The sequence below is a fragment of the Oreochromis aureus genome, linkage group 5 (genome assembly GCF_013358895.1).
Source record: "Oreochromis aureus strain Israel breed Guangdong linkage group 5, ZZ_aureus, whole genome shotgun sequence".
Classification (NCBI taxonomy): domain Eukaryota; kingdom Metazoa; phylum Chordata; class Actinopteri; order Cichliformes; family Cichlidae; genus Oreochromis; species Oreochromis aureus.
The window spans coordinates 10,364,824-10,425,771 of NC_052946.1; the positions used below are offsets into that span (position 1 = coordinate 10,364,824).

Genomic DNA, 60,948 nt, shown 5'->3' on the forward strand with positions numbered 1-60,948 from the left:
GGACTTTTTATACCTAATATTATTACTGATCTGTTGCCAATTAACTGGCAACAGGTTAGTTACAAAATGTTGCTCCAGTTCTTTCCAGTTAAGTATTCAGCTTTTTCCTCCCATCCCAAGTTTTTTGTGACATACCATCCAATTCAGAATGAGCCATTTCTGTTCATTTAATGTTTTTGGTTTATTGTGAATAAATTATGGGTTTATATCATCACATTCTTTTCTTATTCACACTTCACAAACACTCCCCAACTATTTCAGAATTGGGTTAGTATTAAAAATTTTGCAACTGTGAGAAATCTCTGGTGATTTACTGATACAGAGCAAGCAGAGGCCCGTACCTCAATATAATGCATGGAGGGACCTGCCAAAAGCAGACTTTTGTTTGATTATGTATAAACCATGTACAAAGTCTATTCAGCAATGCTGCTAGGCAACCTGCTTATCTAAATATTGTAAAACAACAGCAGCGACACGGACCGACTGCTAAGAGCTTGGCTGGGTTTCCAGTTGCTGTAACTAACAGAGAACGTAACCATAAACCGGGCACGTTGAGTGCTGTACCACTGTCCTGTTTCCTGGTACGAAGCAACTTCATCACGTGCAACTACATCAAAACTCAGATCAAACAAATAACCCAAAAACAAACAAGCAAAAAAACAACATTATTATCATTTAACGCATCTGACTTTAAGCTTTATCACAACTATACTGAGTGTCCATTGTTGAAAACTGAGCTGTGGCAAGGTGTACGTGGCTTGCCATTGTGGAGGATGTGGGAGCAGACTCCACCCTGGTAACCAGAACAATAACAGGGAGAAGGGAGCGTGCACATGTTTCAGATGACAGAAAAAATGTCCTGCACCTGTCACTAACACATTCTTTCAGCCTTTTGTTTAACACCTCCCATTCCTGCCGTGTCACCACAAGTCAGAGGTCAGTAAAACACATGCTCTGTGTGCACTGAATATATATATATATGTATATATATGTAACAACAAGCAAACTGGCAGTTTGTTTTAGAGGAATAGGCTCCTGCAGCCCTCATAAAAGCTAATGCTAAGGTTTAGGATGCTGTTAACTCGTCTTATACTCCGACTTTAACTGTGATGTCTTTTGTACTGGGGACCCACAGTACCCACCCAGTTCTCTCCTGCGTACTGTGTACATTACTACATCACTCTATAAACCCCAGGTTTATACTATGGCTACTCAGATGATCAAAAGGTTGCGACTTTTAAAATCCTGCTTAGGTTCCAGATCTTCTCTCTGCTCCCCTTTTCCTCCTAAACTTGGCAGCAGTTGTCAGTGTCACTTTCTTACTCGCCGTGTGCTGACATGGGGAAACAAGTTTGGAGGGGTATGTGGGAGTCATCTTTCACAGAGGGACACGTGAGACGCACTGGAGCCGACCTTATACGACTTGACCCAGGCACCAAGGCAGGCCGGGTGCCAATGAGGGGAAGAGAGGTAAAGAACTTTAAGACCAAACAGCCGGGCAGCTAAATGCCTGGCAGAGAGAGGAGACGGCTGGTATGGGAAGATGAAGATAAACAGGGGGTTAGACTCCTGAACGCACCATATTACTTGATTCACTTCCAAAAAGTCCTCCAAGGGTCAAACAAGCTGGGGTAGGCAGTTCTGTCATACAGACCCTAGATATGCACCTAGGTAAAAGGAAAGTTGCTGATAGGTCCTGTTGCAAAAGTAAAAGTAAATTAGCAAACTGAACAGCAACAGCTGACACCAACCCTAACTTTGCTTTCTTTCTACATTTCTGTAAACAAAAGCAGCGCCATTCTGCTTAAAGTGACTTCTCAACCACTATATGTCATCATCACTCAGCCCAGGTAAGTAAACCTAATTCCAAGAACCTCATTGTCTACTATCACCTGAGAGCAGACTGCCATTTCTGAGTTACTGCAATGACTCAGGTACAACTGCACAAACCAGACGGTCCAGTTTGGTCTGTGCGCAGCATGATCACCCTGCACGAACATGGGTCTTTTAAAACAGTGGTATTGGGGGGAAAAAAGAGTAAAGCGGACCTTTTTTTTTTTTTACAAAAACAAAGGCTGTTGACTGCTTGTAAAACTGGAGGGCACGAACACACTCATCTGACTTAGGAGTCTGAAAAAAAATGTCTTTTTACCACAGCTGTATACAGCACACAGGCTCTTTGGGAACAGAAAATCAGTAGTACACAGTTGACAAGAAAGTCCCGCAATGACTCAGCTTCATATGCATTACAAAGCCTGTGAAATGCACCCTATTCTGAAGCCTGTAATAGTACAAAACAATGCCGAGTATTGTCGGATCAACAGGCAGACTTCATTCAATTCTTTGTTGCGTCCACACAGGGGATCCCAGCCAACGAGTGCTGCGATGGGGCGGAGCTTGAGACATGTATAGGAGATCTGGGGGTGACCTCCTTCAACAGCTGCCCTAATCCATGACTAGAAACGGCTTCCCCTCTCCACTGGCACTGGATTAGACTGGATCTCACAAGGTCACACAGCCAACCTTCAGCAAGGCCAGTTTTTCCCATGCTGCTTTCCAACTACCAATTTTACATGGCCCCCCAATTCATTCCTTATGGATGCCAAAGCATTCACCCCCCTCCACACTGCAACAAACCGATTCTTCATGAGGAACGAGATAAAAAAAGCCTACCTCACCACCGGCTCCAGGAGAACATTTTTGTGTTAGCTGTTAAATGTTACTTCAGATACCCTTGCTGAAATCCGCCTACGAGCTAAATGCAGAGAAGCGGCACTCTGTGATTTCTCTATGGGTAGTATTGTCTTGTCCCACCATCTTGCCTTCACCCACGAATGCTGCAGCTCAGCAGAAATGCCGGGAACTTCCGGCCCCCTTACTGCTCTGCTGAACACTCACTGTCTGTCTGAGGTGACACTCAGCCAAAGGGTCAATACACTCCCTTTTAGAGAGAGTAAGGCCTGCCCAAACACAAGTCCCTGTCCTTCCTAAAAAACTTCAACCCTTCCCTTAGTTGAAGGATACTTCTGAGGTCACATAAGACTCTGGACGAGAGCGAACATGTGCAACAGAAGCTGCAGCATCAGGGTGTTTACCACATAGAAGATGGCCTTTCTATCAGCACACCAGCTGTCAGAGCGGGAACAATGAGGTTACTTGTCCAAACAAAAAAGAAAGAAAGAAAGAACCTATTACGAGGTAATTGTGCTTAATAAACACAAACATTCATTCTCTAAACATTATCTTGTAAAATCATTCAGGGTTATCGATGAATACATATTGTGCATCACCCCTTTTATATAAAATAAAATAAAGAATTCCACCTGTGCTATCAAAACAGCAGTTTTTATTAGTATCTGACCTGCTTGCCTACAACCACCAGCAGCAGCAGTTTGTAACTTCAATTTGGTCTAGGCCCACACCATCCCCCGCGAATCCTCCCCCTGCTGACATGACAAACGAGGCCAGAGTCTAATCCCAGAGCGCAGCTACAGGGTAAGCAAGGGGGTCAGCGAGGAGCCACGCAGGAAAGGAACGTCCGGATTGTCCTCTAGAGGAAGTGAAGGTGCAGACGGCAGACTCTCTAGGATTAGAAATGCAGAGCAGGCCAGTGAAGATGTTAACGCCAGGCCCGTGCGGGCCTGAGGGGAGGAGTGGATTATGATTTAAGAGGCCATCGCTGGGGCTCAACGTGTAGGGAAGGATTAATATTTCACTAACAACAATAGATCTTCAGGTCGTGGCAGATTCTTTGTGTTCAATGTGTTAATTGCACTTTGTGGGTTTCATTTACACCTTAGCTCACTGACATTACATAAACTTGTTCACCTCTGGTTCAAACCAGTGGGTGCCTGCGATTTAAACCTGTCCGTAATCCCCACAGTTCGCAGTGTCAGTGGTTGCTCAAGTACCGATAAATTTGTTTGGACAAATCACCTTAACCTCATTACAAAGTCACTGTGGCAGGCCACAGAGAATCAAAGTCAGGTGAAAAGTGCGTGCTGAGTGTTAAGAGCACTGATCCTCAAGGGATCAGAGAAAGGAGTGAAAGCTGGAAATCTGTATGTTGAAGCTAATGAAATCACAGCGATTATTAACATACCATGACTCATAACATGCAGCCGTCAGTGCAGGACAGGCTTCACTTCCTGTCAACAGGCAAACAAACTTCCCTATTGTCTGTCTAGGATGGATGTCCGGTCTCTTCTTTGCAGAAAGCACCAGTTTTGAGTCATCTCAAAGGGGATGTGTTGCTTGTTCTATTTTGTCTGCCCACTGTTGTGAGCTTGCAGGGTAAACACCGAGACAACATCCTCATTTTCAAGTGTGGTTCCTACACCTCACAGAAAAAACTCACGAGCTATGGAAACTTTGACCGAACGACATCGCTGTCCTCTGTTATAGTATTTCATCTATCTCTTGCAATTTGCTGAGCAGATAGAGAAATTTACACCAACGCCACGCAAATGCAAACAAAAGTCATCAGATGAGCACCAGCTGGGCAGGGAGATGGTGAAAACTGCTGCGCCCAGGAAGTCAGGTTGGCATGCCCTGCCAAAATAAACAGCTTTAGGCTATATAAATGACAGCTGACTCGAAAACTTGCTCGTCAGCTACTATCTAATGCACTGCACTCAACAGCAGGTACAGGGCGAGGAATTGGACTTTTTACTGCATGTATCACAACACTAAGGAGTTCCCATATGAAAATCTGTAGCCAAAACAGTAAGTGACTTTAAATAGACCGTGGGGACTAAAGCAAGCAACCGATGAAAGCTAAACAAAGTTTTAATGCACATCTGCAGTGAAAACAGATGGCGAAGAAATTAAGACATGTGGAGCTGAATCTGAGAGCCACAGCAGTAGTAGAAACAGGAGCAACAAATGGACTGTGGAGCATTTGCCCTCTTTTTGGGTTACCGGGCTCCTAAAACCACAGCAAAGAGCTAAGCCAGTGAAGCCCATTTGGAGACTAGATAGAATTAAGAAGTAGCCTCCGTCTCCCACCACAGCCCCCACACTGCAGCTTCTCCCTACAATTAAAAACTTTGGGCGGATGTGTCAAACCTTTGCCACCTAGCTTCCCATGATAGGCGTTAGCGAGCTACAGTGTAATGTTTTACTTTTAACTCACCGACGATAGATAATAATTATAATTGAAAATAAAAAAGAACATTTCGAGGTTTAAAGAATCTGTTAAACTTAGAAGTCACCCCTAACAGACTTTGGTAGTGATTAAAAAAAATGTTTATTTTAAAATACCCACAGAGGCTTAAAATAATGTTACTATCCCGCGAGCTGTGGGCTCCGGTTCAGCGTCGGCGGCTTCTAAACTTTCTCCACTTCATTTCGCGCCGCTGTGAAATTAAAGAGTCTGCTTACCTTGTCCCGGCCATGCTCTTCACATTTTAAACGAGGCTCCAGCGAAAGAAACTGTACAGTTTTTATCTCTTCTTGCTTGTAAGGTTAGTTTTGTGAGCGCACTGAACTGTCCGAGCAGTGAGTAGTACGGGACGGCTCTCCGGTGGCAAATCCCGTACGCAGTCTCCGCCTCTGCACGTGAGTCATAGGTTGCGATGGGGGTCACCCAGTCTGCACCCCCACCCAGTCTGCTCCCCTCCCTCTTCCACACCACACCACCCATCCTGAAGCCCTTCGACTGGCTTTCTGGAAAAAGCGGCACTTTTTTTTAAAATAGCCAAAACATTTAAGGGCTCAGCTGGTTCAACAAAGTAAAGTGATAAGATGTTAAAGGTTAGAAGGGGGGGTTGTGTGCCAACTTCCACAGGAACTTCAATTCACTTCATATATGAAGTTAAATAAAACTAAGGCTGCTATTTTTAACAAATGCGGTCTATTTATTAGAAGGTTTATTAAGCAAGCAATCAACAGATTTGCATTGCATTACACAGCTGAAATACATTATTCGATTCATATGTGAAAATTCAAGAGTAGTGGTATCTGACTGGCTCACTCTTTGACCAGTCCCTCCCACTTTTTTTCTGACTGCTGTGAAGGCATGTCCAGGCAATGCGCTCAGCGCAGTCAGCATCGTGCACAACAGAGACCATGTGCAGAAGAACAGGCGATAGCCAATACGAATAATTGTTGTTCATTAACTTTTGTCCAGAGAAGCTGTTGCATGCTCTTTTTTTTAAGTTACCTGGCTAATTTAGTACAATACCCCCACCTAGACTCTGGTCTCTGCAGGGCAGGTCTGACTGAAGGGCTTTGCTTGCACAAAGTATCAAAGCGGATAATCCTGTGCTTTCTCTTAAAAAGCAGCGTATTAATGTTTTTGGAAACTGTTAGAATAGAATAGAATAGTCTTTTATTGTCATTGTTCATCTGGTTATTTAAACTGTTTTTGTCTACTTCCACAAATCTATAATAAAATCAAAATATACCGTGGCTATTTTAAAGGCACAGTGTGTAAAATCTTGCCTAGACGTCAGTAGATTGCAAACTGCAGACAATTGAATTCTCTGTGGTGTCTGCCATGAGACAAATAACTCACCCTGCTATTTCTTCAGCCAGGTGTCCACGTCTATACATTGTGGAAGAGCCTGCAAAACTTTGTGAAAGGAGTCTGATAGGAGTCAATGGGTCAGTGAAGCTCACTTATGTCCGATGACAGTGGTGAGTTGTTGAGGATATCCTGAACTTTTCTGTTGGTAAGACTGCTGTTTTTGTTGCTGCTCTTAGTGAAACTTTCTTTGGCGTAGATCCAACATTGCTGGACTCAGACACTTAGTAATCAAGCTGTTTATCAGAGGAAAAGTGAGAATTTAAGGACAGTCAAGCATAAAAATAGCTAGCAAAATGTCAGCTTATAAGCAGCTGTTGTTGTTTAGCTGGGTCTTCTCAGGTGTCCAGAGATGGAAGGGTCGCATGTGTAATCTGTTGATTATGTAATTGCGACCATATCTGGAATAAATAAGCATGTTTATGCATGTGTTGGTGTGTTAGAGTCTTAACTGCAGTTCAGAAGAGGAGGTTTGAGATGAGGAGGAAGAGGATGAAGTGGAAACGAGGGAAGAGAGAAAACAGAGAAAAAAAAACAATACATAACGAGAAAGACGATGAGTACACAATGATATACACATACAAATGTTAAATGGTCACATATATGGTTTGAAAGGGAAAGAAGTAACTTATAAAGTGTACGATGTAAGTTGGCCAGTGTACAGGCACAAACACCGGGTGAAATGATGGTGTAATGTCTTTTTCGGCCACTGTATTTAAGATGGCTGGGAAACATGGTGGCCTCCACAAAGTGGAGCCTGCTCCTGTGTATTTTTAATGGCTTAATTCCAAGTTTATGAAAACACATCTTGTGTTTAAATCGCAGGCATCCACTGGTTTGAACCTGATGCTGATCATCACTCTGAACCATTACATGGCTTAATACCCTGTGATCTAACACATTATTACACACTAATTAACGTATATTCATGAGCACAATACATTATTTCCTATTAAATAACCTCAAAAAATTACCTTAGTTCACCTTTAAATTTTAGTTTGTCAGTTTGATTAAAGTTGTGCATAAGTGGGCGTGCGTTCATGTTTATTCAGACTGAGATGCCAGCGTTCTGAATGTGATGTTTCCTTTTCTGAACTTCTGAATTCTTGTTGTTGACCTTCTGAATCGTAATAACAAAAAAAAAAAAAAAGCTGAAGCAAAAAAAAAAACAACTGCATACATTTTAAACAAAACGTGACTGGAAATAACAGAGTTAACTTGACTGTGCCAATCAGAATGCTATGACTATCAATTTAATGATCTCAAGCTGCTAGGTTTCCACTATTGAGATTTCCTCCTGATGCAACAGTGAAAGGGACATTATTGCGAGCAAATAGGTTACAGCTTCCACATGTCACTGCACTCATTATACTACACACCTACATCGGTTGTCCACAGAAACGAGCAGACAGAGACACCTGCTGGACATGAAAACAGTAAACCACTTAACAATTTCAAAATAAAAGCCAGGTCATATTTATGGTCAAACAACACTTTATTCACATTGACTATCAGCACTCTAGTAAAAGGAAGTATTCCCTAAAAAAAAGAAAAGAAAAGAAGCTAACAAATGCAAGAAGTAAACTTCACATCAATGAGTATTACACTGTTTTGTTTTTCTTCCGGCGTAAAGTATACTGTCCATTAATGTACATGGCGCAGCTCTTCACAGTGAACCCTTTAAGTGCTTTTCTGATGTAAATAAGGACAAACATACAAATCTCAATGACAATGACATTTCTCAAGCTACATTTCTCCCTATAAGTTCATTTTGTCAACTCGTATCATACAATGAGGTTGCCTCTCCAGTATTATAAAAAATATTGTAAACATTTATATTAATTGCACAACATACATTCAAATACATACTGTACTGTACAGCAAGATTTCGGACTTCTGTATTGTTATCTTGTAGCACCATGTATAGCAAGCTGAACAAACTATTTGGATACTTCTACAGTGTGATACTGACAATACAGAGGAGTAAAACGGCATTCACAAATGACACATTCTGTTACAGGTCACGTAGTCTGGAGGATTGTATCATTGTGAGGTGGTGTTGTTAATCTAGACCTCTTCAAGGGCATAAAGAGACTTTTGTTGAATTCTGTGTATGAGTTTAAATCATTGCAGGCAAACTCAGGTCACCTCAGAGCTCACAGCTGTGAGGAGGATGACCTGTAGTAACAAAGGACATTCATCAGTGTTAAGAATAACTATAATACAAAAGAGTATGGCGAAATGTTTGATACAGTTGGTTGTTGGTTAAGTCCACTTTACTTCCATGTGCAGACACGTTGGTACAGAGTAAGAATACAACATATGTCTTAATGTTACTCCAAGTGTGAAATAGTTAGCTAATCCGCATGTGCCACAGAGACATCACAAGGCCATGACATCATTGTGTAGCAGCAGAGGTGACATGTTACTCATCATGTTTCCACACAGTCCCATATGACATGAAAGAAAGCTGATTAAAGCTGAGACATTGTATATTATCTACAAGCATTAGTGGTATACTGAAAGGCTTGCAGACACCAAACTGTTCCAAATGATTTACAGAATCTTGTTGTTGTTGTTAACAATCCTGACAGCTGGGGGTGGCAAAGTTTGCAAATGGATATGAAATATGTTCCAAAGTAGATAATTGCTGAGTCTTTAGACTTCTTGTAGGCCTTAGTATTTCCTACGCCCCAGTAGGGGGCTATGAGGAGCAGCTCCCCCGAAAATGAAACCCAGCTTAGAGTGGTATCCCAGCATATGGTCTATCAAAGTCGAGGTCTTCGGGTTTTCTGCACTCTCCATTCTCCTTCCTTCTCTGGAGGAGGCCGATGCGGTCGGTTGTGGGCTGCAGGTGGTTAACCAACCCACCCTTCCCAAATCTGCCCTCTGTGCAAGAGAAACAATTACTGTAAGTTAAATGCACTGCTTGAGGCATTCACTGGAAACCATGGCTCCAGCTGTGGTCTGTTCCTAGCAACACTGCGAGGAAAAGCAGGAAATGACAATAACAGAACAGAAAACACAACACAATGTGACAATGACATATCTGCATTGCTGTAATGAATTTGAGCCGAGAGAGCGAATGAAAATGGTGCAGCAATGCAATGCAGGGAAATGTAAATACTATTAGTAGAGGAGTACAGAAATACAGTAAATAGGGCACCATGCTGTTAAGTCATCTGACCATGCTAAAAAATCTGGATGGAGATGCTGGCTGACTACAAAGGAGCAGATGGGTTATGACAAACTCACAGCGATTTGGAGGAGGGCTTCTTCACTTTTGGCCTCTTTCGGCGATGAACTGGCCTGAAGCATGCACAGCACGTATACACGCGCGGGACCAATGCACGTGCATGAAGACAAAACCCACAGGTATACACACACACGCACACACAGACATAGATGCACGCAAATATACACATAAACACAACCCCACACACACACACACACACACACACACACACACACACACACACACACACACACGCAATTAGGGTTGATTACAAAAAGGCAGAAGCTGAAAAGCAGCCTTGCATTTTAGCCCTCTTCGGATTTGACTTCTGCATGCTACAATGCTTCAATCACAGCAGTGAGGAACCATGGCAGTTCAGAGGTTCAGTTTCAGAGAAACGTGTCTGTATTTTGTTTCCTCAGCTCCCTAGATGACTGCCAATGAGCAAAAACATAACCAAAGACTCAGCAGTAACCTCTCTGAATTCATATTATAACTTGAATTCCATCTGTGATGGTTGTGAAAGCAATCAGCTGCAAGCTGTTTAGAGGAAGAAATACCTGTATTCACTGAAGTAGTTTCGCTCCTTTCCTCCTGAAAAGAAGCAGGGGTAGCAATAATCTTAGTTTCAAATGACTGTCGGCGCTACAATATATCATATTTACCACAGAGATCTTTAACTGACCCTTCTCTGGGTTGCACTGCTTATGTCCTTTGCAGCCCCGTAATTCCATAAGTTGTTGATGCATCAAATTCAGAGCGTTCCGATCAAGGGTGTTGACAGCATTTATCAGCTGCAGGAATAATAAGGACAAAATGTCAGCAAGGACTTTGGAAATTTTGGGAACTATCCCATGTGCATCATGAATCATGTAGTGGGATTATTTTAAACATATTATTGGTAACTGCCACTCTGTGTGTCTGTTGAAATAAAATACCTGGTACGGGTCAGTGTTGAGGTCAAAATACTCCAGGAAGCCCGTAGCAAATTCACAGAACAGGAAATTGTGTGTGTCATTGATGGTCCTGAGGCACCAGTATGTGTTGTTGTTGGCACTGGTGCATGCACAGAATGGACCCACTGAGGATCAGAGGAAGGGGGAGTTTATAAGGAAGGGAGGGATGAGAGTGGAAAACAAGGGTTTGAAAAACGTGCTTCAAAATATTGTTGTCATCATTTCTGCTCAGGAAAATAGTGCCAGAAACAAAGAGGTATGTTCCACCATGATACTCTTTGAACAACTTGCTATATCCATAGACTATCCCTCACTTGTCCAGAAGGGAGCAGTCTGCCAATGATGGTTGTCATGTGTGAAGCAGGTCAGGCCGGGCATGCTGCACGTGTCGTTGTTCTGAAGCCTCTTGAGGAATTTCCGTAGTTTCTTTCTGCGTTTCTGCTCCTTCTGCAACCACTGAGTCTTCTGCTTTGATGGCATTCTAACAAATACAAAACATACGTCACAACTAGCCTGAGTCAGGAATTCAAAATTACTACACAGTAAACGAGTGTTATACGTTTTACCTGAGTGAGAGCATTTGTCCTGCATTAAGTTGGAAAGTCTCCTTATTCGTAGTGAGATAACTGAAAAGACAAAGTCAGCTGTCAGATGTGCTGAATCTCTGTGTTGGTGCTGATCTGTCACCCTTAAATTCTCTCACCTGGGACTGTCGCACTGACACTCCTCTGGCCGCACGTTTTTCAGATGACCTTTGACCTCACGCAAGTTCTTGATTTTTGTCTGCAAGGTTTCGATCTAAAAAGGAAAGTTGCCCCAAATCTAATTAGACACCAACGGCTATAAGTAACCTACAATATGTATTAAATATAACAAGTTTTTTTTTTTTTTTTAAAAAGCAAAAAGGAACAGTACCTCGTGCTCTATGTGCAATTTGTGGTCTTTCCATGCTTGAAGGGACTTATAGAGGCCTCCATCACATTTAACTGTGTCATTCATAAGAATGGAGCATCTGAAGGGCATAGAAACAATATATTATTATTAGCATTGCTAAAAAATATATAGGCAATCTAAATTAATTTCTAACAGTTGATTTCTGTCTTTTACCTCCAGGAACATGACACATTCATGTGGAACAATGTACACACACACACACACACGCACCTATATGTGACTTTAATAGCAGCAGGTGGTGCAAGTTTGTTGCTGGTGGTGGGTTTGACTGTCACTTCCATGCCACTGAACTCTTCATTGTCTTCCTCATTCACTCCTCTCCTCCTGTCTCTGGCCCAGCTGCTGTTCCTGGACCCCAGTGGCCAGTAGCCTTTTTCTAGGTCTACAGCATACAGGTCACCACCCAGCTCAAACGATATAGAGCGGGCCCAACGCTTCCTACTTGTACCCTTACTGGACTTTATCTCTGCAGAAGATGAGACAGATTAATGTAAGACGTGTTTTTGATTCTTTATGTCAGGATAGATGACATAACAGCAACTAAACAGACTGATATAAATCAAAATTCCACGCAAGTTGTATCATATTCTGGGAATACTTTACAAGCTTCTGCTATTTAATTGGTAATTTGTCTGCTCTATTCTGCCACTTGATGGCAGCACTGACATATCCTTCTGGTCTCATGAATACTTCAAAAGCTGGTTATTTTCGCTTGAGATAAATGGCCCCATTTGGCAAGCCTCATAGACTACTGCAAGGACGTTTCAAAGTAAAGAAAATCTTCTTTCTAAACAAAAACATCTATTTATAGCAATGACAACAATGTAAGCGACAACAGGAACTGACTCTTTTTGGTGAGAAGCCTCTTCCTCTTCATGATGGATGGTTTGAAGCCGGAATTGCTGCAGTCACAGCTGTCAGAGTTGGATGTGAGAGACAGCTGTGAGGCACTGCTGGCCATCAGAGCCTGCATACGTGGGGCAAAGAGACTAGCCATGCCCTTGCACTTATACAGCCTCAGCTTGCCAGTCGGGTCCTCCACACACTGCCACTTCTGAAAGAAGGCACGGGGAAATATGGATTTACACGGGTCTTTGAGATTTTATAGAGTATAACATCATTTTGACCCAGTCTTTATAGCATGATGATAAAATTCACTGTGCACAGACATCTAAATGAGCACAAGACATATTCAAGATGAGCAGTAATAGTAATAATAATATTAATCTTCTGGGATGAGCCTTTTATGAGTCTTATTCAAACTGGAAAGCTCTTTATACACACGTGCACATGCTCTTCATTTTGGAGGATTAAGAAAGAGACTTTTATATTCTATGAAACATACAATGACTGCAGATAACTCAGCAGATTGCAACCAGAATGTTAATTATCTCTTAATTTTGTTCTATTCAGACTTCATTAACCTCTCTGTTCTAGATCTTACAGGTCAAGTACCTGTCCTGGCTGCTGGCAGGAGGTCTGGTACTCTGCTTTTTGGCACAGGTCCTTCACCCTCTGATATTTTGGCAGGAAGTTCTCTTCCTGGGCCACTTCCTTCCCATCGGCCCTCTTGTGGGGAGGCTTCCTGAAAGCACAGAAAAACAAAAAAACAGAAAACGATTTTTTTTTCTTGAGCCAACCAGACAAGAAGTCTGATGTTGCCAGAGGACAATTCCTGGTTTGGGAACAGTTTTCGCAAAAGATAAATCAATGAAACATACCCTCTCTCCACAAGGAAAGAATCCCTCCATGTTTTACCCTTCCTGCTCAACTGGAACCTGTAAAATGAGTAAAATGTTTTCAGAAATCCTGTTAGACCACTTTGTGATATTTGCACAGGATAAACATGTACTCTATTTTAAATGTCATCCTTGCATGCTACTGAGAAGAAAGTGGTGTTCCATTTTTATGTTTGGATTGCAGATTTCATTATGCCCATGAAATCAACAGAGTTCGAGACTCGACCTTTTTGACACATTCCTGGTATTTTAAATGCTATTCAGAAAACGCATACAGAATACCAAGATACTGAGTTTATAAAGTAAAGTAGGTATTCACCTATTGACTGGTCGGTCTGTGTCTAGCAACTTGAGGATAGACTTGCCGTCCATTTCTGCAGGGATATCAACACCAGCCATGTCCAGAAGAGTTGGTGCCAGGTCAATGTTCAATACTATGTGAGGATTACTGCAGGACAACAAGAACATTTTTTTCTATAGAACTAGATAGAAGAAGTATATACATAACACTATTTATACCAATTCTATGTGCAATAACTCAACTGTATATACATAACACTATTTATTACATATTACTTTTTTTTCTTCTTTCTTAAAAATACGGCTTGTATATTGTACATTTTATATATATATATATATATATATATATATATATATACATATCTTTTTCCCTATGTTATACTGTCCATATGTACATAGCACTGCAGAACTGTACCCCCCCCCAGCATGTTTACACTGAGTAGGAGATGCTCTGTATCTCATTGTACAACTGTATAGTGACAATAAAGGCATTCTATTCTAAGAAAATAGTCACAATGGTATTTACCTTTATCCCTATACTGAATGCAAGAGAAAAACAAGGAGTCACTTACATAGCACCTTGCTCCACATTAGGTCCTCGAATGTAGAAGGGTACACGGATATCAAACTCATAAGGCATTGATTTGCCCTTCACAAGACCAAACTGGCCGATATGGTAGCCGTGGTCTGAAGTGTAAATGAGGTACGTGTTGTCCAGTTCACCTGTCTCCACCAACATGTTGTACACCTACGGAGGATATAGTTCATTGAACACTCACACAGTGTGAAAAGTTTTACTTCTGTTTGATAGCTCAAGTCTCTTGTGCCAGATTGTGGGAAAGGAGGATTGAACAATTTACCAAGTGTGTCAGTGAATACATTATACAGTCCCAGTCAGAACAAGCACAGATCTCCCAGGACTTAAGGCTGTCAGATGAGATGTGTGTGTGTGTCTGTGTTTAAGCATACGTCTGTCTGCTTGTCTGAATACCTTCTCCACACTGTCATCCACCGACAGCAGAGTCTGCATCCTCCTGCGCTGAAGCATGTTAGTGAACTGCATGTGGACAGGCTTCATAGGTCCAGTGTAGCGTAGGATCCAGTGCTTGTCTGGGTTAGGGGCGTAGTTGTAGCTGGGGGTTCTAAAAAGAAAGAAAACAGCAAAAAAGTTTGAAGCTTAAACTTATGTGGTTTAATAAGCATTTCACTTATACCGATTCTACTTACATTTTAAAGGAGACAGAGTTCTTTTTGTACTAGTCACCATACATTTGCACAGAGATGTTTCCATATTCTTTAGCTGTAAATTGAATCATAGAACCAAAATGCATGCATTCACAGCAACATTTTCTTCCTGTGCTGGCTAATGTCTCCAATCCTTTTTCCCTAAAGTAGCCAGAAAACTGTTTATGGAATGCTAAAGTGGAGGTTACATAAACCATGTAAAATGCAATCAATAGGTCTGCACACAGTGAGCCCAGTTTGATCAATATTTAACTCCAAGCCATATAGAACTGTATTTGAGAATAAAAACTGCTAAATAGCTAATGAGATCCTAAAAGAAAATACCTTTAATGTTTAAAGTGGATCGATTTGACTTTTAAGAAATGCTAATGTCCCGAAGCTTATTCTGCAGTGAGAAATCTAATGTACTGTGAAGATGTGTCTGTAATGTGCCAAGGTGAGAAGAAGGTTTACCACTAGAGGAGTGCAGGACTTTTACTGCCTCTCTCTCTTAGTGTGGTTGATAAGGACAGAGGGAGATGGAGTGAGAAAATAGCCAGAGAAGGCTCTCACAGAAAACATCACCCGAGGGAGAGGAAATTTATGGAGAAAGAGCAATTAAAAGTTTGCACAAAGACACTAGGGCTGAATTTTCAGAATATTCTATGTGTTTAAAGCTTGTGTGGCACAGGTTAATGGTGCTGGAGGGATTAGATGAAGCAGCAGGATGGTGTGAGGGGGTAGAAATTGGAGTCTCATTACTGGCCTTGGCTACATCTCTAGAGGCCAATAGCAGCTCTGCCATTAGCTAGCAGCACTAGGCAGCCAGTGAGCACAAAGGGTCAGGAATAAAAACTGGAGGTGTTAGGGGTGTGTGTGTGCGTGCACATGGCTTCATCATTACCTAAGCTCTATACATACATCATTCCTCTCTTCTTGTACCACTGACAAAATGCTACAAATTAGCAGGTCTCATTATGGTGGTACCACTAATGTGAACAATGCACGAGCCAAATAAACTGGAGCAAAGCACTGGCAGTGGCAGGAGACGCATCGGCTGCCAACAACATTCTGCAGGCAGAGGAGGATGAGATTGAGTCGAGATTATGGAATTTGTGTCATTCTGGGTCATAGAAGCAGCCTGAATGCACAGATGACTCATATGCAAGCAAATAGCTCTGGATGTGAAAATTTAAAAATGTATCTGTGTACTTGTTATCTTTGTCCCCCTCAAACCAAACACGCTTACATCCCATAGGCAAAGCTCCTGTTCAAACAGCTGCCAATTATCTGTGCATGTATTATCACAGACCATTGGAAAACCTGCAACAATCTGCTAACTCGTAACTTGGTTATTCACAGAGTTTGTTTTGGCAATTTGAAGCTAACTCGTTTCCTTACATGTGCTGTGATGCATTGGAGAAAGCGGAGCTGTACTGCGGGGCAGAGTCCTCTGGACCATGCGGAGCAACGTGACTCAGAACCATCAACACAGGCCGGTGAGGGTACAGCCTCTTGGACATACGGAAGTAGTCGATGCTGTTGTTGGTAATGACATCTGTCAGATAGTCCTGTAAAGTACATAAAATATTATTTATCATGTACTCAGTGAGTGACAGAGGGAGTCAAAGAGCAGAGCACCAGCACTGTGCGAGTCAAAACCAGACGTTACTGATACTGAGTCAGTGGAACTGCTCAATGTTTTAACCCTTCATCTTGCTAAGCTACTTTAAAGTACAATTTTCACGTGTATTATGTTGCTTAAACTTATTGAATTGTTGTTTTCATCTGAACAAAGGCATCACTTTTCACACATTTCATTAAATGATTTTGTGTCAATCTCAGCACATGCAGGGATAAAAACCAACTGTCAATTTCATTTGTAATTACAAAAGTCAATACAGTCACTTATGTAAATGTTGGAGTGGGTGTAGCTCAGGAGGTATCTACTAATCGGAGGGTTGGTGGTTCGATCGCTCTGGCCTTGCTTTGGTCTGCATGCCAAATATCCTCGGGCAAGATACAAATCTCGAGTTGCCCTCTGAATGTGTGTAAGTGTTAGAAAGCACTTATGTGGAAACTAAGTATGAATGAAGGAGTGTGAATGGGTGAACTGGGCAATTTGTATAAAGAGCTGCTCAGGTAGAGTAGAAAAAAGATCTAAACAAATGTAATCTAATGATACTTGTAACTTTTACTTTAGTTTTGCAGTCTGTAAAGATACATGTATTTTCCTTTTGATGTCAGAAGAGTGCAATAATACCTTTGTGTAGTCGCTGCTGTGCTTCTCTCGTACACCGTTTCTGCAGAGGGTGTAGTTGTAGAAACGTGAGTTTTTCACCAATGCTACCCACTCCTTCCAGCCAGGAGGCACGTAGGAGCCGTTGTACTCATTGAGGTACTTTCCAAAAAAAGCTGAGTGAAGAACAGGTGCGCAGCAAGTTAATGATGTACTCTTTTTCAGGTTTATTTGCGAATTTCATAACTCAACGGGGATGACTGAAGCTCGATTTGGACTCTGCAACGCTCACCTGTCCTGTAGCCTGAGTTGTTGAGGTGGACAGCAAATGTGTGCGGCTCGTGGTGGGCCTGCCACGAGGGTGAGGAGCAGTTCTCGTTGTTGGTATAGGTATGGTGATTATGCACATACTTTCCTGTCAGGATGGAGGAGCGGGATGGGCAGCACATTGGCGTGGTGGAGAAAGCGTTTGAAAAATGTGTACCGCCCTTTTCCATGATGTGCCGAGTTTTGTTCATGGCCTGCATAGAGCCTGGGAGGCAACAGGGGGAAAGGGAGAGAAAAGGGGGGTGGGGTTGTACGAGGGGACAGGAGGGTAAGAGCAGATTCAAAAGCCGGCGATTGAAATGAAAGGGACCCAGAGGGATGTAAAGCATTCAAGAGGAAAAAGAGTGAGATGTTGAACATAGAGTAAAGAGTAAAAATATAAATATAGGCCATGAGCTGGGAAAAAACATTATGGATGTGGCAAGATAAAATGAAAGGGGGGAAATAAGATGAGGGAATAAATCTTTTTTTGTAAAGTGTAAGCCATTTGGTCTCCTGTGTACTAAAAGCTTTTCAGGCGGATGGTGATTGTTTGGGGAAACAGATGCTTGACCATAAATTCCTGCTTTTCAATGGGAGTTTTCTCACTGGCGATCACAGGAGGACAAAGGATGTCACTGAGGCCATTATGCAGCCACTCCAGCCCAATACGCTGCTAAAAGACTTAAGCGGGTAGGGAGATGGCCAGGGTTTGGCAACCAGACAATGGAAGCCATAGGCCGCCCTCATTTCATGCCAGCGACAGAGGAGCTGGCAAAGGGAACACATGACTTTGAGTGGGCCAGTTGTTATGGTGCCAAGAGGCAGCATTAGGCTGACTTTCCTTTGCTGATGCTGGTGGATACACATGGACAAAATGTCTGTACCCGACAAAGTGAACAGAGATACAGATGCATAATCACACAGTAAACGCACACCACAGAGGATTAATGGAAACATTTTACCCAGTTCTATGTCTTGATCATCAGTGAGAATGAGAATGACGTTGGGTCGGATGTTGCGGATGTGCCGGTCCCTCTGCAAACGACTCCTCAGGCGATATCCGGAAAGATATCCCGAGCCCTCAATCTCAGGGAGAACTCCCACCAGGACAAGAAAGAGAAGGAGAGGGAGAGGGGCGGACAGCCCCCGCCCTGCCATCACGCCACCTCCTCAGTCACCTCCTTAGTGTTTCTTTCAACACAGAGGAGTCAGCAACTTCCTTACTCAGCCTGAGGAAGAGGACACAGAGGGAAGCTGATGAGAATAAATCATACAAACACACGCACATACACAAAGCTGCACAAGTTAAAAACAGCAGATGCAAGCCTTGCCTGACCATTATGGGGTGCTCTTCCGTACAAATGCACCCGCTTGGGCTGAGCTCAGCTCGTTAATCAATCATTAATGATGCATTAGAGTGGTGTCATTGGCTGATTGTAATGATCTCTGGTGATGAGCACATGGCTGCAAGGCTGGGGCTAATGGGCCTGGGCTGGAGGCCAGCTCGGGCCTCACCTCATCGTAACGGGGTTAGGGTGAATGCGAAGAACGGGGGAAGGAGTTGGGTGAAGGAGTATGAGGCAGAGGTGAAGGAGAGACAGGATGAGAGGAGGGAAATAAAGACAGGGGTCATTGAGCGCAGTGACAATGTGAGGACAAAATATGACTCTAATGAAAATGTTCACCTTAAATCATAAGTAGACAAGGCACACTACAACAGAAAATCACCACAGTGTGAAAATGAAAGTAGAAGAATAAATGTGAATATGTCACTAAGGTTAATAAAATAAATAAATAGACAAAAACATACAGCTGCTTGTTCCTAAAAAAATTACATATTCTCCTTCTTGAGCACACATTTAACATAACAATTAGAGCCAAGTATGTGTTAAATAGTCTTTTCTTAATTAATCTCTACATGCAGTTTGCCAAAATTACACTTCAGTTCTATTAGCTTTCTAATAACTCTTCCTCATTAACAATACATCCCATTAGAGTTTACCATGGCAACTGTTGGTTATTGTGCCCATGCAAACCCACAGCAGCAGTAACCTGACTTTCCAGTGTAAAAACTCCAGAAACAATGACTGCAGGAACTCACTAAAAATCAACAGTAGAATTGCAAGCACTGTAGCTAATTAAGACACATCAGTAAGTGTTCGAGATTTAAGAGTCGCTTTAATTATCTTCATGCAAAAAAAGGCTGTATAACGAGGATCACATTTAGTCTCGGAATGAATAAAAACCTTTTTCTTAGAAATAAAGGAATAAATATTTGTTGTGATAGTTTTTTTTCACCTTTGTTCACATCTGAACCTTTCAGAACAAACATCTGCCTTATAAAATGTAGCGTATTCTCATTTTGATCAAATCCCCAATAAAAATTAAATAGCATCTAATTTATGATGACACACCAGCAGCTACACACCCCTGTGACCGTAATTAAAAACAGTTTGTAAGCAACAGCAACCCACTGTGATGTTTCGCTGTCGTGAGAAGGTGGGGGTTAGGTATATGTGCTGGGAAGTCCACAAGGAGATGACCAGAGCAGTCCTCATTTAAAGAGAAATACAAAGAACCAAGGTGCTTCCAGAACCTTTGTATGTCCTCTGTCTTCCTCCATCGACACACTCATGCAAGCAAATACATACTATGAGCATATCAATACATGATTAAAATGTAGCAGCAGCTGTTTTTGCTCTGCTCTTCTAACCCAGGGCATGTGGTTCTTCCCAGGAGGAGCACATGAGCTCTAACTTGGGGCTCTGTGCTTTTCTGAATTGTCCCTGCTTCCTTCTCATGTTCCCTCCTTGCCTCCATACCTCTTTCATTTCTGGCAGTGTATGAAAAGAAGGCACCAGCAACGAGGGAAACCATAATAAGGGGAAAAAAAGAAACCTGCTGAAAGGACACACATTTAAACAACGCTGTCTGCATTCAGCAGTGTAAACCTCATCACCAAAATCATTTCCAGGACATCTAAAGAGAATAAAGAAGATATTCAGTATGCTGAAAAATTAAGATCATCCTCTGCCACTGGCTCCTCTTTCAGGGTGGCTTGTGGTGTAGTAGGTACAGTGCTTGCCTTTGATAGTTGTTTATCTGTTTAAAAAGCTGATGTGGGCAAAACCCATCAGGGAAGGCTACCAAATATAGTCCTGACTTGCAAGAAAACATCCAGTTAGATTTTTCACGCTGCTCTATCAATAGCCAAGTATGTAAATGTTGTGTTATTGTCATGCTATGGTGGTGGATATTTCCTGACATTACTCCCGTGAGGCCTCCTCCTTTGCCCCGATACTGAGGACTAATTGGATTTTCAGGCTTTTATCAGCTCTAACCGACACACACGGTTCTTTCTTTCCAGCTTGCTCTCCCTCTGTCTGTCTTTTATCTGCTTGTATTGTTTATCTCTTCGGGTGGTAGATGCTACATGAAACCCAAAGAAAAAGCAGACGAAACCATAACCTCCAAACAGACAGAAGACATTGCACCTTGAAGACGTGTGGAAAAAACAGATGGACGACAGTTAAGGAACAGCAGTTGTCAGCCAAGCTGCTCTCGGTCTCCAACAACATGACCGTGTTGGCTTATACGCATTCATAATGCGAGGCAGGCCATGTTGTGTCTGTAAACTGCAGTGATTTAGAGCTCGTTTTCCTGACAGAGATCTGCCCACATCAGCTCTTTGTACTAAGTGAGCTGCAAAACAACAATGCTGATTCAGCCCGATAAGACAGAATGAAAGAAGAAATTTTGCCATTTAGACAGAAGCACAAGACAACTTGAGTAAATATAACTCTCAGCAAAACTCATTAAAGGCTGGGGGCTTGCAGAGGAAGGCTTTGGGAGTAAGCTAGCAGAATATGAGATCATAGGGAATAAGCTTCTAAAAGCATGTATAAAGAACAAGGATCATCTAAGGTTATACTAATGCCAAGCGATGCCTGAAAGTCAGAGCACAGAGAGAAAGTTTTGCTCTTCAGTCATTCGCTTGTAAAGAGGCTCTAAGAGACAGCAGCACTGCATCACCAGATAAAAACTTAATGCCACGCATCTTTTATTGATAAGACTGAATTATAAATGTAGTGACAACAGAGCCGGCCATGTCATAGCATGGGCATGATGGTAAGACTGTAGCAAGAGTGGAGGGACAAAAACAGAAACCGGATCAGCAGGAAGATATGTTACACTGCCCGGCAACTCACAGCTGTACTTTACTAGGTCTGTCACAGTTCAAGTGAGGCAGGGTGGAAGCTGGGAGAGTACTTGATAAATCTTCCAAAGACTTTGCAGAGGCGTTAATGTACTTTTCCCCTATAAATAAAACACCTTGGGCTTTGAAACAGGCACAAAGTCTGATTCATCCAATCTGCGATCCCCCGAGAAGGCACAAAACACAGACAGAATATGAGAAAACTGAGAAAAAAAAGACATTTATTACATATTGAAGGAGGACGAGCCATGGCGTACACTTGCAATTTAATCAGCTGTGCTCATAATGCCAATAAAATATGGAGGCGAAAGCCCACAAGCTTAAAGTCAGACTCCTGGTTTCTTTATCACCAATGTTCTTAGACAGAGAAAGATTGAGGAAAAAAAGAAAGTGCGAGGCAGGGGAAAAAAAAACTCTAGGCATATAGTCTGGAGAGAACAAAGCCTGAGCACTTCCACTGCAGACAGATCTTCACAAAACACGAAAACTAGATTCATAGGCCAAGGCTGCCATATAAAACAGAGCAGAATAAAACAGGATGTGCCGCAGAGAACCGCCATATTGTCCTCTGCCTCGTTCTTGACAGAGGAATTTGCCATCTACGGTGCTGAAAAACATAAAGAAAGTGGCCAGGAATGTTTAAATAGACACATCCATTGCTGAAACACTATCAAGCCAATCCCTTTGGTCATAATTGAGCCTGGCAGGGCTTTGCTAATGTGTGACTTTGTTCCCACTGGCCTGCCTAGCTCTGAACAGAATGTGCAAAATCTCCAAGGACCCTTGAATTTACCAACAAAAGTTGGTATTCAGATGCTAATTCTGCAACGGCATGCATCTATGTGAGAGTAACATTCTCTCAGGGAAGTTTGCGTTTGTGTGCGTGCGTGCATGAGTGCGTGCGTGCCAGTGGAAGGAGGGGACTGTGATTCTCAATACAGTATGGAATGTTTTTTTCATGATAATAAGAAGCCACGGTTCGTTTCCATTCCTTAATCTATTATTCTCTGCAAATCTCTGTTCCATCACCAGATTTGGGAAAATTATTTAACCCTGCATTTGAGGTATTGGTGGAGCTACAGCAACTGACTTTTGTGGAATTTGATGGCAGCACAATCAATCTCTAAAAGAAGTACTGATATATCGCATCATCTTTCAAGTTGATATGCTGACCTGGGCTTGTTTAGAAATCTAGCAGCATTACAATTCTTATGCTTAAGATCACTTTATCAGTGTAGGTTCAACACCCACGCCCCTTTCTCTATGCATTTTGTCTCTACTCAACTTGAAAATGGTGACTGAGGAGTTAAATCAGCAACGTTTTCACATGTTGTGTCATGCAGTCTTAATATATTTATCATTATTACTACAAAACACTGTAGAAACCCAACCGTGCAAATGTAACTAATAAGGCTAAGGTAAGATTTTGGTGATGAAAATTAAACTTGTACAGTTAAAAGTGCTATTTGGTATATGACTTTCAGAACTACTGGAGACCAAAATAAACGAGTGAGTGAGCCAGTTTAAAGTCCATTGAAATGTCTTAATGAACTGTCATTAACTCCACTGCTCAACTATTTGTAAATGTGAAACTGCTGGCTGCATCCGTATGTTAAAGCGATGCCGTTCACTCAATCAGATGGGTCACTTTTACGTTAATGTTCCTTCCTTTATTCAGTGACAGTGATGGAGAGAGCTATTTGTGTCTTTGTCTTGTGCTGTCTTGTGTATATCCATCTATTAATGTGACAGCATGCAGTTCAGACTTGTGCCATTAACAGATAAGTAAATGTTCCTAGTGCTGAACTACTGAGAAGGCCATCGCAACTTTTGCGGAAAAGTGATAGGGTGCTCATTCAGACAGGAAGCCAACACTTTGGAACGTGATCAGATTAATGTGAAGGAGTATTTGTCTGATACAGGCTTGTATGCCTTCTCTGCTCCCCTTTATGAAACACACTGAGGGTGACTGAGGGGATATACATGGTGAATCAGAGAGCAAGGGAAATAAGAAGAAAAAACAAAAAACAGTGGGTTAGATAAAATTAGGTACATAACAGAATGCTTTGGTGTAAATGTGTTGTTTTCTGCAGCCATTAGCTGAAGGCTCTGGGCTGCACTCACCTCTTTCTAAATGCAGATACAACGATTTCATAGCAAGAGAACAGCTAAAACCCACAGAACAGCTAAGCAAGCAACACACAAATGGAGAATGTTGCTCAGCTAAATTGTTCCATATCAAAGTGTTTGCTGCTCATGTTTAAAAACCTGTATATAGATCCTTCGTGAAGCCGAGACTAATCGTGGTATCAGACTCTTATAATAGATTCTATAAGACAGAATGCTGCTTTCAGCTGTTTTATGTCTCTATGAACTCTGATTTGACAGTAAAAGTAAAAATGCAGGGCTTTACACAGTTACAACTTGCTGTCAGTTTTTTGGAGCAGAAGGTCTTGACTCTTGCTTCTCCGTAGCACAGCTGTGACCCCAGACAATCTTTTTCCAACACTGACCTCCAAACTAACAACTGATGCCGATGCAATGACATCCAAACACAATGCCTCTTTACTATGTCAGAATCCATCACTGGTCAAAACCCTCAGTGCTTCGCTGATAACCCTGAAATCATATTCAATAACTCTCCAGCAGCTCCTTGGTTTAAAATAGAGCCCACACATTCTTTTGACGAATATGCCTTTACTTCCTAATAACTAACTTTAATAGTTGAGAATGACAAGAGATAATGCAGAGGCTGATCCTATTCACTGAGAAGATTTAATTTAGATTTCCCTCAGGTTCCGATAAGCTCGGCACACTGCAGACATTTTAAGATGACAGTCAGAACCTGCACAGCAATTTTCTGTTTGAATACGCAGACACAAAAGACCAGTGGGTAGACTTTAAAAGTGAGAAAATTTGATTTCTGCAGCGATGAAGTGACCCAAGTGTGAAATATTTCTTTCTGCACTTACTGTTAAACTGTTTGTCTTCAGATTTGTGTTTCTTCTCTTGTTTACACATAATATTCTCCCCTAACCTTTAATGCCACGTGGAACGTGCTGCCCAAATGGTGAAATATGAATGTGTGTAATTTTAGCACTTAACACATCATTAATCCTGCAGTGAGTCTGCTGCTCCAGGGGAAGAGGTGAAGTGGTGATGTGCTCTGTCTGGAAATCTCTCTCTCTGCCTCACACTCACTAAAAAGTGTTTTCATTATAGAAAATATAGAGAATGTTATACAAGTACACTAACTATATTTGTAGCCATGTGGATAGCAAACAGTTTTCTTATACTGTTTTAGGACAATCTCAATGGTTTACACAGAGCTCTGATATCAACCCAAACCCAAGGCCTTCAGGAGAAGTCAGTACAGGGTAGGGTTGGGTTGAATATGAGAAGGAACACATTAAGAAAGAGTTCTTGGATTTCCTCCCCAAATTTGGAGCAACGTGCACTTCATTTCCTGTATTCTGGTGAATTGCATTTTTTCTACATCTGTTAATGGTGTAAATTAAGAGATGCAGAAAAAATACATAAATAAAGCAAAATTGAAAAAAATCGAAGAGCAGGTGACAGTTCAGCACATACTAAAATATAACACAATGAAACTCTCAGGCATTCTGCATCATTTCCAAATAATTATTCCCCAAATTTCTCATTAATTATCAACAACTTTTCTCATTAAAAAATTATCGCTGCTGAGTAAACATAGACATGAGTTACACCGCTGTCCCCTGTTGTCTTTGCCCATTTCCAGTAAGGATGCAATTAATTTAATAGTGTTTAAAACAGAGAAAAAAAATTTGAATGTATGACAAAAACACCCAGAAAATATCCAAAATTGGAAACAATGGACAAATTAAATATTGGTCATACAAACATTGCATGCAAATTTAAAAGTCATCTTAAAACCATTAATCACTTCAATAATCACATTTTTAACTATTGAAATGTGTGCCACCTCCCACTGTGTACAAAATAAAGTCAGATTAGTTTGCCGAGTCAGGCTAATGCTATGAGCCCTAGCAATCTTTCCTGCACACCTTGCACAACCCTGTGCAGAAAGTAGCTACGCATCCTGTGTAACACAACATCAGTTGTGCGATTATATGTAGTTTTATTCTGACACATCTAACAAACAACTGCTCAATTTCTGCATCCAAGTTTTACAGAACCACACTGGTTCATGCAGTTTTCATCTGGTTATTTTCCAGCTTGCTTTTCACAACTTCCCCTCACACAGAGACAGTGAGGCAGCGCTATAAATGCTTCAGCCAAAAGGATACATTTCATTGTACATCAACAAAACAAGAATAAAATACTTTGTAAGAAAATGTTTCTATCAGTTTCATACTTTTTCCTTCTTCATGGTGATCATCCTGCCTGAGCGTGCACAAAGTGAGACACTATGTAGCTGCTAACTGAGATAACACCACTGTGAGTGTGTCAGAGATAATTATGTTTACCTCACAACCTTCAGTGGTTGTATAAATGCATAATTCAGATTTGGGGAATTAAAAAAATAAACAAGCAAAAAAACTGAACAAAAAAGACCCCAGACCTATTCCTGAGGGAGAAAAGCCCCACCTGTGTTGGAGTCGTTCATAAATTCTCATTTTTCTCTTGTTTTTAAAGCAGTGTTGGGGGTAGTGGAGTAAATATTAGGGGACAATGTGTCCCTTCCTTACCTTGTTTTTTGTGTCTTTTCAGAAAGCTACATGTAAGTCGTGCTTTATCAGTGACCTCATGCTCATGCCAGGTTATCAAACCTCCTGGAAAGTCTTCACAGAAGGAACGTAGATGCTGGAGGTAGCCAGTTACTCCCCATGCTTGCAGAAGGAGACATCGAACAGCTTTATCTGGCTGCCATGCTGTGATGTTTAAATTTTGGCCCTAAGTAAAAGTTACATAAATGTAGGGTAACAAACAAAGATGGCAATAAATTATAAATGCCAAAAAAAACCTGCCCTCAGTAGTCATTTTCTGGTAGTCACGCTATACTCTGAAAGATTTCCTCACAAAGCTAAAGCACCCAGACAGACACAAGGAAAAAAAATCATCTCCATCTCCCTACCTCCATAATCCACAGGGCCCATTATCTTTTAAATGGTTTCAATGCGTGAGGGAGAAAGTGATGGGAAGGTGGGTGAATAGTTTGCTGGAAAAAAATAAGAGGGTGGAGGAGAGAGAGAGAAAGACGAAAGAGAGCGAGGTAGAAAAAGAGACTGTATGATGGTGTCAGTTCAGACAAAAGGCCCAGTCATGTGTTCTCGCCGGAGAACAAAGAGCTCTGACAGACTCTGCTCTGTTGACTATAAAAGTACACACAACGTCTCACACGCGCACACACAGACTGAGCGGCAGACACACAAACACACCCACACTGTGTGTATCAGACTTCAAACTTCTCTTTCCAATGAGGGGACATAAAAGGGGAAAACAACAGTTAGGCTAATTATCTCTGAATCTGGAGGAAATGAACAGAATCATATTGTTGTATTGTTCTCAAAGGCATTACAGGGACATCACAGAGCTACCGTCTACCTTTTGGTCTCCTCAGGGTTTATCAAACTAAATCAGTGAAGATCTTCCCCATAATGGACTCAGCCACACCAAAAATAAATCAAAACCTACTGCAGTGAGGATTTTTTTATTAACCAGATTCACTCTTGAACTCTTGAGATGCTACTTTTCACTTTGATTCACACATGTCCACTTTGCTCTTTGTTTCCAGCAGCAACCGGGTGGCATGTAGGGCTAGCGTGGTGGTCTGCAGGATTTTTTGAGGGGCTTCAGTCAGGGACCATTTCAGGGTCACGGCACTTACCCCTCCTCTCATGCACCCCTGCGGTACGCTCCATGAGAGCCCAAAGAGAACACGGAGGTGTTAGAGAAAACACAAACAGAGCCACGATTGTCCCTGACTTGAGTTCAACCCCCCACAGCCCCACCTCCAGGGACTTAAGATTGAGAGAATGAGCAACTGTCAATGGTGTTTTGCAAATACGTAGCTTTTTTCACTTCAGATGGGTTTATTCAGATGTCTGAGGGAAAATCGCCCTGCTTTGCAGTCTCTGAGTGTCCTTGCCTTTCCTGTCCTATTCAGGTTTGTATATGGGAAAGCCGTTTGTGATGCATCCGAAAGAGCGGCTCAGTCGCTAGCTCCTTTGACACGGGGGTTGACAGCTGAAACAAGTGAGCAAGCTGGTGGACAGGGCAGCCTGCTGAGTGATGACTGTTTCTTATTGGCACTTATTGACCAGTGGCAAAGCCCCCCTACAGTGTGTCACATCTCGGCTAAATGGATAACGGACAAATCAGCCGGGGTCCATTGTTCCACCAACCTAAATACCTCACTGAGACTTCAGAGCAGCCAACTGACTTCTGTATGACATTGTGTAACTGCTGCAGCATTGAAAAATCTAACATCAATCCACAACGTGGTCTGCTAAGAATTCCATAATACGAGAAGGCTGGATGAGAACAATATTGAGATTCCCACAGTGATAATTATCTGCTGAAAGTATATTGCTGTTATTTTTCTAAATAAAGTTGTGCGCCTTTGGTTTATGAGTTGCACACATCGTGTTCCACAGGACTCACAGGTTTTAAGCTGTCATCTGTTGTGTTTTAATCACATGCCATTCCTCTCCTATTATCAAATTAGCAGCGGCAGTGGGGACTTCTCCCTCTCCTTATGGCCCCGACTTAATGATGATTACGGACAATATCAGTTTCAACTTTCAGTAAACTGCCGGCCACCCGCTGAATAAATTAAAGACAGCTCAGATAAATCAATACGCTAGTAGGAAGTTACAGTTGAGCTGCTGCTGAAGTAATCACTTCTGTAGACTTGCCAATCTTTTACTTAACTGATAAACAATGGCTCTTAACTATTCAAAGAGGCCCTACACAGCAGAGGGATGGCCAGGATCTGTGAGCATGGTGAGGACCATCTTATCTGGAGTTAAGCACACCCTTGGGACTTTGAGAGGCAACAAATGCTTCTTTACTTCTTCACTCCTCCCATTCTCTGTCCTTACCCCCCCACCTTTGCTAGCTGGCTTTCTCCTGGCCCTTTTGTCAGTGGATTACTGGCTTATCCCTCCCTCCCCTATCGGAACCACACAGGGGGTCAGGACTAGAGCACAGAGGGGAGATCTCCACACAATGATCTGAATTACAGAGGCTTTCTATGTATGGTCACTTATATTCCCCCCCATTTGCTCTACTTGGAAATCACCACAGAGTGCCATTCATTGCTTATGGTTTTCCCAGCAGGAATCTTAGGCTACATGCCCAAACCCGGAATCTTTTTCCTCTGTAACAACACAGTTCACAGAGTGTGTCTTTTTAAGCAAACTCTTTGTTTTTTGTTCAGTTTAAATGCAAACATCTGTGTCTGTCTGTGTAAACATCAGCTTTGGTATTCACAGAAAAACCAACACAGAAAATACTCATGCATTGCAAACAAACAAGCCACGGTTGAGACCGCAGTGTGTGTAACTCCACACTCTCTACACACACAGTCTATATCATCCCTCTATACTGCGAGAGAGCGCAGGCCGTCTCCTCCTCTACAGGTCGGCATCCATCTCTCTCCATCTCTTCCTCGGGACAGCTGCCCAGACAGCCCATCTGTCTGTCCTGACCTGTGTTTGGGACCATGGGGGGAGCCTAAGTGGCCCACAAAGGGGGTCTCTGGCATGGTGCCCACCCAGTAATGACAGTTAAGCTGCCAGCGACTTGCCTAACAGCTTTGGAGGTCCCTTTGTGGTGCTACAGTATTGATATTGTATTGGGTTGCAAAGGGCTTGGCAGCCTTTTAATGAGAGCTCAGATTGATCAGGCAGTAGTGGGTCTCTCTTTACTGTGGATAATGCTCATCAGCTGTCCCTGCAGGCCTGACTTTCCTGTGATTTGAATTACTGACTGAAAAAGAGAAACGCACACACACACACACACACACACACACACACACACACACACACACACACACACACACACACACACACACACACACACACACACACACACACACACATCCTTATATGTGTGAACAAATATTAGTAAGTAAGAGCAGAAAGAAGGTAATATTAAATATTCATAATTACAGTTATCTTTGGGGGTTTTCACAATTGATTGAACTGAATTGTCTCCTTGTGCTTTGGATCCATATGTTTCATTTCATGTCCAATCAATATGCAGTGAAAGAAAGCTGCTTGAGTGCACTTGGCCAAAGCTAAAAACCTTCAAACCTGTTGCTTTATAAATCCAGTCTATTTGTTATTAAGTTATTCTGAAAAAAAAAAAGTTGTTGCATTAAAAATACTGCAATAATGCACTGAAGTTAACAGGAAATTATTCAAAGTTGAACGTTACTTGCAAAACAAAAAGAGGTTTTTTCATATATATGAATAACCCCCCCCCCACCACAAAATTATAATATCAATAATTATTCCCAGAGAACAGGATGTTTTCAAAGCCCTTCCAGAGACAATACTTTTTTCTCCCCAATTTCTAACAAACATAAAAAGAAAAAAACAACAATAGTTAAATAAATTTTAAGGTAAAATACACTTTTAAAAATGTATTCTGACTCGTGGTGAAACACACACAGGCACACTTGCCCAATAAAAGGTATAAAAAAAAAAAAAAAGATTCAGAGAGCCAGAAAGGTGTTTAAACCACCTGCCTGTCAGCTTCTATAATATCACTTCCCTTTTCCATCCCTCATCCTCCTCTTTACCTGCCTCCACAGGCTCAATTCAAGGTCAAAGCAGAGGCCTCTGGAACTTGACTAGTTCCTATTAGGCCTCCATTAGACCCCTGTCAGAAAGGCAGCCAGCTGTCGCCCTCCTGTAGTGTGATCATGACCCCCACTCAGCCTCTGGAACCTCTCCTGGGATCTGCAGCAGGGAAGTAACAGGATGGGGGAAGAATAGAAACCCTGCTCAGAGGACATCGTGATTATTTCACAGTGGCCTTTACTCCTGAAGCAGCCAAGGGACCAATCCAGAGCTGGGCTGGCAATTGATCATACTGAAACAGGATGTGAAAAGAAATTCAAATTCCTAATTGGAAATTGTATATATTCTGTTGATAACCTCTTCAAAATACCCTACACTTGTTTAATTGCAACCTGCTGACTTGTTCTCTTGGGTGGTTTCTCTGTTTTATTCCACTTTCTTCAATTAGGCATCAATTAGCAGCGCTGGGACGGAGTTCATCAACCTTGTGTTGCAAAAAGAGTGCAGCGCACGACCCCATTTTACTAAAGGCGTAATTACTGCACCATTACCTAACTGTGACCACTGCACCCACACAAAACCTTATAACTCCTTCCTATCAGCTCAGACAGAACATAAAGCACCAGACAGGATAGGAGATATGTCCAGTTTTTCAACCATGAAGCGATTAATAGTCACCTATACCCTTTTACTGTGGTTCACACTGAGCAAAAAGGTCAATCACATTCATGAGAAAAATGCTGTAGATGAATGTCTGCATTTAATGAACATCATATGGCGTTAAGATCACTGTAACCCTCTCTTGTGCAGTCAGAAATCATTAAAAATAGATGGGGAGCAAAGCCAATTCATGGTGTACATAAAATGGCCAGTAAATTCATAGGGTAAGCCGACAAGAGAGGGACAGGGACACTGCATTTCTTTCACATAAAGAGTGGAGAAACGCACTGTTTTACTGCTGTAGAAATTAGAGATGGCACGATACCACTTTTTTATGTCCGATACCGATACCGATATCATAAATTTGGATATCTGCCGATACCGATATGAACCGATATAGTGTGTTTTTAATCAATAAAACTGTTTTTTAATATCTTGCTGCATTTTGTATAAGTTCATACTCAAGTTTAAATAAACAATAACACTAAAGCTATTCTGTTATACCTGTATGTAAAAAATACACTGCACCCAAAATATTTCATAGTTCAGCAACACTGATCAATCTAATAAACTTAATCCTCCCTATTCTGGTATTTTAAAGAGTACTTAGCAGAAATATTAAGCAACCTAACTAATAGGGTTGCAAACTCCCAGCAAAAAAAAATAGGGAACCACCCACCCTCCACCTCATGATGCTTAATCGATGTAATCAACTTTAATTTGATGCAGGTTGAAAAAAAAATGCACAGAAATAAATTATTTTTCAAGAATAATTAAATAGATTCAACATCTTTCTTCAACAGAATTGCAGAATTCACAGATGGTACCTTCTCAAAGAAAAAAGTACTATAGCTTACTAGGGTATATTAGACTTAACAGTTACTATATACAGTAATGGACTTCTATACATTTTACATCAGATTAAAACTTTGGGTGTAAGATTCAGATAATTATTTATTAAAAGCTAGGCATTTTAAATGAGAATAAGAAAGAAAAGTATGTCTTTGTGCCCTTTTTCCTGTTAATGCCCCTATCGGCCCCCTGGCTACACTTTGCTAGATCCGCCCCTGCACAGTTACCAGCCGTCAGCTGCGTAGAAAAGGATCCTGGTGTAGAAAGTAATATTAAATAAATTCTAACAACAGCTTATCAAGGTTAAACGTGCTGCTGTTGTTCCGCCGCTGGTTTCCTCTTTCTGGTGCAAAGTGGACCAAAACAAAGAAGAGAGACAGACTCGCAACAGAAAAGCTGATCAGCTGATCATTAAGCAGTTTCACGATTGAAGTAGCTGCAGGAAGGTGAGAGAGGGAGAGAGAGAGTCAGTCGCTCCATATATCGGTTGTTAAGCTTAACATGGGAACGCTTTACAAACATTCAGAGATGAACTTACACACTTGCTTTACTTCTCTCTGGGATAACTTCCTCGGAGATGAAATGCTGGTTTGGTAGCAAGGCTACAAATACACACAGCCGCTCTATCACATGAGGCACACTGCTCCGACGTGCTACGGTTATGAGCCGAGTTACGCCGTGTCGCAAGTTTTGTGAGGTGTTTTTTTGATATTTAATGGATCGGATTACATTTTTTATTTCTCGCCGATATCCGATCCAGTAATTTAGGTCAGTATCGGACCGATACCGATACGTAATATCGGATCGGTCCATCTCTAGTAGAAATTCAGTTCAGTCATTCCTATAGTGCAGTGGTTTACACATTTACTTAACAAGCAAAAGATCCATGGTTCAATTCTAGAAGGAGACATCTTGTTCAAAAAAAGTCTGTCAAATCAAACATGTGAAGCTACCTGCTGTGGCAAGCCTTTGTGAATAAGGGAGCGCCTGAAACAAATTTGATTCCTACACTGTAGCTCATAGAGTGCAAGAGACAAGACTTCAAACAGAACCTCCAACACCTGTCCAGCATTTATCACAGACTAGTGATGAGATACTCGGTGTCATCGTGTGTTTAGCAAGCTCCTTTTTAAACACAGCTGTGATTAATATCTATTAAAGCAATTATCTTAACGGCAGGAAACTGGGGATGGGAAAAAAAGAAGAGGGCCCTTTGTGGAACTTTGCATTCAGCTGAATGCGCCTTTCAGCACCATCGCCCCAGATTGCTTAAGTTAGATGAGTGGTTATGCAAGTGGGCTAAAGGGATTTTTTTCAAGTGTGGACCTACACACACACACACACACACACACACACTTTTGTCACAGCCAGCAACTTCCTTAAAAATAAAAAGTGGGCTTCCCAGCTAGCCGATGGAAGCTGACACACAGCAAAAGAATGAGCTGCCTCTCTGTTGTTACTATAAAGCTTGGCCGGAGTGCTGAGTGGCCTCAGTGTGTGTGGGGCCGCAGGTTGGCACACTCACAGGAGGCTTTATTGGGGTGCCGTCCTGAGCGTCAGGCAGCATGCCCGATGTTGACAAAGCCTGGTATCGCCTGCTGTCAGCCCATTCTGTGTGCACCCGGCGGAAAGAATCAATTAGGCCGTGGTCACAACAGAGCACTTTAATATTTGACTTTTAATCAGTGGGCAGAAGGCAGAATGGTGCATGGAAGCAAGCCGGGAGTTTCTGTCTTGCTGATGTGGAAAATGAGGGTCAGGAAAATGCTCCAAGACCCCTGCTGTGTGCATCAAATATCCTAGGGTGGATATAAGGAACCTGCACCCACCACTGGCTAATCCAAAGCGGTTAGGGAAAAATATCCTTTTGTCACTCACAAGATATCAAAAGCACCTTATGCAATCAGCTGCAAGGAATAGTGGAGATATATCAAACAACTTTGTTCATAAGCAACCAGAACTCTGTGGAAAGGACACTGGTTTAAGAGGGGAGGCTGAATTGATGAGGTCTTCATTCAGCGAATGAACTGTACCTTTGAAGAGTTTCTCTAGCAGACTTTTGGTTTTTATCCTGCACTGCCGAAGGCTCTTTCTACCAGCAAGAAGAGGAGGAAGAAAGAGAGAGGTGAATGCTGTCCTCAAACTAGGGTTTTGAAGTGGAGATCAGTCCTCAAACAGAATATTTTACCAAAGGCGCATCATTCACCTGTCTGCTCTTGCTAGTGTCACAGAAACATGAAGCTATATCAGAGTTGAGCTGCCTTAAATCGTCTGTCAATACAAGTTTCATAGTGAGGCATATTGTCTTCACAAACAAAACAGTAAACTATTGCATCTATATTAGGAGCCCTTTGTAGCAGTTGTTTGTTAACCAGAAAGGAGAACTGCCCTGCATACTGATGTTTTTGCAAGTGGTAATGAGACAGCTGTACACAGCTGTGCAAATAATATACCCACATGTGCAGAGAGTAGTTTCTTCTGCAGCTATCCAACTGTTCACACAGGATGACTCTGATCATAGCAGCAGCACGACTATGTTACTGGTAATCAGCCAACAGGACACAGTAACGGTGACACATCTAACAACTAATTTAAAGCATAAAATGTGTCCAGTCCTATCATTACTTGTTTAGATAATACATTAATCTAACCCAAAGCCACAGGGGGTGAAGGTGATTTTTTATAAAAAGTCTGCGCTTTATAACCAGCTCATTAGTCTCACCTCACCCAACACTCTACAGCATTTATTTCAGTCTTTTTTTCTATTCATAACTACCATTTCTATTGATGAGGGTGCATCTGCTGTGGCCAACAACCAAAACACCCACAGATTTCTTTCATCATGATGTCCCTCTCTGCAGAAGCAATAACAACCATGCCTTTATTTGTGCAGAACCAAGTGGTAATCACTGGCATTCAGATCAAACGAGCTGATGTGATCCTGGGACTGACTGAAGCAATGTGATGTGTGAGTCTTTGGAAGAGATGATTTTATCCCCCTTGTAGTAAATAAAGTGTTGACACTAACTGTAACCTGCAGTTTTCTCGGGAATAAGGAGAATCCATGGTAACGGGAAAAGGTAATAAGTCAGTCCCTGAATTATTTCTGAAGATGAAGGTGAGATACCCAAAAAGTACAAAATCAGATAACCAGAAAAGACCAAATCTGTGTGATTCGATTTCACGAAGAAACGTAAAGACACGCACTGATCCACATCTGTAGAAACCTATCTGTGGAAACGAGACGAAACTCCACCCACGGGCGTGTTAACAGATGGAAAAGTCACTTTGAGAGGTGAACATCCTTACCTTCTTTTCTAAACAAGCTGCCAAAGATGTTCTCTCCCACAGAAATCAGCCTCTTACTGCCAAATTCTGTAAGCAAACACAAAGTCCAGAGTGGTTGAGTACTTGGAACATGTGTTACTTCAGTTTAGAAGCTCAAACAAAGCCAGAATATTCCATATTGTTGCCACTGCATTATTTGTTTTAACAAATATTTTTTTAATGCTTGACCCCAGCTTGATTTGTTCCTCTCCACCCTAAAAAATGCCATTAAGTACTCTGTCTAGATGCCACTCTCAAATGCTACTCTTCTTTCACACATAGCTCAATGACTGAGAACATCTGGTGTACACATGATATTCAAACAAGATAGTCCATGTATGATGGATGTTGTGATGCCTGAGGAAGCAGGCAATAGTTCAGGAGGTGGTTTAATTAGATCTGTACCAGAATATAAATGATCTGATTTTAACATAATTACCTCTCACCCTCTGGGACATTTTTAGCAATAGTGATAACAATCCGTTTGCCTTTATAACACTATGAAATTGCTGCTAAATTTCAGCCAGGCAAACAATGAAATCTTTATACTAGGTGTCAGAAGCAGTGGAGCTACAGAAAAATAGCTGTTTTCACCCTCCTCTTTCCATCAAGCTGCCATCTAACACTATCTACATGTCTCCAAATGTCTCCAGTTGTGATCTCGTAAGCTGCAAGGCCTTGTTTGGTGTCTGTCTGTGAAGACATGCTGACAGGAATGGAGCTGTCTGATCCCTGTTCTGATTGGACAGGTGTCAGTGTCCGGCATGTAAACATCTGAGGCAAGCCAAAACCAACTTCGACATCTCCATAACACCCTGTGAAATCTTTGTTGAGGTGTTTTGCACACGCACAATGGTGATGTGCATATGCACATGCACACACACGCACACACACACACACACACACACACACACACACACACACACACACACACACACACACACACACACACACACACACACACACAATAAAACCCTAGCCATTTGGTATGTGAAGCATAGCTAAGAATATGCTGGAAAGCCCACTGTCATCTCGCTGCCAAGGCACGTCTCTGACCCCAGCTGCTCTCTGCCCAAGCCAGCACTCCCAGCCACTCATGGGCATCAAAGAGAGGTGAGTCTGTGCACCTGTGCCTGTTTATCTGTCCATCTAAAAATGTGTAGTAGTCATACAAGTAACCGGAATAGGCATTTAAAGCTAAGAATTTCAGTGATGTGACAACACAAAACATCAGAGACATTATTTATTTTGACAGGATTTTATGTGGCGAAAAATGATATCCACATACACTCGCAGAACTCAGCAGACACAGCAGGTTGTAAATGGCAAAAGTGATTTTCCTTCTTTCTCAATCCCTGAGATAAAGAAGTGACAGATTTAATAAAAAATCAGCAGAGAGGGGGAGGAGGGAAGGAGGGGATTGGAACAGGCCAAGGGTGACAAGGAAGCACGACAAGCGTGGCAACTGAGAGAAAATGTGACACCTGGCCTTGTCCTTGATGTGAATAAGAGAATGATACATCAAAACGTGACACGGCAGAAAGATGGCTATTACCCAGGCAATGGCAAGATGAAGAGGAAGAGACTATTTTTAGCAGTGGAGTAAAAATACACCAGGGGTTCACTTAATATTCCTTTCTATGAAGAGAATTTCAGGTTCTTGCCAGTTTTACACCCAAACAGTAAAGACATTTTAAAGCAAATATTGACAAATATAAGATAAGCTGGAATGAGCTGTCTTTTTACAGTGATCCTGATCACGTTTGACTGTGAGGGCAAATAAATGGAAGCCTGAGGCAATGTTTTTTTGATTAGTTACATTCTTCATTGGAGAGGCGACTGATTGATGTCAGTGGACTGAAACTTCAGTTCTGGCTCCATTGATCCCTTACCCTCACTCCTACCTCTTCTCCAATTAAGAGTTCACAAAGCCACCACTTCTAATGAATACCACCTTCCTGCCAACATCTTAATGTTGCATTCACAGGGCTGTCTCTGGTGCTTTCTCAATTCACGTCCCACTTTTGTCTGCTGCTCCCTCACTCCAGTTGTGGTTAATGCACAATCACTTGAGCGATAATGACAGAATTGATCTAGAGGTGTGATGAGGTAGATTTGTAGGAGACGGGAGGGGTGGGGGAGGATCAAGGTTAGTTAAGAAATCCCACAGTTCTTTAAACAAGCCTCGGGCAGACAGTGCAAATCTTTGTACATCACTTGGAATCAATTGCTTCACCAGCAGCCAGATTTTAAGGATTAGAACGAATTGAGCTACTTTGGGATGTAGAAATCTGGGATGTGTCTGGGTGTCAGGCGAGGAAGATCAAAAGATTCATTAGATGAGAATTAGATCAAACACACTCAAAGTTGTGAGGACAGACGAGGAGGAGTGTGTAAGAGTGCGAGTGGTCGACATGAGAGAAAAAGAAATCCAGACACAGAAGCCAAAAAGCTGTCTGACTCTGAATCTGTTTAATTGCCAGGTACATACTGATACAAAGAATCTGCCTGCCTGCCTGCCTTTCTCACTCCAGAGCTGTTGGCACACCAATCTCTTGATCTGCCACCTTGGGGTGAAGCCAGAAAAAAACACTTCAGTCACAGGTCAGTTGTGCCCCAGTGCACCCGGGCTTAAATCTGTAATCCCAGTGCTTTGGTGGAGTGAGAAAATCCAATTTCAGAGATCTGTAATTCCATAAACCTTATTTGGCACAACAATGACTGCTACACCCTGAGGGAGAGGCACGAGGGAGGGGTGAGGGTGCGCAACGAGGTGGGAAACTGCAGTTGTGACCTAAACACAGGGATGGAGAGAGGGCGAAGAACACAGAAACTGAGATTAAGGTAGAGCTAGAGTGTAGCAAATCAGGGAAATGAAGAAGACAGAAGCGTTCCGGCTCAGCTGAACTTCTGATAAGTTACCATGACCAGGTACAACATGATGAAATGGATGACGCATTGAAATTTGCTGGGTAAAACTTTCAACTTTCCAGTCAGTATTTCCATTTGGAATCACTGCTGCTGAACTCATTGTTCCTGATTTAACAAAGACTTAAAGAATATCCCACATTTGTCATAGCTTTCGCTTTTTGTTTCATTTTCTCTCTTTTTAAAATTTATTCATTTCATCTTTGCTTTAAATCACATTTGAGCCTTTGTCAAACGAGATCACACAGTGCTCATTATGCCTATCAGCACTCTGATCAGTTCAATCTATTATTTTGTAATGTACTGGAGTTCAAAGTAACACTACACTGTAATCATATTTTATCTGTCTGCAACACAGTAATATAAGACATTATATTTCCTAAGAAGAGCAATCACATTATAATTATGAATCTAACAATTTTGTCTCTACTTGCATTACTTAGGTTCTTTAATTATCTCAGTAATGGGAGACAGAAAAAAATCAAATGTGTCTTGTGAATAATCCATGATTTAAGTCCATGTGGAACACAGGAACAACATAATAGACCCATCAGCTGAGAAATGGAGATATGCACAAAAGAAGAAAGAAAAACTGTGCACAGGACAGAAGCAACTATGCATTTCTGTGAACAGGACATCAAAAGCCAACAAACTCCTGGAGTGGATGCAACATGCTAACACAACTCTATTAACAAAAACTGAGCGTATTCTGCGCCCAACCAAGCATCCAAAGCTTGCTTTATTTTTTTAATCAACAGCTGTGTGACCTCATGCATAGTAGGGGTTATGGAGAGGTAGGAGGTAATGATTTTTTTTTTTTTTTTTTATAAATGACCAGTAATGTGTAATACACCATTAATCCAGCACTGGTAGCAGTCTGCTTTACATCAGTAAGCCATGACTGGCTGGGCAGAGCTGAAATGGGAAGCAACCATAATGACAAGGAGAGAGCAGGCTGCAGCAGTGACAGTGGAGCCTTTGGGCAAAGAAAAAACTGGAGATACCAAGAAAAAGTTTCCTAAAAAAAAATCCAAACAAACAAAAACCTTAGTGTTCAGAGGAAGAGTGGGAGTCTAAAATATTGATCGACTGTGAGGCATGCGTCCTGAGCACATGTCGACAGTGCCCCAACAGGGCAGAAGGGTTTGAGAGATTTTTTATACAGCATATATAAATTCCACAAGAGAAAATAATATATTTTAGTCGGTTTGGGTCGGTGTGTCCTACCATCATCTCTGCATCCTGTATTCATTTAATCATAACATCAATGGGCCATTTAGTCTGCTGTTATCTGAGTGCTCTCATTGATTGTTTGCCTAAATTCAGGAGAGTGGGGTGTGTCTGTTTGTTTTGTCTTACTAATGGACATCATCTCAGCACACACCTCAGAGCAAAGCTGAGAGCAGGCAGCAGAGGAGCCACAGCTATAGAAAACAGAAGCACATGCTTGGATGAGAGGAATATACATCAGAGATTGATCAATAAAAAAAACTCTTCAATGCCATTCATGAAGGACGCGTAGGGACGCAGGTGGAGAAAATGCAGATGAAAGCAATTACGAAAATAATTACATCTGCGCTGATAAGATTTCGCTTATCAGACAGAAAAAAAGAGGTGAGAAAAATGGCTTTGAATTTGAGTCAGATATTGGCTGTGTTCTGAAATCTCCCAATCACTGCTCTTAGCAACCGCAGTTAATTCTGTCATAAATTATTCACAACTGTAACAAAACTGTAGCAAAAGGCCACAGATAACCCCAGGATTTAAAAGCTGATTAGAGGAGCAGATTGCGGAGCACGGATTTAATACAAAATTCACAGATATAGGAGGGCTTTAGTGACATCGCTGCTGTTTGATATTGCAAGTGAGAAGGGGCCTCCAGCCGCTGTCTCTCCTGAGACAGATAGGCCAGTGAAGCCTGTACTCTGTGGCCAGCAGGGTATAATTACATTTCCCCGTGGGGGCACCTCCGCCGCAGCAGCTCAGCCATATAGAGGGAAGAGATTGAAATCTGATTGCACTCGCACACAAAAGTCGAATGGCTTTCCACACATAAACAGTGGGAATTGCATGTGCACACAGCGCACACTTATCCGACGCGACACAGGCACAAACACGGAGAAAGAACGCACAGGTAGAAATACACCGATGTACTTCTCCAGTGTGCTCCTATCAGTCCTGGACTGTGCTTCTTTCTCATTGTGCTTTCAGAGAGGAGTGTCTGAGATGCTTCATTCAAGGAGTCCTTCTGCCTTTCTTCCATTTTAGCTGAGAGGAGCAGAAGCTCTCAGATTTACATACTGATCTCCTGGTGCCGCCTCAGCAGGACCTGTTAACAGCAGCTTATAGACACAGATGAACAAGGATTCACGTGAGCACTACTTATTGTCTGGATAAAGAGGCTTTCTGTGCTCTTCAGTGAGAAGTACAACCCTAGATTGTTGGTTAAAACTTGAAAACATATTTCCTAGAAAACATGAAGCAATATTTTACTTAAAAATCTCTGAATACAGTCGTATACACCCAACATATTCATTAAGCCCAATATATAATTAATGCCACAGCCGATATATCACAAGGTCTAAGTGCATCTTTTTGTCTCACGTGGCGGTATACGTTAGGTTTTTGTTTTCCCACCCCCTCCTTTCTGCCTCTTTTCAGTGGACTATGTTATGTTTAAATAGCCAATTGCCAAGATTTGCCATTAATTAATCATTCTAAAAGAAATGCTGAGTGCACAAGTAGTGGCTATAGAATAACAACAATGTTTAGCTGCATACGCTATAAGACCGACTTTACTATGGCTGCCCTCCATACAAAATGGAAGACTGGATTACACAACCAAAACAGGAGGAGTAGCTCTTTTGTTCTCCTCAGTATCTATTGGTAGCTTACCCCAGGTAGCCGAATTGCTGGATGATGCAACCACAACAGTAGCTGTGACAACTCTACCTAACAATAGAAAATGTGCCCCATTCCTCCGTCAGAGGAGATAAAAAGAAAAAAAAAAAAGAGAAGAAGGTGGCAAGTGTTAGGACGGAAAACAAGAGCAAACCTCTGGCCGGCATTCACTTGTTTGACAAGAGATTCAAACAGGAAATTTATATGGTATTATTTCTACTATATCAGTAAGTAACACAGTCTGTTTACTTCTTAGGCTTAAACAAGCGTGTTATTCAGTGTTGTGTTTCTAACAGTGACACTGAGGAGGATTGTGGGGGAAGTTTCTATTGTCACTTTAATGGCAGCCCAGTGAGTTTATCTGTCATTCTAAGTGAAGATATGCCTAAAAACAAAGGGACCGGGAAATGTGTAGGAAATGTAAAGGGCCAGGAAGTGGAGCAGGTGAAGTAAACCATCGCATACAGAGGGTTGAATGAAGCTAATGGGTGACATTAGCTTTACGACCCTCTAATCTAACCACACTGTGTATAACCACAAAAGGTCAAGGTGGCAATAAAAAGAGCAGACACCAGCGCTGCTCCAGTCGCCCGTGGGCCCTCAGAGCCCATCCTGCAGTGTCACCTTGGCTGCTGTCACCGATATCTGCCACCTGTCACCACTCTGCCCCCGTGCCCAGGGATGAGGCTGTGCTGACAATAGGTTTGTCGATAGCACTTCCTCCCCAGAGTGAAGATGGGGGAACGTGTCCTCTGTTTTCATCAACAGCTTGAGTCAAGCGTGTGGGATTAACATACAATACATATTCATGCTGCTGTCTCACTTTGACACTAGCCTCACATCGCTAGTTCTCCTGCACATTTTCAAGCCATTTTTACAAATGGCGTGTCAAGAACCCCATTTTTGCCGGGAGCCCCACATGGCCTCTTATGTATTCACAACACGGCCGCTGCAAACAACATCAACAGGTCTCAAGGTCGTCACTCCCACTGATTGTGCCTGTGTCTTTGTGTGTGTGTGTGTGTGTGTGTGGAGTTCATGTGTCTAAGAAAGAGTGTGTGAACAAAAGAACAAAACTAAAAGGAAAATGGCTGATGGTTGACGGAGTGCTCTGCATGTGCATGTGCTGGGTGTGCGTGAGCACAAATTTTGCACTGAACGTGCAATCGCTACATGTCTGCAATTAAGTCAGCACAAATAAGCGACTGTAATTTCACATCCCATTCCATTAGTGAGTGTAACCCTGCAATTACTGCTTAGTGTGTGCAAACATAAATATGAACAAAACATCATGTAGGTGTGTGCATGTGTGCGAGAGTAAGTGTATAGCATAAAGATGGAGTCTTAAAATGTCCGGGCATTAGCCAACAGGTAGACTAAATAGGAGCATCCTCCTTCAGTCCACTGGCATCTTAGTGAGAAAAGAGGCCAGTTGATGTGGGGGTTAGAGCTTCCATGGCAGAGTGCGTTGTGATAAATAATGAATGCTTTAAGAACAGATCTCTGAAGCTTCTTTACTTTCCGTCCATTCCTCCATCTTTGCGTTTGTTCATCCCATATCACTACAAAGAACACGGGACGTTCAGCAGTCTCTGTCATAAATATTGCAGCCACTAGGTCAGTCCTCATCCCCCGACTCTGTTGCTCTTAACCATCACCACTTGGTGGTGACACAGCCTTTTGACCCATAAAGACGATAAAACAGTGATACGAGTACATTCACAGGGACCAGACTAAAGCTGTGCAGGTTCTTACAGGAGTGGCAGCGGCTGCTTTTAACGAAATGGCGATTCAAGAATGAAGGAGTCCGTTTGTAAATAAAGGTTTACTCAGTGTAAAGCATTCAAAATTGGACTGGTCTTGTCTTGGGAAAAAGTTCAGATTTTCACTCTAATTTTACACCCGACATAGTCTTCAGCAACAGTCAGGATTATATTTGCCTGAGTAAATACAAAGCAATGAAAGCATTTCTCAAAACACCACACTGGGAAATATGAGGACAAAGAGAAGTATATAAATAGGATGTAACACCAAGACAGACGAAATAACAGTAAAAGCTGCACTGACTTGTTTCAGTGAATAAAGTAGACACTTGCAGATTCTCAGCACAGCCGCTGTTAAAGCTACTTTTCGGTGGCATATTATAAGACATGCTGAAACATGAAAAACACTTTTAGAGACAATCGCTTAAAAACCAAATTAAAGCACATCACCTGGAAACATGCAGCCCCCAAACTACCAACTTGTTCCACCAAATAAACAGCGGCTTATCCCCTTACTGCTCCGATTCAAAGCCAGATACTCCAGTGCATCCGATGAACAGTCCCATCTCTCTTACCACAATAAGCAGTGCCGTTAGCGACTCCACGCATAAATCTCAGAGGCGAACAGAATGGATCAGAGCATTCAAGTGTAAACTAGGGCAAAGCTCCAGCACTGTACCTTCTAGATACGCTACTCTGAAAGCAAGTCCTGTGGAGGAACAAGCAATCACATACTGAGGGATACACATGCTGTCCCCAGTCATCTATGACAAATGCACACACAGGCACAGATAAAAATGCACACACCTGTTTGGCCAGTCAAGCACCATCCAGTTTCGTCTGGTCCGTTCAGATCGGGTCCGCTGTACTAGCAGAGCGAGGAGATCGTCTCACCCCACACACAGCCCGGTGCAGACAGCTCACTGTTATAGATGCACTGACAAGTGAAAGGAGGGAGGCGTGGTTTCACATGAGATAAATAAAAGAGGGAGGGAAAAAGGGAGGAGAGAGGCTCCCTCAATCTACAATTCAATTTCACCCTCGCTCCCTTTCTCAGCAGCATTTTTGTCCACTTCTTTTGGAATATTGTTGTTGTTATTCGAGCACGTCTTTTCCGTCTTCCTACCTGGCTGTTACCCATTAGTTTTAGCAGTGCTTCTGCTCTGTTTCTTCCTGTTGGGTCTCATTCACAGGGCAGTAATGTTTGTGGGCATTGTGTGTGTGCATATATATCCATGTGTGTGCCTGTGTGCGCGCATCCACACAAGACAGTGAACCAGAGCAGCTCCGGCCATCTGTTGGAGCCTGGGAGCTTCACCTATTCACAGTCTCATAAAGGCAGAGGCACACAGAGGAAAAAGAGAGAAAAGAATGGGAGGGAACAGAGGATCAATCTTAGTGCCGCAGGGTTGAGGAGGAAAAGGCACAGCCTGGCACACACACCATATCTATCAGACTGGCACCTCTGAGGAGAGCTGGCGTGGGCACGCCTGCTCACTGGGTCGAAGCAGCACAGGGGATTTGGCTCACAGTGCATGGGCATGCAGATAGAAAAGAAACCCACACCACAATCAATTATATACAAGCACAGAGAATACATGGGAGAGTTCACACACTCAGAAATCCACCAAACTGATTCTCTTTTTGACAAAACAAACAGGATCAATCAAGATGGATAATCCTACAAGCTCACAGAGACAAGGGGATGGAGGGCTGGGGATAATTCTAACAACCCGCACGGAAAGTCTGCCCCAAGTCCTTCCATCACAGCAGAGCTAAAGCAGGCGTTTTCCTGCTCAGTTGAAGCCTGGTATTTCTCCTGAGTGCCGGTGTCACTTCCTATCCCTGACCAGGAAAGAGAGGTGCAGCGGAGGGTGGCAGAGGGTGGAGGCATTCATCATTGTCTCCACCAGCCATCCCATGATGGATGCGCCTGTTTATCCCTCTCTGCAGGTTATTTAGATGCAGTCACAGCCAGAAAGATTAGTGATGGAAAACCTCTGCACCTCTTTGCCTCCCCTCCCAAACCATCTAATCAATAACACTCTTATCAATTATCTGCATTTTGAGGTATTTCTCCATGGAAATTTGAAGCAGTGAGAGAAAGAGAGATTAATTGTCCACCCCCTCCTAGCGTTTTCAATTACATCGTCTGCAATGGATCATCTATCTGTCACTTTGTCATACTTAGGCTATTTGTGTCGCTGCAAAGAGATGAAACCGTGCTGTTTTGGAAAAATAATAAATAAATAAATCAAACAGTATTTTTCTGGCCATGACTGTCCTTTTGGAGATGCAGAACAAACAATTTAGAGCAAGGGATTTGCATGCCATTTGAGGATGAAGAAAATTATGTTTCCTGCTTCAACATAAGATTCATTCAACACTAATCCTGATTAAAAAACACATTCAAAAGCATTGTCACACAAGCCAATTGGAAGCATAAGCCCTTTGTGAAAATGGATTAGGCTGCTCTAATATTTTTCATAATAATCTTAAAACAAAATATACTTCTGTAAAATGATTTATTTCTTCAATATATGCATATGAGATGATGTCTGCTACTCTGGGACTGCTTACATAAAGGAGCCATCTAGCTGTTCTTACATGCCGAATTACAAACAATGCCCCAGAGATAGCCATGTTTTTCCTGAATGGTGCAGACATGCCAACACAGCAGCCCAGTGACACCACTTCAGCACATGCTTAATTGATGCCCACTCTCTGTCTCTGCTGCCTCCTCTCACGCACTCTTAAGCTGTGCCATCCTACCAACTTATAACTTCATGCAAATCAACAGATATGTAAACCATGAATATCGTGGATAATGCACAGAGTAAATTCTAAATCTAAACAAAGGTGACTTCTTTCAGCCCAACTGAATTCGAAGAAAGTTCCACAGAGGCAAAGAAGAAAAGACACGCAAAGAAATGGAAAGACTAAAATAAGATGCAAAGGAAGACAATAAATGTCTTTATGCTGACACAGAGAAAATTCAGCACAGGAAGGGTCCAGACAGTGGGGAGCACGTTTTACATTTCTGTTTTCTGCTTCATTTGACACAAAGTGGGAAAGGCCTTGTGCACAACCTTTGCATGACAAGGTGGGGCAGGTATATAAATAAAAATGAATGATTTCACTTCTGATAGAACAAAAAGACAGCTCTGTTCTATCATGCTGAGATCTTGTCCTTGGCTGTGAGTGTGGTTTTACAAATGAGTTTGATCCTTTTCTGCACTGTGTGTGCCAGGCTGATAAAAATATTCCCTGTCAGCTGGCTACACAACGAGGGGAGGACTCGGTGCAAATGAAGCAGACCCTCTTACTGCCTTCTCTTCACCAGCGCTCTCTATCTTTGAGAGCTCTACTCCTATTATTTTCTTGGTAAGGGCCACTTGGTTCAAGGCTGACTTCTCTTCACCACCACTATTACCCTGGCCTCTGTGCATTTATGAATCCCTGGTTGATCTGAGGGTGTGTGAGTTTACAAGTAGGTCCTGTGCATTGAGACAGCACTACATCACCACGGCCACATTATGATGAGAAACAGAGAGAAAAAGAAGAGAAGAACCCAGGAGCTGACTACATGGGGACTTCAGGACACAAGATTGACAGAACTGAGGATGAGAGAAGTTCTCCTAAAAAAAACAAAAAAACACGACTGCAGGTATAACAGTAAAGCTCTGAGCACACAGCTTCAGAGGCAGGGAACCAAATTACCCAGCCTATCATCCTCCTTAGCTTGCATAGGCTGAAACATAATAAAAATCCAAAAAATACAAGACCTTGAAAGAAACACTGTGCACACACATCAGAGCATTAAACATATGTATGACCAGGGGCTAACTCTTTTAACTTACTGCAGTACAAATAGTGTAAAGAATCACATTCTGCAGCTGTGCTCATTGCTCCTGAATGTTTCCTCGGTGCATGTTTCTGCGGCACAGAAGGTCGTCACAACAGCAGAATAGATTAGCTGACTAAGCCCTACATCATTACATCCCTCCATGCCACACATCGCCCTGTCATGTCCAATGTAATTTCCTCTTATTTATTTCATCCTTCCTGTCACTGCCACATCACACGCTCCCACTGAAAATATAAATAGTTCATAAGTCTGTTATGAGCGGCCATTGTTTTCTAGTGCCGAGTTCCATACCCCGAGGTGATGTTATAATTCATTTATGAATGTCCCACAAATCTGAATGGTACAATTAAAAAGAACAGAGGCTTCAGCAAAGTCCTCAGTGCAGATTTTAAATTTAATTGCTAAGCGTTTGGTTATTTCACACTGAAAGCCTGAATAAGACCAACTAAATGCTCTGCAATAAAATATAAAATCTACAAGAGAACAACTGTGGGAAAGCCTTTGTCTCCCTTTGTTCGACAAGAACTACAGATTTCATGCTAGTTTTTAGGTCGTACACAGAACTCTCAAAACGTCGAGGACAAATAACAACAAACACAGACACACAAAGGAAAGAAAAAGTTAAAAAATGTGTCCTGGTTGAACAGTTTTGATTATCTGTGTAGACATGGAGAACTCTGGGATTTATCTAGTTACCAACAATATTAGACGTGCCTTTGTCTGACAGTTCAAAATATTTTGGAAAAGACTGTCGTACCTAAGCAGTAGTTTGACAGCTATGCCACACTGTTTCTATCGTTCTTGTTAGTACAAAATAGTACACGCCATTGATTTGTCGAACTGCCAAAACAGTGTGCTGTCAACATTACTACATGGTGTACTAACAGATAGTAATTAGAATTGGGAAACCCTGCTGGGCTTGCTAACTGAGCCCATGTTATGTGATCATCAGCCAGCAGGGGGAGGCGAACTCAGGGCTTCATGGAATAACTCTTCCACTGTGCATCGAGAGTATAAAAGAACCCAAACGCATTACTTGTAGGTGGGAAAGGCAACTGCACTAGTGAAAATGGTGCTGATGCTAAAGCTGAAACCCCACTTTTCCGTATTCCTCGTGTACCTGCATAATGTTGTTTTTGTACTCATAAACCCATGTTTATATAATTAAGGAAACAGACACTCAAAAACTGTGCATTTCTCTTTCTTTATGTGAAAGACTTTTACTCTATATTTTCACTGGCTGTTTGGTGTTTGTGTGCAACAGGCATCGTCAGCACCGACTCAACAAACTAAACATACTTTTGAATAATTTTCTTTGCCAGCATGACTAAAGGCAGGGTTGTCAGGTATATGTACTCCATCGGCTGCCCTCTCCCCTCCCTGATGGACATTTATTCCTCCCGCTGCCTCAGCAGAGCAGCAAACATCATCAAGGACAGCTCCCACCCTGGTTTTAACATGTTCAGCCTGCTTCCCTCAGGGAAGCGCTACAGGTGCATCAGCACAAAAACCCACAGACTCAAAAACAGTTTCTTCCCCAAAGCCATAACCACCCTGAACTCACACATGCACCGATAACACAGCCCCCCCCCCACCCCCATTTTTTTCTTCCCACTTCCTCCATGAACCACCACTGTGCAATACCAATTCTATGTGCAATAACCCAACTGTATATACACAACACTATTTATTACATATTACTTTTTTAAAACCGGCTGTACATTTTATATATATATTGTATATATAATATATACTGTCCATATGTATATAGCGCTGCAGAACTGTGCCCCCCCCCAGCATGTTTGCACTGAGTAGGAGATGCTCTGTATCTCATGTATCTCAACTGTATAGTGACAATAAAGGCATTCTATTCTATTCTATTTTATTCTATTCTATGTTTAAGCACACAGCTTTCAGTTTCTACTATATAATATTTTTAACCTCTTCATATTTTTCCCATGGTACAGTTTAGCTCGCAGTGCATTTATCAATGTTTGAAATCAGTCAGATGCTGCCAACACCATCTACTAAGATAATTGAATTATTTTGCTGCTACAACAAGTTGTGGATTACTCGTTTACACTGTAAACTGTTTGTTACAGTTTTGTCAACTGGACATTGCAGAGTCCATTCTGGTGGATGAACTACACCAGGGGTGGGCACCGAGGGCCGGTGTCCCTGCAGGTTTTACATGTGTCCTTGAACCAACACAGCGGATTTAAATGGCTAAATTAGCTCCTCAACATGTCCTGATGTTCTCCAGAGGCCTGGTAACGAACTAATCATGTGATTCAGGTGTGTTGACCCAAGGTGAGATCTAAAACCTGCAGGGACACCGGCCCTCGGGGCCTGGAATTGCCCACCCCTGAACTACACAATGCCAGCACTCATAACATGGCTGTAGGTCGTTTCTCTTAAGAAGCACAAAATGGGCGAACTGCACAAAATTTTGTTGAGCTGCACTCTGCCTGTCTTATGTATCTTCTCATGGTCTTCATGTGTGCTATATGGGCCTGCTCTCTGACATTCTGCATTTCTATTGGTCACACAAACATACGTTACACCAGAACAAAGTCAAAGTTTAACTGTGCAAAACTACCAACTCACTTTGCTTGATGCAGGGTGATACAATTATTGCAAGACATAACCAATAGACAAGAATGAGTTTCAAAGCACAGAGCAGTGCATCCACTTCCTATGTTCATCTTTTTATTTTTAATTTTCATTTATTGGCTGTTATAAATGCAGATACTGATATATCTGCAAATAGGTAGTATCAGTTTTAATTAGTGCTGTCGGGGTCAATGCGATTAGCTCGTTAACAAGTTAGCGCCGTCCAGCTCCATGCACGGGGCGATCCGCGCTAACTCACTAACGGAGATTTGCCGCGTTAATGCAGTTATGGCGTTAACATCATTTTAACGAGATTAACACTGACAGCACTAGTTTTAATACGGGGATACGGCATCTGTTCTTGCTCATGAAGATATCGCCAGAATATAGCAGACAAGGATGACTAGTGGTGAAGGCTGAGCCCTTTCAAGGGATTTGGTGGGAGGCAAACAATGAAGGCAAATACACTCTGGCAACCAGGCAGGAGGCCAGAAGTAAAGATGAAGACACTATAGGATCCAGGCAGGAGGCCAACAGAAGAGACGGAACCACTCTGAAGGCCATGCAGGTAGCCTACTGGGAAGGCCAGTCCTCAAAGGTGGATGCACTGGACACTAAAGATCAGAGTACCACTCCACTAGACAGACACGCGTTCCTCAGCTAGGAGTTCAGCCAACTCTACAGGAAGAATAGGTGAAGGCTATGGCAAATGTTAGGTCAATCGCGTCAGCAGATATTTATACATTTATGAAACCTTGACATTACTGAACCACCTTTTCTAGTGTGTGCTCTCTTCAAAATGAGCCCCCAGAGTGCAGACTCCTGGGAACAGCTGTAGGTGGAGTCAGGCATGAGGTTTGCAATTATAGGGAGTGGTCCAGGTAGGAGGTTAGAAGACCCAATTACTAACATACTCAGGATCTAGAAGTGACAGGTGGCTCACCAGTTAGTAGCTAGCTTCCTGGGGAACTTGAGCAGGGTGGTATGGAAACAAAGCCACCTTAACCATCTGAATTGTTTCAGAAACTGGATCAGCCATTGGGAAGAAGCATGCTGCAGTTTAACCCGAGGACACTGCTTACTCAACTTATTTTAACTTTTCAGAAAAGAAAAAAAGATTTAGGATGTGGAAAAACAGAAACAAAACAGTCTAAAAGAGAATGGTCTCCACATTTACACAGTGAGACAAAAACAAAACAAAACTAACAACAACGGCAAGTGGAAGGTGAAAACACAATTCAAAAATCCAAAAACACCTGACAGGAAGAAACAAGGAATACAAAATGAAAATGGCTCCAGTGGTTGACTACTGACAGTACAAAGATGATCCAGCAACAAGGGGGGGGATCAGCAAGTGGTATATAAACAGAGAACCCTGGTGATACATAAAACCAAGTGGGAAAATAAAGACAGCAAGCACAACAGAATGACATGAATGAAGCTGAGCGCTTCCAAACAACACACACACACAAACATGACACATCTTTGGAATCCAAAGTTTGGTTTTGCAAATCTCAACCTTTGAAACTACTTGTGGCATAATTACTACATGCATGTAGATATGCTGAAAGAATCCCTTACCTTTGCATTAGAAACAGGCTTTTGGAAGTAACCAAATTGAAGCTGAGAAATAAATAAAAATCCTGAGTGGAAGAGCTCGCTTGTAGAGAATTGATTGATTGATTGATTGATCATACTTTGATCATACTTTATTCATCCCGAAGGAAATTGGGTTAAGGCTCCATAATATTGTAGAGTCTTTGTTCTATAGTGTCTTGTGACCTGAGAAAACTGGTATAACTTAGAGACTCCAGGCCTTTAAACACCTCGAGTGTTTATAGGTTCACAGTAAAGGAAAGTGTGGCAAAAAGTGGACGACCGATTTTCTCATTTATGTGTACAGAAGCAAACACTAAGCTACACATTTCGTTCCCATCCCATGTGCAGCAGCAGCGCAGCGGTTAGGGAACTGTTAGCAGACTGTGGGATCCACAGATCAAAGAGTGGCCCCCCGTCGAGGTCTGCGGTCCCAAGGAACACAAGCCGATATGGACCACAGCCAGCATTCACATCTCCAGCTAATTAACCGAAACCTCTTTGACGCTGTGTTATTTGCATTCCTAATGTACAGCACTCAGAGTAATATCTGCCACACATATTAAATAAGAAGTGCTTGTGGGTTTGTCTAACAAGGCACCCCAGTGTTTTTAGCACAAATACATTTGTAATCACTTTAAAATGATGTGAGGGCGGCTACACAGAGGAGCTGAATTACTAAGAAATGGATGAATTTTACAATATAATTAAATGAACATTTTTTATGAACTTGCTCACTACATATTCTCAGATCTTTATTTGGAGACACATCACAAACACACTCTACTTGCACACCTGTTGTAACACAAAACAATGCGTACACTCAGTCACACGGGACCCTCACCATTCGCTGAAATTTCAAGTACCTTGAAGTATCCTTCTAATCCGTGCACTCACTGTAGTGGAAGAATGGCCTGAATTATAAAGCCAGCAGCTTTAAATGGCTATGTACGTAGATTAGCAGGCAGGCGTGTTGGGTGTCTTCAATAGTTAATTACTTGTTTGCACCAGAGTAGACCTCACATCTTTTTTGTATGGCTCTCTGTGTCTGCAAACAAACACTGGCTTGCGTGCAATAAGGAGCTGTCAGGGTGTGGGGAAGGCTCTTGAAGAGCTTGGCATAAGGACTCACATCACAAGGCAAGGGCAACACTGCTGGGAGCTTTCCCCTAATGTGTGAGTATGTTTATTACTTTTTTATAGCAATAAATGTTTCAAAATCATTAGAAAAACTTCTGCGCGGTCTTCTTCAAGAGGCTAATTTGGGCTCTGATGTTCTCTTTGTGGTTTAGATTTAGCAGTTATGTAACTGTACGGGTTATGGTTAAAAGCCCTCACTGCCTGTGTTTACACGAGCACACATCTAACAGCAGAGACAAATGGGAATTGAGCTGCAGCATTCTCGCAGCATATGGACCATTTGCTGCCAGCTAGCTACGGCAGAATGACACCTGTACAGCACACTGTGATAACACAGCAGCCTTCATCTCCTTCCATTGTGCCCTGAAAAAGAAATGTTTGGCATACATCCTTTTCTTATCACCGCCCTCTGGCCACTGCTCCACTGCTGCCCTAAAACAGCCCTGTAAGCAGACTAAAGACAAGTGGGAGGATGAAGTAGCACCTTTCTCTCCCCCATGAGAAATGAAATGATGAATTGTGTAAAATCTTATTTGGCACCTAATATTAAAAGTCGAAGATTAAGCCAGCAAAGCAAAATGCAGAAAAGAGCTGATGTAGACAGAGCAGAGGAGGGCCCATTAGAGGAATGCTCCTGTCTGTCTTTCTGTCCAGCTGGGTGACACCTCGCCCCTTAATGAGCTGTCTGAAGTCCAACAGGAGAAATACCAACACAATAAATTACCAGCCTCATCCCTCCCTGTTTGCCTTCACTCAGATATGGCTGAGTAATCGTACTATCTGGACCCGAATCGTCCAGAATGAGATTCTGTCAAATCACATTCTACAATCCACGGGTCCATTTGCATAACTACATTTGATGTTTCCAGCAATACTGGTGACATGTTTTTCTTCAGTTAATTAGATTTTGGAATTACTTTTCCGAAAAGGAAAAGAAAAATAGAGAAAGAAAAAAACCCTGCTTGGTCTTCTATTGCCATTTGGAAGTGACAAGATAAAATTGTGTATATGGGTAATTGCGCGGCAGTGTTGGAATTAGAGCTGGAGAGAGAAGGTATTTTTGCAGTTGTGAGCTAATACTCTATTCCAATTTCAGTCTGTTTAGCATGCACGCTCTGAACTGTTCCCTCTGACACGGCAAACCTCATTAAGATAGAGCAAAGTAATTCACTTGAGAACGAGAGCTAATTCTTCATATCTTTTTTTTTTCTTCTTAGAGATATAGAGACAAACTAGAATTTTTAGTGAGTACACACACTTGAAGGTAGCGCTCTCTCCTCAGCTCTTATCACAACACATTTACCACAGATCAAAGAGGAAAGGGAGAAGACGTAACCTTCAGCTACATTTGAACTGGTGCTGGTAGAAACAGAGAACAGACTGAGCCCTTGCATGTCGAGCATACTCTGGAAAAAACTGTCAAATGCAATGGACATCTGAGCTGCATGAGACCAGTCTATGTGTGCATCTATTCCTGCTGATAAAGCACAGCTAACCTTTAGGAAGCACATGCGGAGGAGAAGGCAGGAGACCGAATGGATAAGAGGAATAGGTGCAAGAGAGAAAGAAGGAGTGAGAGAAAAGAAAGGGACAATGCTGGGCCTGCAGTGGGCAGACATCCATTAACCAAGCGCTCAGCATGGGATATGGCATTTACCAAGAACAGCCAAATGCCACGGCAATTAATCAGGGCCTTGAATGCCAGCTGTATCAATACCCCTTGTAGCATTATGGTTGCACTTGTGCAGGAGTGCAAGACACACACACCTGAAAAAAGACCTACATATTATATTTTCTGTGTTTTCATGAGAAAGAAAACTGTGTAGATTTAGTGCTGTGGCTTGTCTCTAACCTTAATATTATCTCAAACTAGGACACACACAGAGAAATGGAATGAATACATCACTTACACAATCACAGTGTAAGGCCTGGGAGATGGCACACATTTTACTCTGCAGGGAGTTGCAAATTGCTTTTGAATAACCAAGGTCTAATTGACAGGAAAAGGATGCGCTGTCACTTCGCTGGTGCGACTGTCATTAACACATTTTTCATTTTGTACATGCTCCAAGGCATTATTGTTTTGTTGGCCCCAATCCTTCCCTGGTGCAGTGAATATGTTTTAAAATGGTTGTGAGCAGAATGTTAGCTACACAACACTCCCCGAGGGGAACAAAACACAAGAACAATCGGCTCATTAGAAGCAGAAACACTTCAAACTACAATATGGCTGGAATACACTCAGAGGAGAGACAAAGTCAGCGAGGGAAGAGCACAGATGGATGGATAGGAGGGACAGGGGGAGATAAAGGCACACCAGCAGAGGAGCAGAAACATTATGTTGGACACACAGAGAGCTTAGTGTGCACAAGAGAAATCTACCATTGCGATGAGGTGAATTTATAAGACTCCCGAATGTGAAGAGATTTGGGAGGGAGGTCTTATAATTAGATTACAGTAATCCAGTTAAGTGCTACCTGTTATACTGCATGTTTATACTGAATTTAATATAAAGCAGTAATCACTTCATGCTTTCTGGAAGGTACTCAAAGGTATTTTCATATGGAAATGAGAATTTAGATAGAGAAAGCATGCTCTTTGAAACAGTCTATCTCAAGTCTACACGCACACAAGTATTTAGCTCGTAGTAACAATGAAAGACAAGAACTTTGCTTGATTTATTATAGCAGAAAAAAGCACAGCTGTTATTGGAGACTCTTTTCTATTATCCCAGCGAGTCATAACAATGCATCAGTGCGCTAGCATGCACAATATCAGAAATCTTTAACTGAAACAGCTAAAAAGAGTTTAGACCTATTAGTTCCTATCCATGCTGCACACAAACTCTGCTGAGGTTTTTGAGCATGTAGGTCACACTGGAGAAGTATCAAGATAAAGTATCCTTAAAATAGAATTGTCACCATTCGTTCCAGTCAAGCTGCAGTTTACATCTATGTTTCTACAGACTTGTGTAGAGAGGACTGTCAAAGACTTTAGGGTCTGATTAGGTGGGAAACTTGAACATCATCTCCCTTTCTGTTCCTAAGTTATGATGTTGAAAATTATGTTTTATGGACAACGTTAAAATTTCTAATTAGCTCATCCATGAGTCCAGTTGAATGTTTATGCCAGAAAAAACAAGCTATACATGTTCATAGGAATGTGAGTCTACTACTCTCCCACGTACAAAAGAAAGGGAGAATGCACAAGGCTTGGAGGGAAATGATCCAGCTTCATTAGAAAAAGAAAAAGAAAAAAAAAACAAAAAAGACTAAATTTAATAACCTCGTCGTCAAATTGCAGTTAGGTTATCTTGCAATATTTTCAATACACATCATATACTTTGACATTAGCGAGGCGCTACAGTTTTAAGAAGAAAAACATAATGTACAGTCACTGTACTTCAGCCTGTTTAACCGAGTGTTTTCCACTTGAAGAATTACCTCCTTCTACCCTCTTTATAGTCAGTTGTAATTACAAGCTGGTGTGAAGATAGTCCCTAAAGTGATACCAAAGATTTATATTTTAACACTCCGAAAGGGGACCAGTACTCATTAGAAACCTTACAAAATATTGCTTAAGCACATCAGCTTCTCTGAGGATCTGAATTCTTCCCCTTGCAACCAATATCTGTAATCTGGGCTTCCCTACCTTTTGAATGATTCCATCTGCCAGCCTTGTTTCTCCCCTGTGAAGACCTCTGTCATGCAGAGCCTCTTCTCTTTAACAAGTGTGCCTATAAAAAGAATAACAGTATCATTCAGAGCTTTTTGAATGACCTTACTGTGACAGCTGCACTGAGACATGGATGTCCCAAATACCCCAAACAACTGTCCGAGCCATATCGCTGACCTGAGTCTGGGTGCTGTGTGAAAGGGAGAGACAGATGGAGAAAGGATGGGAGAAACAGTGGGAGTATTTGACAGACACCAGCCTGTCTCTTTCCATGCTAGATGTCTTGCAGCAATATGGAGGAAGGCTGAAACAGTTCTCGGGGTCTCTAATGTTTTGTTCAGAGATTAGAGTTGGCTAATATTTTCCGGGACACATCATTTATAATTCATTCAGTTTATTGAATCTCTCAAACATCACTCGCAGTCTATTAATATCACATTCACAGCTTGATGAAAGTGTTCTCCTGCATGACATAACTGCAAACACAAGCGGTTTGCATTCATTGTTTGTTAGTCTAACAAACCGCATAGATAAGATTTATAGACCAGCAGCAGGCAAACACTGGCTCCAAGGGCAAGTACGGCCACTGAATAAAAGCTGATGATCTCGCTGTTGTGCATCATGACTTTTTCATAATGTTCTATCAGCAAACATACACATATGTATGTTTGTATATATGACTTACATTAAACCCAAAACAGGTTGCTGTGTAAATAGCATGGTGGATTAATAACAGCATCTTATTTTAATTAAAGCATAAATGAAACAGTTCACTGACTGCTGAGTGTGGTAACCTATTAACTGATTTTAAGTCTCCTAGTGCAACACAAAGTGCGTTTATGAGTCATGTTTTACTAAATAAACACAAAATCGGTGACTCATGCAGCTGAAAAAGGAAAAAAAAAATCTTCCTTCAGATACAAGCATAAAAGATCACTTTTATGTGATTTATTCCTAAAACAAGGCAAAACAAAACAAGCTAAAGCACTCAGGAAAAAAAAGAAAAATTCACGAAGCGTTGCTGAGAAAGCACACACACACACACACACACACACCGTGAACTTTACCGACCACCTCTTTAGGTATACATGCAGCTGGGACGAAGCATAATCTAAATATGAATTTAGCTTGTAAAACATGATCAGTTTATTAAGGAGACAACAGGGCCTGCTACAGGTTTCATGATGTGGTTATGGCAAAAAAAAAAAAAAAAAAAAAAATCAAAAACGAAAGCATACTTTTCGTGGGCTTCTTATATATTTATTTTCTCCTACAAATATTCTACATTAACATACCTAACGGTCACATCCTCACTGCCCGGTGTTGTTGAGTCCGCCTGTGACGTGGGCTACATGATCTAGCAGCGACCTCTACCGACTATTACCAACATCATCTTAAAGTGGAAAAAGAGCAAATAGTTATGTGTCGCCTCTGTTTTCTACTTGACAATAGATTATGTATACACATATGTATATATATATTTTATATGTGTATCGTCGGTTTTATTCGTATTAAAGCGTTGTAAATAAATGTGGACTAGCTAAGTGGTGAGTGCGGCTATAACTGGAGTTATTAATTACACCTTTGCTTTCCCCGCACTAGTCACGCACTGGTATTCAACACACTGCACAGTGACCAGTTCGCTGCATGTTTGCTGTCAGGTTCACTTGACACGTCGTTGTTAGATACCCACCTGACACACAAGATGGCGCCACCAGCTTTAGTGTGCTACTTTCACATCAGGCAGGCAGGCAGGAGTTTCTGTGGTGTACTTTCACCTGGCAGGACTGACTGAAAGGCGTCAGTTTTTCTTAAAAAATAAAATAAAATAACCAAAACTGTAGCTGGCTGCGGGGGTGAACTATAGATTTGAGGTGTGTGGGATAATCTAGCATACTAACTTAATCCCTTCACATCACCCTTTTCCAAGTACATCCTCCATCCTCCTCCGTCTACATTAACCCCAGCACGGTTTCCTTATCCTTTAAATGTTTTTAATTAAATGCTTCAAATGCCCTTTTCTGTGCATCCAGATTGCAAAATGTCACAGAACAAAACAACACACACGCTCTTAATGTTTAACATTAGGAGCGTGTGGTTTATATACCATACTGATGACAGGGGAGGAGGGGGAAAAAGGAGCCTTTAGCATTTCAAGCAAGTCGGGGAAATCCTTCAGCTGTTTTCCTGCTCATCAGCAATGCTGAGCTGGATTGCTATAGAGACCTAAGCAGCTCATCTGTTACCTCAATGCATAGCTGTGCTGTCACTGGAGAATAATCTCCTACCTCTTTTCATGATTTATAAAAACTGGAATAAGTCACATAAAATCTGGGTGAACTCAGCTAAAAAGGCTGAAACATGGCATCAACATCCGACATTTATTGCCCTGGAGGCCTTAATGTTTGTGTGTGTGCGTGTGTGTGTGTGTGTGTGTGTGTGGAGGGTACAGGGACAATATGCTTGGATTACACAAGCTCATCCAAGAGCCATGGGAGAGAAGGAGAAAGAGGGGTGCAGCAATAACCTGTGGATCACTTCTCCCTGAGTCAACATCAAGACTCTCTGTTTGTTTTTCATTATTTCCCAGAGGCACTGAGCTCCTGGAAGAGAGGCCTCATACGCACTAACAACATTTCATCCGAGCTGGAGCCTCTATCTTAACAGCCCTATTTTTAGTTTCGAAAACTGCTGCAACTCTGAGGAGAAAATGACAGCTTTTCTCTTTGTGTTAGCTGCCGTTTTTCTCACAGATATAACAAAGCCTTCGCAGATATAACAACAGGCTGCACCCCGGGAGACGAGCCTATCATCTGTTTAAGTATCGCTCTGAGAATTGTTTTTGTTTTTAGCAACAGAGCTGTTATTACAGTGAGTCTGACACAGGTGAAATTACCACGAGTGAAAGAAAGAGAGGCAGTGCAGAGAGAGCGTAGTTGGGACGAAAGGTTAAGGGTCACCTGCAGACAGCAGACCATTCAGGACGCCATAACACAGCCGTAAAATAGCCCCGTTAAAGCAGTTTGTTACAAACCGAGTTAACACAACCGCCCCAGCACCTTTAGCAGTCACTGTAGCAGACTGGTTTGGCAAATGGCGCAAAAAAAGATCAGTCAGATTTTCTACAATAACCTGTTCTGACATGAACACGATGGAGTTTTACAGTAACATGTCACTTATCACTGAGAGTGCTCTGGTCCGCTTCTAACCTGACAGGGCATGAATGCTAACATTTTCGTTTTGAGCTAATTCCCACAGTCAGTTCCAGGAGGACCTTTGGTCACGTGTGTCAAGTGAATTCATTTTTTCATGACTGTATTCAGAAACCAGGTCTGTAGAAGGTCAGTATTTACATTAAAACATTTTATTTAACTTTTTAAATGTCATTGTAGTCATCACAAAAAAAGCAGTCAGACAACACAAGCACTTTCACTTTGAAGTATTGTCTTGTTGTTGTTTGCTTTGACAAAATTTCATGTAATTTGAGGACTAGCGAACCTGAAATGATACGCTTGGTTATTGCATTAGCATTAAAGGCTAAAAGACGCTGTATAACAGTATCCAGACAAATCAGTGGCAGTGCACCATATACAGGAAGAAAAGCACATTTCCTTTAATTTTAAGCCAGTGAAAAGTCAACCTCTGTGATGAGTGTGAGAAATTAGCTCAGTGTTACCCAACAGCAGTGAAAAGTATTAGTCAAGCTAGCCGCTAGCTGTTGGGTATGATCAAGCTAGTGTTCATACCCAACAGCAGAAACCAGGAGTGTGATGCAAATAGCAACTGTGTGTATTGTTCCTTATGATTGTTTGAATTTGATTGTGTGATTTAGCATTTTATGAACTCTTAATATTAAATATTAATATTCATTTGTTTAATTTGCAGATCATGGAAGCAGTTCTCACCCATTACTGGTGTGTAACTGCTTTTCTTCACACCTCCATTTATAAAGTTATCACCCCTCAATCGGCAGCCACATTATTCACACATTTCACCTTCTGCTTCATTGTGATTGCTTTCCTTATACCTGACTTCATCACCAGGCAGAATGTTTTCTAAGCCAGAGGATAACAAGCTAAGCCTGTGTTTGCCTTATTGTCAGAGCACAAACACTGCTAATACCAGTCCGGGTGCACTGCCATTGCTGCTGGGCCTCTCCCAGTGGGGCGTTGGGTAGACTTGTGTTGACAGTGGTGTTACTCTGGAAAGCCTGATGATTCACACACAGCGTTGTGCCAATCTGCGGGTCTCAACACACCAGCAGCGCATACGCCTCGCAGGCCAGCCGGTGGCTCGTTGCGCAACGACGGGACGCCAAAGACTTTCTTCAGTTGAGCAGGCTCACGACTAGAAAACAAAATCCAGTGGCTCTTTTTCTTGGCCACACACACATGCATTTATTGTGCAATATGCAATTCTCACTAGGACAGTATGAATCAGCACTTACTGGAGGACTAACCAAATAAATTCAGCTGCCTCTCAGCCTGCTCTACAGTAAATCTCTTGGCGTTTAAGCCTATTTATGGCTGTCAGTGGGTAAAAAAATGGACGTCAGCATTGTCTTCACCACTGTGACGGTTTTCGGTTAGGTCAAAAGTCAATAGGGATTTAGGGCATCAGTGGAGAGCAAATGTTGTTATCGCATCAGCCACTTTTTTAAGAACTGTATTTAGAGCTGTATCTCTCTTTGAGAGCAGCAATTGTGTCTGCTCAGCTTTTTTTCACGCTTGACACTCAAGCCCCTTGGTCCTCAGCGCAGTTGAGAGCCATGCCGACAGTTAGCACCTGTAATCCGAATAGCTGAGGTCACCTTTAGCACTTGGGACTACTTGTCCTCTTTGTCTTTCACATAAAGTCCCTCCCTCTCTTGTATCTGGTGTCTTTCTCTCTTCTCTCACCCTCTTTATCTGTCTTGTGTCAGATAAAAAAAACAAAAACAAGAATAAGAGTGGGAACCGGAGCTGATACAGGTGGTGAGAAGATGTGCGAGGTTCACCCCGAGTGAAACGTGAGAGAAGACCATTCAGATAGACCAGGGAAACTATTTTTCTCTAATGGCTTCCAGAGAAGGCAAACACCAACTAGTGCTGTCCAGATGTAATCTGTAGTCGCCGCTTTCTCGGCTTCTTTCAAAAATGAATATATTACCTTGTTTTACCAAAGTAGCTGGATAA

The 60,948-nt window shown here is 42.0% G+C and overlaps 2 protein-coding genes across 3 annotated transcripts in view; both read right to left on the reverse strand.

The window, feature by feature from the left end:
• The window catches only part of arhgap46a (Rho GTPase activating protein 46a), a 30,044-nt gene extending 24,486 nt beyond the window's left edge, over positions 1–5,558 (reverse strand). For both annotated transcript variants that reach the window (XM_031733051.2, XM_031733050.2), the window contains exon 1: positions 5,383–5,558. In XM_031733051.2, coding sequence (XP_031588911.1) covers positions 5,383–5,396 — 14 coding nt within the window. In that variant the 5' untranslated portion in view covers positions 5,397–5,558. The remainder of the gene's footprint in view (positions 1–5,382) is intronic.
• Positions 5,559–8,014: 2,456 nt separating this feature from the next.
• sulf2a (sulfatase 2a) lies at positions 8,015–57,417 on the reverse strand. Its single transcript, XM_031733068.2, has 24 exons — positions 57,357–57,417; positions 57,070–57,167; positions 55,751–55,835; positions 35,273–35,338; positions 18,445–18,711; positions 17,466–17,705; positions 17,198–17,349; positions 16,336–16,505; positions 14,702–14,852; positions 14,283–14,458; positions 13,730–13,858; positions 13,393–13,449; positions 13,127–13,256; positions 12,518–12,725; positions 11,882–12,137; positions 11,633–11,729; positions 11,421–11,515; positions 11,284–11,343; positions 11,032–11,198; positions 10,700–10,842; positions 10,447–10,555; positions 10,322–10,355; positions 9,782–9,835; positions 8,015–9,415 (listed from the first exon to the last, which is right to left on the reverse strand). The coding sequence occupies exons 5-24, from the start codon at positions 18,638–18,640 to the stop codon at positions 9,385–9,387; spliced, it is 2,655 nt and encodes an 884-aa protein (XP_031588928.1). The 5' UTR covers positions 18,641–18,711; positions 35,273–35,338; positions 55,751–55,835; positions 57,070–57,167; positions 57,357–57,417; the 3' UTR covers positions 8,015–9,384.
• Positions 57,418–60,948: the final 3,531 nt, after the last annotated feature.

Coding starts and splice junctions, on each gene's coding strand:
- sulf2a (XM_031733068.2), bottom strand. CDS start 18,640: ATGGCAGGGCGGGGGCTGTCCGCCCCTCTCCCTCTCCTTCTCTTTCTT. Junction 17,350..17,465: donor CAACTCAGGCTACAGGACAG/GTGAGCGTTGCA, acceptor TTCTTCACTCAG/CTTTTTTTGGAAAGTACCTC. Junction 9,836..10,321: donor AACTACTTCAGTGAATACAG/GTATTTCTTCCT, acceptor TGCATGCTTCAG/GCCAGTTCATCGCCGAAAGA.